The sequence below is a fragment of the Tachyglossus aculeatus genome, unplaced genomic scaffold, assembly GCF_015852505.1.
Source record: "Tachyglossus aculeatus isolate mTacAcu1 unplaced genomic scaffold, mTacAcu1.pri SUPER_32, whole genome shotgun sequence".
Classification (NCBI taxonomy): domain Eukaryota; kingdom Metazoa; phylum Chordata; class Mammalia; order Monotremata; family Tachyglossidae; genus Tachyglossus; species Tachyglossus aculeatus.
This window is the reverse complement of record NW_024044838.1, coordinates 33,784-105,872: the sequence shown is the minus strand read 5'-3', so window position 1 is coordinate 105,872 and position 72,089 is coordinate 33,784. Positions and strand designations below refer to the sequence as shown.

The following is a 72,089-nucleotide window of genomic DNA, read 5'->3' as shown; positions in this document are numbered from 1 at the left end:
GTTGTTGGATAAGGACCGTCTCTATATGTTGCCGACTTGTCCTTCCCGAGCGCTTAGTACAGTGCTCTGCACACAGTTAGTGTTCAATAAATACAACTGACTGAATGAATAAATGAATGAATGAAGTTGGTAGACATGTTTCCTGATGAAGGGCCTGAAGCACAGATTAGTTAACAATAAATAGTACTACTACTACTACGACTGCCAGGATGAGAAGCAGCATGGTGAATTGGCTAGATCCCGGGCCTGAGTGTCAGAAGGCCACAGGTTCTAATCCCAGTTCTGCAGTTTGTCAGCCATGTGACCTTGGGCAAGTCACTTCACTTCTCTGTGCCTCTGTTACCTCATCTGTAGAATGAGGATTAAGACTGTGATCCCCACATGGTACAACCTGATTACTTTGTATCTACCACAGCGCTTGGCATAGTGTTTAACAAATACCATAATTATGACTATCATTTTTATTATTAAAAGGTGCAGGTAGAGCATGGACTTAGAAGTCAGAAGGACCTGGGTTCTAATCCAAGTTCTGCCACTCGTCTGCTGTGAGACCTTGAGCAAGCCACTTCACTTCTCCGTGCCTCTGTTCCCACATCTATTAAATGGAGATTAAGACTGTGGGCCCCACATGGGTCAGAAACTGTGTCTAACCTAATTAGCTTGGATCTACCAAACGGCGTACAGTGCCTGGAACAGAGTAATTCCAAATGATTATTATTGTTATTATTTAACTACTATTATCATTATTATCATCATTATTACTAAGATCCTTGTGGGCAGCAAACATTAATGACAACTCTGCTTTGCTATACCCTTCCAGGTACTTAGTGTCACACAGTAAGCACTCAATAAGTGCAATCAAATGGATGAGTGAATGGTCTATTATTCTATGTACTCTCCCAATTGCTTAGTACATGCGCACATTAGGCTCTCAATAAATGCGATCGAATGGATGAATGAATACTCTATTGTTCTGTTGTACTTTCCCCAGCGCTTAGTACTGTGCTCCAACCCAGTAAGTGCTCAATAAATGCGATTGAATGAATGAATAAATTTTCTATTATTCTTATGTACTCCCCAAGCATTTAGTTCAGTGCTCTGCACCAAGTGCTTCATAAATGTGATTGAATGGATGAATGATTGTTCTATTGTTCTATTATACTCTCCCAAGCGCTTAGTACAGTGCTCTGCACCCAGTAAGTGTTCAATAAATGTGATCGAATGGATGAATGAATATTCTGTTGTTCTATTGTACTCCCCCAAGAGCTTAGTACAGTGCTCTGCACACAGTAAGCGCTCAATAAATTCGATTGACTGATTGCCTGGCTGACTGAATGCTGGAGACACTCAGATCTCTGCTCCCGATGGAGACTTTCCCGCCTTTGTGATTCTCGACACCTTTTTCTGCCTGGGTTCATCCCAACCACGTGGTCTTCCATTCCTAGGAGCACCGCCTGAGGTGTGGAGGTCTTCTGTCACCTGGCACACAACCGGGGCAGGAGGGTGGAGGGGCTCAGACCAGCTTCCATGAGGGTTCGGGGATCTTGCTTGGCGCATAGTAAGCGCTTAACAAATACCATCATCATCATTATCATTATTATAATTCTTGATTATTTTCAACTCCTTCAGCACCGCCTGCCCCACAAGGACCTTCCCTGCTTCAGGCTGGGAGGCCGGGAGGCAAGAAAATGGCCACCGCAACCGCCGCCCTGGTCCAAGCCAGGACTCAAGTGAGCTGTGAGCTGGGGTTCCGTCTGCCCGTCCCGATCTTCATTTAATCTATTCAGTCGTATTCACTGAGTGCGTACTGTGTGCAGAGCACTGTACTAAGCACTTGGGAGAGGACAGTAGGAAAATAAGCAGACACATTTCTTGCCCACAGTGAGCTCCTCCTTGCTGCTGACCAAGAGTGGCCTTGGTTATAGACCTGGGCCTGGGCCTGGACTGGACGTACACTCCCGGCTGGACACCCCCCCCCATGTCTGTGTGGGGTAGACACTGTCCTAAACCCTGGGGTAGACTCAAAACAATCCGGGTGGCAGTCTCAACTTCTTGTACTCTAGATTTTAAGCTTGTTGTGGGCAGGGAACATGTCTACCACCTCTTGTATTGTACTCTCCCAAGAGGTTAGTACAGTGCTCTACATTCATTCATTCATTCATTCAACCGTATTTATTGAGCGCTAGATGTGTGCAGAGCACTGGACTAAGCACTTGAGAAGATACAATACAACAAGAAAAAGATACAATTACTATAAGAAGAACTCAATAAATAACACTTATAGATTGATTAACTTCTGCCTCCCCCTCCAGCCTGTAAACTCATTGTGGACAGGGAAAGTGTCTACCAATACTTTTGTACTGTATTCTCCCAAACATCGTAGTCCAGTGCTCTGCACAAAGTAAGCACTCAATAAATACCATCGATTGACTGATTAATCTCTGTCTCCCCAGATAATATAACTTTTCAGATTTGTTACTTTGAGCAAGTCACTTAACTTCTCTGTGCCTCAGTTACCTCATCTGTAAAATGATGATTAAGACTGTAAGCCCCATGTGGGGCACTTCGATGACATTGTATCTCCCCCAGAGCTTAGAACAATGCTTGGCACGTAGTAATCGCTTAATAAATACCTCTATTATTATAAAATACTATAATAATGCTACTACTATTAAAATGTTATTATAATAATAGTAATAGTAGTGTCTTTTAAGCACTAACTACGAGAAGCAGCGTGGCTCAATGGAAAGAGCACGGGATTGGGTGTCAGAGGTCATGGGTTCAAATTCCTACTCTGCCAATTGTCAGCTGTGTGACTTTGGGCAATTCACTTAACTTCTCTGTGCCCCAGTTACCTCATCGGTAAAATTGGGATTAAGACTGTAAGCTCTATGTGGGACAACCTGATCACCTTGTATCCTCCCCAGTGTTTAGAACAGTGCTTTGCACATAGTACGCGCTTAACAAATTCCATTATTAGGAGAAGCAGCGTGATCGGTGGAAAAAATCCCGGGCTTTGGAATAAGAGGTCATGCGTTCAAATTCTGGCTCCGTCAATTGTCAGCTGTGTGACTTTGGGCAAGTCACTCAACTTCTATGTGCCTCAGTTATCTTATGTGTAAAATGGGGATTGAGACTGTAAGCCCCATGTGGGTTACCTTGTAACCTCCTCAGCGCTTAGAACAATGCTTTGCACATTGTAAGCGCTTAATAAATCCTATTATTATTATTATTATTATTATTATTATTATTTTGTGCCAGGCCTCTAGACTGTAAGCTCGTTGTGGGCAGGGAACCTGTCAAACAACTGTTGTATCATGCTCTCCGAAGTACCTAGAACAGTGCTCCGCACAAAGTGAGCACTCGATAAATACCTATGATGATGGGCACCTTTGTTTTTCTCCTTCACTTCACCTTACTCTCTTCCTCCCTTACCAAATTCCTTCCCTGACCCATCCTCCAACCCTGATAATAATAATATTAATTATGGTATTGTTAAGCGATTAACTATGTGCCAGGCACTGTGCTAAGCGCTAGGTGCAGCCCCCTCCTCCCCGCCAGCTCCCTAACTCCCTGCTGTTCTGAGGGGGGCGAGGGGAAAAGGTGCGGGAACTGAGTAAGGAGATCTTGTGATCGTTGAGGGGTCACTAACGTTCGAGGACATGGCCGTGACCTTCAGCACCGAGGAGTGGTGCGCTCCTGTGCCCCGCCGGGCTCCGCCTCTACTGGGAAATGACTTTGGAGAACTACCGGAACCTCCTCTCTGTGGGTGAGCACTTTACCCTCGTCTGGCGAGCAGCTGGGGGGGTTCCTTTCATCAGAGAAGCTGCATGGCATTTCATTCATTCATTCATTCATTCAATAGTATGTATTGAGCGCTTACTGTGTGCAAAGCACTGTATTATGTGCTTTGAGACAGGACAATATAACAATAAACAGACACATCCTCTCAACGAGCTGGCAATCTAGAGGGGGAGACACACTTCAATAGTAATAAATGAATGACAAATGTGGACCTAAGTGGTGTGGGGCTGGGGGTGTGTGTGAATAAAGGGATCCCTTTATCAAGGGATCAAGTCAGGGCGATGCAGACGGGAGTGGAAAGAGAGGTAAAGAGGACTTAATCTGGGAAGGCATCTTGGAGGAGGTGGGCCTTCAATAAGGCTTTGAAGAGAGGGGAGAGGAAGTATCTTTCGGGTTTTGAGGAGAGAGGGCGTTCCAGGATTGAGGCAGTAAATGGGCATGAGATTGGCAGTGAAATAGATGAGATCGAGGTACACTGAGTAGGTTGGCTTTACAATGACCTAGTGGACACACAGGAGCCAGAAGATCTGGGTTCCAATCCCGGATCCGTCACTCGTTTTCTGGGTGACCGTGGACAAGTCACTTCACCTCTCTGTTTCCTCATCTGTAAAATGGGGATCGCCTGCTGGGTGTCCATGGACAAGCCACTTAACCGTTCTGTTCCCTCATCTGTAAAATGGGGATCGAGGCTGTGAGTCCCACGTGCGACAGGGACTGTGTCCAATCAGATTAGCTTGTGTCTACCTCAGCGCTGAGTACAGTGCCTAGCTCATATTAAGCACTTAATGAATGCCATTTTTAAAAAAAGGTTATAGGTGTCCAAGGGAGATTGGTTTGATTGAGGGATCAGGCAGGGATGAATTGTTCACTGTTGACGGCACTACCAGCCTTCCCGTCTCACAAGCCCACAACCTTGGTGTCATCCTCGACTCCGCTCTCTCGTTCACCCCTCACATCCAAGTTGTCACAAAAACCTGCCGGTCGCACCTCCGCAACATTGCCAAGATCCTCCCTTTTCTCTTCATCCAAACCGCTACCCTGCTCGTTCAAGCTCTTATCCTTTCCCGTCTGGATTACTGTATCAGCCTCCTGTCCGATCTCCCATCCTCCTGTTTCTCCCCTCTTCAATCCATACTTCACGCCGCTGCCCGGATTGTCTTTGTCCAGAAACGCTCTGGGCATGTTACTCCCCTCCTCAAAAATCTCCAGTGGCTACCAATCAACCTACGCATCAAGCAAAATCTCCTCACCCTCGGCTTCAAGGCCGTCCATCACCTCGCGCCCTCCTACCTCACCTCCCTTCTCTCCTTCTACAGCTCAGCCCGCACTCTCCACTCCTCTGCCGCTAATCTCCTCACCGTGCCTCGTTCCCGCCTTTCCCGCCGTCGAACCCCGCCCACATCATCCCCTCGGCCTGGAATGCCCTCCCTCCACACATCCGGCAAGCTAGCTCTCTTCCTCCCTTCAAGGCCCTACTGAGAGCTCACCTCCTCCAGGAGGCCTCCCCAGGAACCCCCTGGGGAGGAAGCCCCTCCTTCCTCTCCCCCTCTTCCCCATCCCCATCCCCCCGCCTTACCTCCTTCCCCTCCCCACAGCACCCGTGTATATGTATATATGTTTGTATGTATTTATTACTCTATTTATTTATTTGTACATATTTATTTTTATTTATTTTATTTTGTTATTTTGTTTATTTTGTTTTGTTCTCTTTCTTCCCCTTCTAGACTGTGAACCCACTGTTGGGTAGAGACCGTCTCTATATGTTGCCAACTTGTACTATCCAAGCGCTTAGTATAGTGCTCTGCACACAACATGCGCTCAATAAAAACGATTGAATGAATGAATGAATCGTTTTTAAGGTGAGAAGTGTGGTCTTAATTAATATAGACATTCATTTATTCATTCATTCAATCGTATTTATTGAGTGCTTACTGTGTGCAGAGCACTGTACTAAGTGTTTGGGAAGTACAAATCGGCAACACTTAGAGATGGTCCCTACCCAACAATAGCCTCACAGTCTAGAAGGGGGAGACAGACTACAAAATAAAAACAAGCATAAGGGAATTGCAAAGTGGCCTGTATTCAGATGGTACCCGCTGTACTCAATAGCAGGAGTAGCAGTGTGGCTTAGAGGGAAAATCCCGGGCTTGGGAGTCAGAAGACGTGGGTTTTAATCCCCGCTCTGCCGCATATCTGCTGTGTGACCTTGGGCATGCCACTTTACTTCCCTGTGAATAAATTCTGTCATCTGCAAAATGGAGATTAAGACTACGAGCTATACGTGGGGTAGGGACTGTGTCCAATTTAATTAGCTCGTATTTACCCCTGTGCTTAGAAGAGTGCTTGGCACATAGTAAGCGCTTAACAAATACCATAGTTATTATTGTTTATTCATTATTACTACTGAGCAGAGGGGACTCCAGCTGGTGTGGTAGGTTACAGTACTATTCTCTACCAGGTTCTCTGGGCCTAGGACAGTACTGGCTTAAATCCTCCTTAAATCCTCCTGTTGTTGGCCTTAGGCTAAACATAACACACCTTAAGTTCATTTTTTAATACTATTTGTTAATCAATCAGTCAATTATATATATATATATATACATATGTGTGTGTGTGTGTGTGTGTGTGTGTGTGTATTGTAATGGTATTTGTCAGAGAAGTAGCATGGCTTAGTGAAAAGAGCACAAGTTGGGAGTCAGAGGTCATAGGTTCTAATCCAGACTTTGCCACTTTGGGCAATTCACTTAACTTCTCTGTGCCTCAGTTACCTCATCTGTAAAAATGGGCATCAAGACTGTGAGCCCCAGGTGGGAAGACCTGATAACTTTGTATCTATCCCAGTGTTTAGAATAGTGCTTGGCACCTAGTAAGATCTTAACTATTATTCTTATTATTCTTATTCTTATTCTTCTTCTTATTATTATTATTATTAATCATATATATTTTAGTGGTTAGTTAATCAATTATCTATTTTAATGGTATTTATCAATCGTATATGGAAATGCTATTTGTTCATTAGTCAATCATATGTTTGTGTATATAGGAGTGTGTGCAACTATATATATAAAATTATAATATATACATATATATTAATGGTATTTGTTAAGCACTTACTATGTGTCAAGCACTGTTCTAAGCGGTGGGGTAGATACAGTAATCAGGTTGTCCCACATAGGGTGCACACTTTCAATCCTCATTTTACAGATGAGGTAACTGAGGCACAGAGAAGTTGTGACTCTCTCTCTCTCTCTCTCTATATATATATATATAATATAGTATACTATAGATAGATAGATAGATAAATATATATATATATATATATATATATACATAACATTTGCTAAGCATTTATTATGTTCCAGAAACTGCACTAAGTGCCGGGGTAGCTGCAAGCCAGTCAGATTGGGCAGTCTCTGTCCCGCATAGGGCTCACAGTCTTAATCCCCATTTTCCAATTGAGGGAACTGAGGCATAGAGAAGTTCAGTGGCCTGCCCAAATTAATCTATTGAGCACTTATTGTTTGCTGAGAACGTTACTGAGCACCTGGGAGAATACAGTGTAACAGAGTTGGTAGAAACATTCCCTGCCCACTACCTTTCTTTTACTAAGTGCTGAGGTAGATAATTAGGTTGGATACAGCCCCTGCCCCACTTGGGGCTCATAGCCTAAGTAGAACGGAGTAGGATTAAATCCTCTATCAATGACATTTATTGAGCGTTTACTCTCCCAAGCGCTTAGTACAGTTCTACGCCCTGTAACCTGTATTGGTAGTCACGTTCCCTTCCTACAAAGTACTTTTGTAGTCTAGAAAGAGAGGGAGACATTAATGTAAATATGGATATGGACAATTACCGCTGTGGGGCTGAAGGTGGGGTGAATAAATGGTGCAAATCCAAGTTCAAGGGTGACACAGAAAGGAGTGGGAGAAGAGGAAATGTAGGTTCAGTCGGGGAGGTTCTGTTTCACAGGTGAGGAAACTAAAGCCAAAGGTCACACAGCAGACAAGTGGCGGAGTCGGGATAAGAGCCCAAGCCTTCTAACTCCCAGGCTGGGGCTCTTTGCACTAGGCCACTCTGATTCTTAAGCTTTGTTTCTCATCATTTATATTCATTCATTCAATCGTACTTATTGAGTGTTTGCTGTGTGCAGAGCACTGTACTAAGCGCTTGGAAAGTACAATTCAGCAATATAGAGAGACAATCTCTGCCCACACTGTGCAGACCAGTAAGTAAACAATATAAAGAAATCCTATAGTATAACTACATAATAATGGTAACATTTTTGAGTGTTTTAAATCTGACGGTAAGACATTTCTTTTTGTCTCATGTTATTGCATAATCGGAATCCTTGTCTCCTCTTGGATACTAATTCTAATGTTAATTACGTTGTATTGTGCTTCCCCAAGTGCTTAGTACAGTGTTCTGCACATAGCAAGCACTCACTAAATACCATTGTTTGGTTGATTGGTAGACACCTCCACCCCTCTAAATCTTCTGCTTGGTAGACAAGCTAACGCGTTCACTCCCATAACCTGAATAAGCAACCCAAGAGATGGCTGACTTTTCCATTTTTATTCGTTCTAGGTTGTGAAACCCCAACGAAAACCAGCGAGCCCATTCATCGGAAGCCGGAGAGGGCCATAAAAGAAGTTTTCCATAGGGCGGGATCCAGCAAGCTCTCCCACACTATCCCCGGGCCTTCCGGGAAGGACAAAGCTGGGAAGACGGGGGCAGCTCAACAAGGCCCCACGGTGAGAGAAAAAGAAAAGTTCCCCGACAGGATGTCGATTTCATGATCCACGGAGACCCCTGTAAGAAGTCCTCCCAGGGGAGGAGGTCTCAAGACTGTAAGGAATGCGGAAATGCCTTCAGTCGACACTCCACTCTCGATGCGCACCAGAGAATCCATACTGTAAAGAAATCTTACAGATGTCAGCAGTGTGAGATAGCTTTCAGCGACCACTCGGTCCTTGTGACATTCCAGCGGATTCACACCGGGGATAAACCCTACCGATGAGGCCAATGCAGAAAAGTCTTCAGCCAGCACTCAACCCTGATGAAGCACCAGAGGATCCACACCCGAGAGAATCAATGCAGCGACTGCAGCAAAGCCTTCCGGGACTCCTCGATCCTGGTCAAGCATCAGCGGATCCACATGGGAGAGAAACAGTATAGATGTGGCGAGTGTGGGAAGGCCTTTGGTCAAACCTCTGTCCTCATAAAACACCAGAGGATTCACACTAGGGCCAAACCTTACAGGTGCGACAGATGTGGAAAGACCTTCAGTGATTGCTCGACGCTTGTCAACCATCAGAGGATCACACTGGAGAGAAGCCCTAAGGATGTAACGAATGTGGAAAATTCTTCAGTCAGAACTCGACCCGGACGAGGCGTCAGAGGATCCACATAGGAGACAGACCCTATCAGTGTAGCCCAAGTGGGGAAGCCTATAGCGATCACTCGGTCTTTGTGACGCATCAGAGGACTCACACTGGGGAGAAACCTTACAGATGCAGTGGGTGTGGGTAAACTTTCGATGACTCCACGATCCTTATTAAACACGAGAGAATTCACGATAGGGAGAAACCCTACAAATGCAACTACTGCGGAAAAGCCTTCAGTTAAGGCTCGGGCCTTGTGGACGATCAGTGAATTCACACCAGGAAGAAACCTTACATATGTATCGAGTGTGGGAAGGCTCTTGGTCAAGGGTCACCGCTCATTAACCACCAGAAAATTCATAACGGAGCAAACGTCCACAGACGTAATGGGTGTGGAAAGGCTTTCAGAAATTTACCTGTGTGCACGTCACTTCCCTTCTCTGTGCCTCAGTACCCTCATCTGTGTAATTCATTTATATTAATGTCTGTTTCCCCTTCCAGACTGCAAGGTCATTGCGGGCAGGGAATATGTCCATTTATTGTTGTATGGCACTCTCCCAAGCACTTAATATGGCTCTCTGCACCCAGTAAGTGTTCAATAAATGCAACTGACTGACTGAGTAAAATGTAAATTCAATATCTGGGCTCCCTTCTAGTTAGACTCTGAGCCCCATGTAGGACCCGATCATTTGTAACCAGCCCAGCCCTTAGTCTTTGGCACGTGGCAAACACTAAGAAGTATCATTTAAAAAGTCACACCTGACCCAGTCCCTGGGGTACCCAGGATGCCCAGATAAGAAAGGGGAGAACGGATGTCTTACCTCCATTTTGCAGATGAAGAAACATAGATGGAGCGAGGTTCAGTAATTTGCCCAAGATCTCCCAGCAGGCCAATGGCAGAACCGGGATTAGAGCCCAATTCACTCGACACCAAGCTTGTGCTCTTTCCACTAGACCACCCTGCAGAAGAGGCGGAAAATGGTGCTTAAGGGAAGAGCCCAGAATTAAATCTTCAACCTGGAAACTCTAGGACAGAGAGAGCGGATGTGATCCAGGGAGTTGAACGCAGGGTAAGATGTGAATAGAAAGGCTGAAGTGGTTTGGGGCCCCAAGTACCTCATGGGACCTTCACCATCAAGGGCTTTGTGGGACACTAATGATGGTACTTGTTAAGAGTTTAGTATGTCATTGACATACATTGTCAAAGTAATCAGGTTGGACACAGTCCCTATACCATATGAGAATATGAACTAAATCCCCGTTTTACAGACGAGGAAACGGAGGCACAGAGATGTTAAGTGACTTGCCCGAATACAACAGACAAGTAACTGATGCGTGACTAGAACCCAGGTCCTTCTGACTCCCAGGCCTGGGCTCTATCCACTAGACCACGGTGCATCTCTAACACAAGAGCATCTGGGGCCAGGCAGGTTCTGCAGGGTGAGAGTGTCAGACACACGATACCCAGGCAGAGCTGGGCCGTGAGGTGCCTGGGTAATGCAAGACAGGGCTTCTGTCTCAGAGACGCCTTTGATGTGCTTCCTCAGAGTGGCCTCTGTCTCCTTAGAGTGGCCTCTGCCTCCTCAGTGTGGCTTCTATTTCCGCAGAGTGGCCTCCGTCTCCTCAGAGCAACCTCTGTCCTCTCAGAGTAGTCTCTGTCTCCGCTGAGTGGTCTCTGTGTCCTCCGAATGGGCTCTGTTTACTCAGAATGGCTTCTGTCTTCTCAGAGAGGTCTCTGTCTCCTCCGAGCGGCCTCTGTTTCCTCAGAGTAGCTTCTGTCTTCTCAGAGCAGCTGCTAGCTCCGCGGAGCGGCCTCTGCCTCCTCAGAGCGGCTTCTGTCTCCACAGAGCGACCTCTGACCCCTCAGAGCCGTCTCTGTCTTCTGCGAGCAGTCTATTTCCTCTCAGAGCGGTCTCTGTCTCCGCAGAGCGGCCTCTAGCTCCTCAGAGCGGCCTCTGATGTGTCCATTAGCAATAGGCGGTGGAGGGGTGGGAGTCCTGATCCATGTTTTTTTAGGATGCCGTGGTCCTCCGGGGATGAGCCTGTCCGAGTGTCAGAGGGGATTAAGGTCAATGACTCATTTAGATACTCGCTAATCCCTCCTGAAGGAGTTAGAGACGAAGAGAACAGTTGATAAATGCAGCCTCGCCCCCTCAGAACCTGACTCTCTGAGAGCTGCCCTCACAGCCAATACGAGCGATGGGTGAGTAAGCTACAGCTGCCCTGCTGCCAGAGGGATTTCTAGGCATTGGGATTTCTAGGCATTCTTAGAACAGTGCTTTGCACATAGTAAGCGCTTAATAAATGCCATCATCATCATATTATTATTATTATTAATTTTTTCATTAAATGATTTTGTTAAGCACTTACTATGTGCCAGGCACTGTACTATGCTCTGGGGTATATACCAGCTAATCTGGTTGGACATAGTCCATGTCCCGCTTGGAGTTCACAATTTTAATCCCCATGTAGACAAGGTAACTGAGGCCTGGAAAGGTGAAGTGACTAGACCAAATTCACACAGTAGACAAGCAGCGGAGCCGGGATTAGATCCTAGGTCCTTCTGACTGACAGGCAGGTGCTCTATCCACCAGGCTATACTGCTTCTCAGCGCTTAGTACAGTGATCTGTCTCCCCGCCGCAACCCAGTCTGTAAACCCCTTTATTGCAGGGAGCATATCTTCCAACTCTGTTGTACTGGATTCTCTGTTTTATTGTGCCTGTGATATTGCTGTATTGTTATGGTGTACTCTCCCAAGAGCTTAGTACAGTACTCTGCACACAGTAAGCACTAATAAATACAGTTTACTAACTGACTGGCTCTCTGAAGTGTTTAGTACAGTGCTCAGCATGTAGTAAGTCCTCAATAAATGCCATCAGTTGATTATTGACTGGTCATTTTCTGTCTCCACCTCTAGACTGTAACCCCTTGTGGGCAGGGAAAGTGTCAACCATCTCTGCTATACTGAACTCTCTGAAGCGCTCAGTACTGTGCTCTGCACACAGAAAGTGCTCAATAAATACCATTGATTGATTGATTAATGTCTGCAAGGTCCTTCTGAGAAGGGAACACGTCTACCAACTCTGTTATATTGGACACTTTGAAGTGCTCTGTATGGTGTTCTGCACATCGTAAGTGCTCAATAAATACCACTGATTGATTTCATAGGACCTTTATCAAGTCACTTTAGATTCACCATGCCTCAGTTTCTTTATCTGTAAAAGGGGATTTAAATATCTGCTCATCCTCTTTCACCATGAGCCCCAAGCAGGAAAAAGACCGTGTCTGACCTGAACAACTTGAATAATAATAATTCTGGTATTCGTTAAGAACTTATTATGGGTCAAGCACTGTAATAAGCGCTGGGGTAGATATTAGATCATCAGGTCCCACAAGAGTCTCAGGTCTTGAATCTCAATTTTGCAGATGAGAAATCTGAGGTACAGAGAAATTAAGTGACTTACTAACGATTTTACAGATGAGAAAACCGAGGCACAGAGAAATTGTGACTTACTAACGTCGTACAGCAGACAAGTGGTCGAGTCGGGATTAGAACCCAGGTCCTCTGAGTCTCAGGACTGTGGTCTTTCCACTAGGCCATGATGCTTCTCTGTATCTACCCTAGTACTAAGAACAGTGTTTGACACTTTTGTCTATGCCTCAAGGATCGCCCCTCCCTTCTACTCCGGCTGTGTCTCCGGGCTAATCAACTGGTCAGTCAGTCAGGTGTATTTATTTAGGGCTTACTGTCTGCATTGCACTGAACTAAGGGCTAGGGAGAGTACAATATAACAGAAACTTTGCCTGCCCACAACAAGCTTATAGTCTAGAGGGGGAGAGAGATATTAATATAAATGAATAAATGACCAATTCATTCATTCAGTCGTATTTATTGAGTGCTTACTGTGTGCAGAGCACTGTTATAAGTGCTTCGGAAGTACAATTCAGCAATAGAGACAATCCCTGTTCACAACGGGCTCGCAGTCTAGAAGATATGGACATACGTACTGTGGGGCTGGGAGGGCGGATTCATTCACATTCATTAAATCTCATTTTGATTAATGGGAGCCAGTCAAGGTGACTCTGAGGGAGCAGGAGAAGAAGAAAGGGGGACTTGGTCAGGGAAGGCCTCCTGGAGGAGATGCGCCTTCAATAAGGCTCTGAAGGCAGGGAAAGCCATTGTCTGTCGGAGATGAAGAGGGCGGGTGTTCCGGGCCAGAGGCAGGTCATGTGTGAGAGGTGGGCGGTGAAAGAGATGAGATTGAGTTATGGTGAGTGGATTGGCATTAGAGGAGCAAAGTGTGCTGGCTGGGTTGTAGTAAGGTCACACAACAGATGAGTGGCAGAGCCGGGATTAGAACTCACGTCCTTCTGACTTCCAGGCCGGTGCTCTATCCATTAGGCCACACTATTTCTCAATCATCTGTATTTATTGAGCGCTTATTCTATGCATAACACTGTGATGTGTCCTATAAGGGGCACAAGAGACAAACTCTTGGAAAGGTGCCCTGCTTTCGCTCTCTCTTCTGTTTCTCTACTGCTCGGCTTCCCTTCATCTCTCTCCCCCAGCCCAGATCGCCCTCCAGAAAGAACCATCTAATCCCATCTGGAAGCTCCAGAGCATGAACGCCACCGAAATGGCTTTCGGGATGGCCAATTTCCTCCAGCTCATCGCCGGCCTCTCAGCGAACGGATTCCTCTTCGTGTTCTATACCTGCGTGGTCTCCGTCAGACCCAAGCTCAGCGCCCCAGATATGATTCTCGCCCAGGTGACGCTGGCCAACGCCATCACGCTCCTGACCAACGGGATCCCAGAGACCCTGTCGGCGTGGGGGCGAAGAAATTTCCTGGACGAACTCAGATGTCGAATATTCTTGTACATGTACCACGTGGACCGGGGCCTAGCCATCTGCGGCACCTGCCTCCTGAGCTTCTTCCAGGCTGTCACCATCAGCCCCGGAACCCTGGATCAAAGCCAGGTTACCTGGGTGTGTCGTCCCTTCCTGCATCCTGTCCTGGAGCCTCGATATGATGGTAGATTTCGATACAGTAATGAACATGAGAGGTCCCCAAAACAGCAGCAGCTTTCGACTCATGCTGGCCCTGAAATATTGCAATAAATCTGTGACAGCGAAGAAACCGACCTGCCCATCGCTGTCACGTTCTCCCTCCGCGACCTGTTCTTCGTGGAGCTCGTAGGCATGGCCAGCGGCTACATGGTGGTTGTCCTGCACAGGCACCACCAGCAGTCTGCCACGTCCTCGGGCCCGAACGGTCCCCCGGGGCGATTCCCGAGGTCAGGGCAGCCATGAGGGTCGTTGCCCTGGTCACCCTCTACGTCCTCCTCTACGGGCGACATTCGATCATGCTGAGTGTCTTATTGAACATGAGAGAGAAGTCCTCCCTGTCGATCAGTAGCCACATGCTGTTGGCTTTCACCTTTTCAGCCATGAGCCCCTTCCTGATCATTCACAGTGTCTTGAGGATTGGTTCACTATGGAAAAGGCAATCTCCCGTTTCCCTCACGGACCCCTCCTAGGGTCAACCGATCCATGGCATTCATTGAATGCTTACTGTGAGCAGAGCATTCATTCATTCATTCATTCATTGAATCGTATTTATTGAGCGCTTACTGTGTGCAGAACACTGGAATAAGCGCTTGGGAGAGTATGCTATAACAATATAACAGAATTGGTAGGCACATTTTCAGCCCATAGTGAGCTACAGGGAGAGACACACAATATAAATAAATAAATTTGCTTATTTATAAATATTAATAATTTTCATGAGTGAATAAATGTGTTCATAACTAGGCCACCCACTTGGGGTAGGTGTACAGCTCCCGTTCTGAGCTAGGTGATTCGTTCCCTCTCTCCGTCGCTTAGTACAGTGCTCTTCCCACAATAAGCGCTCAATAAATACCGCGGATTGATTGATTCCTAACATGCCTCATGGAAAAGAACTTGGGTCTGGGAGCCAGGAGTCCCGGCTCTTCCACTGTCACTGGTCTGCTGTGTGACCTTGGGACAGTCACTTAGCCTCTCTGTGCCTGGAAAATGGGCATCAAGTTCTTCACCTTTTTTGTTTGGGTTTTTTTAATGATCATTGTTAGAGGCCTGCTTGCCTGTAGACTGGGCAGGGAATGTGTCTACCACTTCTTACATTGCTACGCATGTCTCAGTGGAAAGAGCACGGGCGTTGGAATAAGAGGTCATGCGTTCAAATCCCGGCTCTGCCAATCGTCAGCTGTGTGACTTTGGGCAAGTCACTCAATTTCTCTGTGCCTCAGTTACCTCATCTGTAAAATGGGGATTAAGACTGTGAGCCCCATGTAGGACAATCTGATCACCTTGTAACCTCCCCAGAACTTGGAATAGTGCTTTGCACATAGTAAGCACGTAATAAATGTTATTATTATTATCATTGTTACGTTTGTACTCTCTCAAGCACTTTGTACAGTGCTCTGCGCACAGTAATGGCTCGATGACTGATTGATGTGCCGGTTGTGATACTAAGTGATGGGACAGATCCAAGATAATCAGGTCAGACACAGTCCCTGTCCCACGTAGGGTGTACAGCCTTAATCCCTATTTTAAGGATGAAGAAACTGAGTCACATAGAAGTTAGCGACTTCCCAAGGCCACTAAACAATGGTATTTATTGAAGACGTACCGTGTGCAGAGCACTGTTCTACGCTCTTGGGAGAGTACAATCAAAAGAGGCTGGTAGGCACAACTTGGCTTAGTGGGTAGGGAACGGTCCTGAAGTCAGTAGTACCTGGGTTCTAATCTCCGCTCCACCACATATCTACTGTGTGAACTTGGACAAGTCACTTCACTTCTCTGTGCCTCAGAAGCACCGTTCTAAGCGCTGCGGTAGATATAAGGTTATCAGGTTGTCCCACGTGGGACTCACAGCCTTAATTCCCATTTTACAGATCATGCAACCGAGACACAGAAAAGTTAAGTGACTTCCCAAAGTCACACAGCTGACAAGTCGCAGAGTCGGAATTAGAATCCACGACCTCTGCCTCAGCTGTAAAATGGCGATTTCAGTACAGTACTTGTTCTCCCTCCCCTTTAGACTCGGAATCCCCAATTTACAGACGAGGGAACTGAGACACAGAGAAGTTAAGTGACTGCACAAAGTCACACAGCTGACAAGTGGCAGAGTCGGAATTACAACCCATGACCACTGACTCTCAAACCCTTGCTCTTTCCACTAAGCGGCGCTGCTTTACCGATTCACCCCAGCTCTTAGAACGGCACTTGACACGTAGTAAGTGCATAATAACCACCGTACCTTTATTCATAATAATAATGGCATTGTTACGGGGAGGGGGGCCACCATTTACCATCAAATTCTCACCCGAGAAAAATGGATGAATTATATCTATTCAATAGTAGTATTTACTGAGTGCCAGGAAAGAATCTAGGGCACCCACTCTCAGTAGCTGTTTTTGATCGTTTTATTTTCTCCAGGGCAGTATCGGAATAACGTCGGTCACGCTAGTTGGGAATCCATCACAACAAGGTCAGAAGTCCTTTGGCGTCTGAAAACTCAAACCACGGAGAAATCCTGTGGATGTAATAGTAATAATATTGTGCCATCCTTAAGCTCTTAGGCTGCAAAGCCCTGGTGGAAGTGCTATACAATCAGATAAGACATAGTCCCCCTTGGAACTTGCAGTCTGAGGGGAGAGAAAATGGATATTCAAGGCCTTTTTTTACAGATGGGGAAACTGAGGCCCAGAGCAGCTAAGGGACTTGCTAACGGAAATGAATCTTCCTTTGGAGTTCAGCGATGATTCCCGCATTTGAGAATTCTTCTCCCACTCCTGTCTGTGTGGCCCTGACTTGCTCCGTTTATTCATCCACTACTGCCAGACCCACAGCATTTGTGTACATATCTGTCATTTATCTATTTCTATTTCCAGACTGTAATTTCGGTGTGGGCAGGGAATGTGCCTGGTTTTTTTATTCTATTGTACTCTCCCAAGCACTTAATACAGTGCTTTCTTTGCACACAATAAGCATTTAATAGATACAGTTGAAGGAATGGAGAAAGGAGGAGCTTACCCAAAACTGAATCAATCAGAAATATTTATTGAGCACTTAGTGTGTTCAAAGCACTGTACTAAGCACTGGAAAGAGTACGATACAGCAGATCTGATAGACACAACTTGGATTAGTGGAAAGAGCCCCGGTTTGGGAGTCAGAGGTCGTGGGTACTAATCCCGGCTCCACCACTTCTCTGCTTTGTGACTTTGGGCAAGTCACTTAACTTCTCTATGCCTCAGTTACCTCATCCGTAAAATGGGGATTAAGACTGTGAGGCCCATGTTGGACAACCTGATCACCTTGTATCTCCCCCAGCGCTTAGAACAGTGCTTGGCAAATAGTAAGCACTTAATAAATGCCGTAATTATTATTCCCTGTCCAAAGCCCATCTGTCATATTTATCGAGTGCTTGCTTACTGCTTACAGAACACTGCATTAAAGATAATGATAATAGTAATAATAATAGTAATTATGGTATTTGTTAAGCACTTACTATGTGCCAAGCACTGTTCTAAGCACTTGGTTATATACGAGGTAATCAGGTTGTCCCACATGGGGCTCAAATTCTTAATCACCATTTTGTAGTTGAAGTAACTGAGGCACAGAAAAATGAAGTGGCTTGCGTAATGTCACACAGCTGACAAGTGGAAGACTCGGGATTAGAATATGCGTCCACTGACCTCCAAGCCCGGGCTCTTTCCACTAGGTCACGCTGCTTCTCAGAGCACAATAAAACAGTTTTGACTGAAACGTTCCCTGCCCACCGGGACCTTACATTCCAGAGGGGGAGACAGACATTAATTAATTAATTAATTAATTATTTATGGACGACTTACTATGTGTAGTGCCGTGTACTAAGGTCTTGGGAGAGCGCAATACAACATAGCTGGTAGATGCGTTTCCTGCTTAAAGCCTAGAAGGGGGAAAAGACATTAAGCTATCAATCAGTGCTATTTATTGAACGCTTAATTGTGTGCAGAGGACCAGACTAAAGCGCTTGGAAGAGTACCATGTAACAGAGTTGGTAGAAACATTCCCTGCCCACATCTTCAACCGCTCACTCTCCACTGGTTCCTTCCCCTCTGCCTTCAAACATGCCCATGTCCCTCCCATCCTAAAAAAACCCCTCTCTTGACCCCACCTCACCTTCTAGTTATCGCCCCATATCCCTCCTACCATTCCTTTCCAAACTCCTTGAACGAGTTTTCTACACTCGCTGCCTCGAATTCCTCAACAACAACTCTCTCCTCGACCCCCTCCAGTCTGGCTTCCGTCCCCTACATTCCACGGAAACTGCCCTCTCAAAGGTCACCAGTGACCTCCTGCTTGCCAAATACAACGGCTCATACTCTGTCCTAATCCTCCTCGACCTCTCAGATGCCTTTGACACTGTGGACCACCCCCTTCTTCTCAACACGCTATCTGACCTTGGCTTCACAGACTCCGTCCTCTCCTGGTTCTCCTCTTACCTCTCCGGTCGTTCTTTCTCAGTCTCTTTTGCAGGCTCCTCCTCCCCCTCCCATCCTCTTACTCTGGGGGTTCCCCAAGGTTCAGTGCTTGGTCCCCTTCTGTTCTCGATCTACACGCACTCCCTTGGTGACCTCATTCGCTCCCACGGCTTCAACTATCATCTCTACGCTGATGACACCCAGATCTACATCTCTGCCCCTGCTCTCTCCCCCTCTCTCCAGGCTCGCATCTCCTCCTGCCTTCAGGACATCTCCATTTGGATGTCCGCCCGCCACCTAAAGCTCAACATGTCGAAGACTGAACTCCTTGTCTTCCTTCCCAAACCTTGCCCTCTCCCTGACTTTCCCATCTCTGTTGACGGCACTACCATCCTTCCCGTCTCACAAGCCCGCAACCTTGGTGTCTTCCTCGACTCCGCTCTCTCATTCACCCCTCACATCCATGCCGTGACCAAAACTTGCCGGTCTCAGCTCCACAACATTGCCAAGATCCGCCCTTTCCTCTCCATCCCAACCGCTACCCTGCTCATTTAAGCACTCATCCTATCCCGTCTGGACTACTGCATCAGCCTTCTCTCTGATCTCCCATCCTCGTGTCTCTCTCCACTTCGATCCCTACTTCATGCTGCTGCCCGGATTATCTTTGTCCAGAAACTCTCTGGGCATATCACTCCCCTCCTCAAAAATCTCCAGTGGCTACCAATCAATCTTCGCATCAGGCAGAAACTCCTCACCCTCGGCTTCAAGGCTGTCCATCACCTCGCCCCCTCCTACCTCACCTCCCTTCTCTCCTTCTACAGCCCAGCCCGCACCCTCCGCTCCTCCACCGCTAATCTCCTCACCGCACCTCGCTCTCGCCTGTCCCTCCATCGACCCCCGGCCCACGTCATCCCCCGGGCCTGGAATGCCCTCCCTCTGCCCATCCGCCAAGCTAGCTCTCTTCCTCCCTTCAAGGCCCTACTGAGAGCTCACCTCCTCCAGGAGGCCTTCCCAGACTGAGCCCCTTCCTCTCCCCATCGTCCCCCTCTCCATCCTCCCTATCTTACCTCCTTCCCTTCCCCACAGCACCTGTACATATGTATATATGTTTGTACATATTTATTACTCTATTTATTCATTTATTTTATTTGTACATATCTATTCTATTTATTTTATTTTGTTAGTATGTTTGGTTTTGTTCTCTGTCTCCCCCTTTTAGACTGTGAGCCCACTGTTGGGTAGGGACTGTCTCTATATGTTGCCAATTTGTACTTCCCAAGCGCTTAGTACAGTGCTCTGCACACAGTAAGCGCTCAATAAATACGATTGATGATGATGATGATGATCGACTTTACAGTCTAGAAAAGAGGCAGATCAAAGTAGAACGTGTCCAGTCTTCTACAGAAAAAAGCTAAAGGCATGTGTGTGTATGTGTATTTATGCGTGTGTATGTAGACGTTTGTGGAGAATTAGGCAGAATATTGCAGTAATAAGTATGAAAAAATTTGTGTCTATGTGTCCGTTTCCCTTAAGAATGATATGGCCTAGCTGTGAAATGGGCTAAAGGCTCATACGGTTTCAGTTGCAGAAATCAGTCCAATTTCGGAAAGTTAGCTGAATTTAAATTTATCGGTATTCTGCTTTACACCAACCAATCGATCAATGGTATTTATTGAGCGCTTACTATGTGCAGAGAACTGAATCCACTAAACCATGCTGCTTCTCTAAGTAAATTGACTTGCGAAGGTCACACGACAAGCAAGTGGCAGAGCCGGGATTAGGCACCCAAATTTAGGCTCTTCCCAGTAAGTCACACTGCGTTGTCTAGAAGGTTGAGTTGAAACCCTGTTAATGTTACTCCCTGGAACTCCCTCTTCCTTCCCATCTGGCATCCTAAGATCACCTCTTCCAAGACGTCTTCCCAGACTAATCTCTCATCACCCCCTTTCCCTCCCTACTGCATCACCTATGTACTTAAGCCTGTACCCGCTGTGTATCTAAACACATTCCAACCTCAAAGCACCTGTGTACCTAACTTTATGCCTGGCTCGCAGTAAGTGCATAACAAATACTCATTGTTGGGTAGGGACCATCTCTATATGTTGCCAACGTGTACTTCCCAAGCGCTTAGTACAGTGCTCTGCACACAGTAAGCGCTCAATAAATATGATTGAATGAATGAATCAGCGCTAAACCTTCAGAAGCACGGTCTGCTGTCAGCTGGATGCGTCATTCCCTGAACCTTCACACATGCCCCACTTTAGGGAGGAGCAAACTGAGGCAAACACAAGTGAAGTGACTTCTCCACGGTCACCCCGCAGGCAAATGTGGAGCTGGGATTAAAACTCAGGTCTCCCAACTTCCAGATCTGGTATATTTCCACTAGGTCATGATGCTTCTTTGCACTCCGAGGGACCCTGTGAATACTCTTGGTCAATTGATTGAAGGAAATCATACTTGACAGCCACCTAGCAGAAGAACTGTTATTTGGGGATCGTTTGCCCATTCTATCAATCAATCAGTAAATCAGTGGTATTCATACAGAAGCAACGTGGCTCAGGGAAAGAGCTCGAGCTTGGGAATCAGAGGTTATGGCTTCTAATACAGGCTCCGCCAATTATTGGCTATGTGACTTTGGGCAAGTCACTTAACTTCTCTGTTCTTCAGTGACTTCATCTGTAAAATGGGATTAAGTCTGTGAGCCCCATGTGGGACAACCTGATCACCTGGTGTCCTCCCCAGCACTTAGAACAGTGTTTTGCACATAGTAAGCGCTTAACAAATGCCATTATTATTATTATTATTATTATTGACGGGTTGCTGTGTGCAGAGCACTATACGAAACTCTTGGGTGAGTCCGAGACAACAGAGTTTCTCAACGAAACCAGTTGGAGAAGAGGAGAGCATTTGATGAAACAGCTCGTCCACCGCCCCCCTCACCTTTCAAAGCTTTGACACCATTTTTCCCCTTTCCTGTGATACCCCTACCAAGTTGACTGTTCGCTCCCCTCCCCAGGTATCTCTGCTCCCTGACCCCCCTTAACTGGCCCACCCTACTCCAGCTCTTAATAGTTTGTATCTGCTCTCTGTGGCATCATTGTTTGCCAATTCTATTATTGCCATAGCATATTGATTGCTCAACTACACCCTGTGATGCCATCGCCTACTTTTATCATTGCTACTGTTTTATTGCTTCTGCATCTCAATTGTTAACCCCCCACTGTACTGTCACTCGCCCTGCTGACCTCACCATGAACTTTCAGTTCCCTTGCTCCCAACTGCCATTCCCATTCCTCACCTTCCCCTTCCCCTCTCCCACCCAGCTGTTTCCCTCCCTCTCACCCACCAAGACCGCTCCCCCTCAACCCCTACCAAGGATTCCTCTGTACCAGCGCAGGTCCTCTGCTTCTCCCTCCCGACCCCCCTCCTCCCCTTCTCCCCGCCCCCACCCCATCCCAGTTCTCCTTTCCCATCGCCACCCCCCTTCCCACTCTCCCAGCCCAGGCCCCCGCCAACTCATCCCAATCCAAACCCTCCCCACCCCTCGCACCCTTCCCCCTCCCTCCCCACCCTCGACAGCTGATGCCAAGTGTGGCCTCTGGAACCCCCGCTCCGTTTTAAGTAAGATTCCTTTCATCCTGGACCTTTTCCTTTCCAGTTCTCTACTCCTCCTCGCCCTAACTGAAACATGGCTGTCGTCGGACGACACGGTCTCTTCTGCTGCTCTCTGCAGTGCAGGCCTCTTCTTCTCCCACTCCCCCAGACTCACTGGAAAAGGAGGAGGTGTCGGTTTCCTTCTCGCCCCCCAATGTCGCTTTCGCACTATCCCTCCTCCCCCTTCCCTTTCCTTCCCCTCCTTTGAAGCCCACATTATTCGCCTCTACCACCCCCTCCAGATTCTTGTAGCCGTCATCTACCGCCCTCCGGGCCCCACTTCCAACTTCTTTAACGACTTTGACCCCTTCCTCACATTCCTTCTCTCCTTCTCCATGCCCACTCTGATCCTTGGAGACTTCAATATCCACATGGATATCCCTAACGACTCCTCTGCCGCCCGCCTTCTATCTCTCCTTGACGCTGCCAACCTCTTCCTCCACCCCACCTCACCCACTCACCAACTTGGTCATACCCTCGACCTCATCATCTCCTACCGCTGCACTGTGTCCACCCTCACCAACTCTGTGATCCCTCTCTCTGATCATAATCTTCTCACCTGCCTCCTCACTCACACTCCTTTCCCCTGTAAATCCGTATTACTCCCTCACAGAGATCTCCGCTCTCTGGACCCCACCCATCTTTCGGAACGCCTCACACCCCACCTCGCCGCCCTCTCCTCTCTACCCAGTCTTGATGATCAGATTACTGCTCTCAACTCTACCCTTTCTACTCAGCTAGACTCGCTCGCTCCCCTTTCCCTTCGCCGCTCTCGCACCACTAACCCACAGCCCTGGATCACTGCCACTGTCCGCCTCCTTCGCTCTTATGCTCGAGCTGCCGAACGCTGCTGGCGAAAGTCTAAACACCATGCCAACCTCGTTCACTTCAAGTTTATCCTTTCCTGCCTTAACTCAGCCCTCTCTTCTGCCAGACAAAACTATTTCTCCTCCCTTATTGACACCCATGCCCATCACCCCCGCCAACTCTTCCGTACATTCAACTCCCTTCTCAGGCCCCCGGTTCCTCCCCCTCCTCCTTCCCTCACCCCCAACGATCTGGCCTCCTACTTCATTAACAAAATTAAATCCATCAGGTCCGACCTCCCCAAAGTCTCTTCCCCCCTTTCTCCAACCCCCCGGCTCTCAACACTGTCTGCTACTCTCCCATCCTTCCCAGCGGTATCCTCAGAGGAACTCTCCTCCCTCCTCTCAAGTGCTACTCCGGCCACCTGTGCTTCTGACCCCATTCCCTCTCATCTTATGAAATCTCTCGCTCCATCCCTTCTCCCCTCCTTAACTTCCATCTTCAACCGCTCACTCTCCACTGGTTCCTTCCCCTCTGCCTTCAAACATGCCCATGTCTCTCCCATCCTAAAAAAAACCCTCTCTTGACCCCACCTCACCTTCTAGTTATCGTCCCATATCCCTCCTACCATTCCTTTCCAAACTCCTTGAACGAGTTGTCTACACGCGCTGCCTCGAATTCCTCAACAACAACTCTCTCCTCGACCCCCTCCAGTCTGGCTTCCGTCCCCTTCATTCCACGGAAACTGCGCTCTCAAAGGTCACCAATGACCTCCTGCTTGCCAAATCCAACGGCTCATACTCTGTCCTAATCCTCCTCGACCTCTCAGCTGCCTTTGACACTGTGGACCACCCCCTTCTCCTCAACACGTTATCTGACCTTGGCTTCACAGACTCCGTCCTCTCCTGGTTCTCCTCTTATCTCTCCGGTCGTTCTTTCTCAGTCTCTTTTGCAGGCTCCTCCTCCCCCTCCCATCCTCTTACTGTGGGAGTTCCCCAAGGTTCAGTGCTTGGTCCCCTTCTGTTCTCAATCTACACTCACTCCCTTGGTGACCTCATTCGCTCCCACGGCTTCAACTATCACCTCTACGCTGATGACACCCAGATCTACATCTCTGCCCCTGCTCTCTCCCCCTCCCTCCAGGCTCGCATCTCCTCCTGCCTTCAGGACATCTCCATCTGGATGTCCGCCCGCCACCTAAAGCTCAACATGTCGAAGACTGAGCTCCTTGTCTTCCCTCCCAAACCTTGTCCTCTCCCTGACTTTCCCATCTCTGTTGACGGCACTACCATCCTTCCCGTCTCACAAGCCCGCAACCTTGGTGTCATCCTCGACTCCGCTCTCTCATTCACCCCTCACATCCAAGCCGTCACCAAAACCTGCCGGTCTCAGCTCCGCAACATTGCCAAGATCCGCCCTTTCCTCTCCATCCAAACCGCTACCCTGCTAATTCAAGCTCTCATCCTATCCCGTCTGGACTACTGCACTAGCCTTCTCTCTGATCTCCCATCCTCGTGTCTCTCTCCACTTCAATCCATACTTCATGCTGCTGCCCGGATTATCTTTGTCCAGAAACGCTCTGGACATATCACTCCCCTCCTCAAAAACCTCCAATGGCTACCGATCAATCTGCGCATCAGGCAGAAACTCCTCACCCTGGGCTTCAAGGCTCTCCATCACCTCGCCCCCTCCTACCTCACCTCCCTTCTCTCCTTCTACTGCCCAGCCCGCACCCTCCGCTCCTCCACCACTAATCTCCTCACTGTACCTCGCTCTCGCCTGTCCCGCCATCGACCCCCGGCCCACGTCATCCCCCGGGCCTGGAATGCCCTCCCTCTGCCCATCCGCCAAGCTAGCTCTCTTCCTCCCTTCAAGGCCCTGCTGAGAGCTCACCTCCTCCAGGAGGCCTTCCCAGATTGAGCCCCTTCTTTCCTCTCCCCCTCGTCCCCCTCTCCATCCCCCCGCCTTACCGCCTTCCCCTCCCCACAGCACCTGTATATATGTATATATGGTTGTACATATTTATTACTCTGTTTATTTATGTATTTATTTATTTTACTTGTACATTTCTATCCTACTTATTTTATTTTGTTGGTATGTTTGGTTCTGTTCTCTGTCTCCCCCTTTTAGACTGTGAGCCCACTATCGGGTAGGGACTGTCTCTATGTGATGCCAATTTGTACTTCCCAAGCGCTTAGTACAGTGCTCTGCACATAGTAAGCGCTCAATAAATACGATTGATTGATTGATTGATTGAAGTAGTGTGGCATAGTGGAAAGAGCCCTGGCCTGGGAGTCAGAGGACCTAGGTTCTAATCCTGGCTCCACTACTTGCCTACTGTGCAATCTTGGACAAATCACTTAACTTCTCTGGGCCTCAGTTCCCTCATCTGCAAAATGGGTATTTCTACGCCTGTTCGACCGCCTGTCCCCTGTGGGACCTGATGATATTATGGTTACCCCGGTGTTCAGTGCAGTGCTTGGCATATAGTAAGCGCTTAACACAGGTTTAGGAGTCAGAGATCGTGGGTTCTAATCCCGACTCCGCCACTCGTCAGCTGTTTGACTTTGGGTCAGTCGCTTCACTTCTCTGTGCCTTAGTTACCTCATCTGGAAAATGAGGATGAAGACGGTGAGCCCCACGTGGGACAACCTGATCACCTTGTATCTACCCCAGCGCTTAGGACAGTGCTTGGCACATAGTAAGTGCTTAACAGATGTCATCATTGCTATTGTTAAAACTATAATCATTATTATCACCTACCCGAGTGCTTAGTACAATACTGGGCACAGTCAGGACTTTTATGGCATTTGGTAAGCACTTCCTGTGTGCCGGGAACCGTTCTAAGCACTGGGGTAGAGACAAAGCAATCAGATTGGACGCAGTCCCTGTCCCAAATGGGGCTCACAGTCTTAATCTCCATTTTCCAGACGAGGTAACTCGGGCTCAGAGATGTGAAGTGACTTGCCCAAGATTACACAGCAGAAAGTGACGGAGCCGGGATTTGAACGTCGGTCGTTCTGATTCCCAGGCCTGTGCTCTATCCAATAGGCCACGCTGCCAACCAATGAATACCATGAATTATTATTAACTCCCTCTTCTTCCCCCTCCAAACCCCTGGGCTCTTCCCTCCCCCTGCTTCCCTGTGGGTCTTGGGGCTTTGGGGACTGACTGAGGGTTCTTGTGACCTTTCAGGGGTCAGTGGCATTGTCCATTACCCATGAGGCTCTGGGCTCTAAACCCTGGGCTATGATGATGGAGAATTATAACGACTATGGTACTTGTTAAGCGTTCACTATGTGCCAAGCACTGTTCTAATCGCTGGGGTTAATAGTGTTGGTATTTGCTAAGCGCTTAATATGTGCAATCGCAATGTTCTAAGCACTAGAGATAAAAGTTAGTCTGGTTGACACAGTCCCTGTCCCAGATGAGGCTCACATTCTTATGGAAAGACTTAACAAGTACCACAGTCATTATTATTCCTGTATTACCCCGGGGCTGGGAACATAATAAGTGCTGCTCACCGACCCTAATAATCAGTATTAATTAACTGAGGGACACAAATAATTTTCTCCCCAGTTAATACCGCACCTTTCAAATACCCGTTAGATGAACAGAAGGTAGCGATCGCTGATAATTAAGTCTCCTCCGCGCAGTCAGCTGTTCACGGTTTCTATAAATGTATGTTGACAGCTCCTGACAATCGAAAACAGAAAACGAAAACACAGTGATTGACGAAACGTCCAAGAAAATCCCAGCGGGAGAGATTCCGGATCAAAGTTGCCGCGGGACACTTTCCTTTGCGAGTTCTGATTGCCCTGGGGAGTAGAGCTCACCCACGGTGCTTTCAATGGCAAAACACTCAAAACATTCCTCTACATTTAGGCCGAGAGACATGGGCTTGGTAATATCATGAAGTGCTTTGTAGTACAGCTCGAAAATGCTCTTCTGACTAAACAAACAAAACTAAAAACCAACTAATGACTAGAGGAGGTACGGCCTTATTTTCCTAAAGCTGTACACTGGATATACATACATATATATATATATATATATATATATATATATATATATATATATATATATATATATATATATTATTTTTATTATTTTTATTTTTTTTCTGTCAATTATTATTAACTCTCTCTTCTACACACTACAAGCCCCTGGCCTCTTCCCACTCCGGCCTCCAGGCCTGAGGCAGCTGATAAGTTGCTCAGTCAGTCGGTCATATTTATTGAGTGCTTGCTGTGTGCAGGGCACTGTACTAAGCGCTTGGGAAGTACATGTCGGGAACATATAGAGGCGGTCCTTACCCAACAACGGGCTCACAGTCAAGAAGGGGGAGACAGACCAAAAAACAAAACATGTAGACAGGTGTCAAAATCGCCAGAATAAATAGAATCATAGCTATACACATAGATTCTGGTTGACATTAATCTCTTTGACCTGATTTGACTGACCTATGCACAATTCATGGTCGCTTCTGCATTTGAACTGTTAACTGCTCTCTGTGATGTCATCGCCTGCTTATTTTATTATTCCCATCGAATGTTAATTGCTAACGTCTCTCAATGATGTCATCACCTGCTTAATTTACTGCCACCGTACGTTAATTGTTAACTGCTGTCAGCGATGTCATCATCTGCTTATTTTTTGCCATCACATAGTAGTTATCTGCTGTCTATGACATCATCACCTGCCTATTTTATTATTGCCATAGCATGTTGTTACCTGCCCTCGGTGATGCCATCACCTAGTTATATCATTGCTACTGTGTTATTGCTTCTGTATTTCAGTTGTTAACCTCCCGCTGTGCTGTCACTTACCTTGCTGACCTCACCATGAACTATCAACTCCCTTTCTCCCAACTGCCATTCCCATTCCTCACCTTCCCTTTCCCTTCTCCCACCCAGCTTTTTCCCTCCCTTTACCCCCCAACAACCCTCCCCTCACCCCCCTGCCCAGGATCCCTCTGTACCAGTGCCAACCCTCAACTCCTCCCTCCCAGCCCCCTCCTTCCCCTCCTCCCCGCCCCCACACCATCCCAGTTCTCCTTTCTCATCACCACCCCTCTTCCCACTCTCCCCGCCCAGGCCCCCGCCAACTCATCTCAATCCAAACCCTCCCCACCACTCGCAGACGTCCCCCTCCATCCCCTCCCTCCCCAGCAGCTGCCAGGTGTGGCCTCTGGAACCCCCGCTCCGTTATAGGTAAGCTCCCTTTCATCCTGGACCTATTCCTTTCCAGCTCTCTACTCCTCCTCGCCCTAACTGAAACATGCCCGTCTCCGGAAGACAGGGTCTCTTCTGCAGCTCTTTCCAGCGGAGGCCTTTTATTTTCCCACTCCCCCAGGCTCACCGGAAAAGGAAGAGGTGTTGGCTCCCTTCTCGCCCCCATGTCGCTTTCGCACTATCCCTCCTCCCCTTTTCCTTTCCTTCCCTTCCTTTAAAGCCCACATTGTTCGCCTCTACCACCTCCTCCAGATTCTTGTAGCAGTCATCTACTGCCCCCCCCCAGGCCTCACCTCCAACTTCTTTAAAGATTTTGACCCCTCCCTCACCTTTCTTCTCTCCTTTTCCATGCCCATTCTGATCCTCGGAGACTTCACCATCCACATGGATATCCCTGGTGACACCTCTGCCGTCCGCCTTCTATCTCTCCTCCTGCTCCACCACACCTCGCCCACTCACTAACTTGATCACCCCCCCCCCGACCTCATCATCGGCTACCGCTGTACTATCGCCACCCTCACCAACTCTGAAATCCCTCTCTCTGATCATAACCTTCTCACCTGCCTCCTCCCTCATACTCCTTCCCTCTGTAAATCTATATTATTACCCCACAGAGACCTCCTCTGTCTCGACCGCATCCATCTCTCTCAGCGCATCACACACCACCTAGCCTCCCTATCCTCTCTACCCAATCTTGATGATCAGATTACTGCTCTCAGCTCTACCCTCTCTACTCTGCTCGACTCCCTCGATCCCCTTTCCCTTCGCCGCACTCATACCACTAACCCACAGCTCTGGATCGCTGCCACTGTCTGCCTCCTTCGCTCTTGTCCTCGAGCTGCTGAACGCTGCTGACGGAAATCTAAATAATGCTGCCGAAAGTCTAAACACCAATCCAAACCCGTTCACTTCAGCTTTATCCTTTCCTGCCTTAACTCTGCCCTCTCCTCTGCCAGACAAAACTATTTCTCCTCCCTTATTGACACCTATGCCCATCATCCCCGTCAGCTCTTCCGTACATTTAACTCCATTCTCAGGCTCCCTGTTCTTCCCCCTCCTCCTTCCCTCGCCCGCAAAGATCTGGCCTCCTACTTCATTAATAAAATTAAATCCATCAGGTCTGAGCTCCCCAAAGTCACTCCTCCCCCTTCTCCAACCCCCCGGCTCTCAACCCTCTCTGCAACTCTCCCATACTTCTCAGCAATATCCTCAGAGGAGATCTCCTCCCTCCTCTCAAGTGCTATTCCGTCCACCTCTGCTTCTGACCCCATTCCCTCTCATCTTATGAAATCTCTCGCTCGGTCCCTCCTCCCCACCTTAACTTCCATCTTCAACCGCTCACTCTCCACTGGTTCATTCCCCTCTGCTTTCAAACATGGCCATGTCTCCCCTATCCTAAAAAAGCCCTCTTTCAACCCATCTCCCCTTCTAATTATCGCCCTATCTCCCTCCTACCATTCCTTTCCAAACTCCCAGAACTAGTCTTCTACATCCGCTGCCTCGAATTCCTCAACGCCAACTTTCTCCTTGACTCCCTCCAATCTAGCTTCCATCCCCTACCTCCACCGAAACTGCCCTCTCAAAGGTCACCAATAACCTCCTTCTTGCCAAATCCAATGACTCCTACTCTATCCTAATCCTCCTCGACCTCTCAGCTGCCTTCGATACGTGGACCACCCCGTTCTCCTCAACAAGCTATCCAACCTTGGCTTCACAGACTCTGTCCTCTCCTGGTTCTTCTCTTATCTCTCTGGCCGTTCGTTCTCAGTCTCCTTTGCGGGCCTCTCCTCCCCCTCCCATCCCCTTACTGTAGGGGTTCCTGAAGGGTCAGTTCTTGGTCCTCTTCTGTTCTTTATCTACACTCACTGCCTGGGTGAACTCATTCACTCCCAGGGCTTCCACTATAATCTCTAAGAAGACGACACCCAAATCTACATCTCTTCTCCTACTCTCTCTCCCTCCCTTCAGGCTCATGTCTTCTCCTGCCTTCAAGATATCTCCATCTGGATGTCTGCCCGCCAACTAAAACTCAATATGTCCGATATTGAGCTCCTTATCTTCCCTCCCAAACCCTTCCCTCTCCCTGACTTTCCTGTCACTGCAGACGGCACTACCATCCTTCCCTTCTCACAAGCCCGCAACCCTCGTGTCATCCTCGACTCCACTCTCTCGTTCACCCCTCACAACCAATCCATCACCAAAACCTGCCGGTCTCACCTCCACAACATCGCCAAGATCCGCCCTTTCCTCTCCATCCAAACCTCTACCTTGCTGGTTCAATCTCTCATCTTATCCCGACTGGATTGCTGTATCAGCCTCCTCTCTGATCTCCCATCCTCCTGTCTCTCCCCGCTTCAGTCTATACTTCATACTGCTGCCCGGATCATCTTTGTGCAGAAACGCTCTGGGCATGTTACTCCTCTCCTCAAAAATCTCCAGTGGTTGGCATTCAATCTATGCATCAAGCAAAAACTCCTCACTCTCGGCTTCTAGGCTATGCATCATATCACCCCCTCCTGCCTCACCTCCCGTCTCTCTTTCTACAGCCCAGCCCTCACCCTCTGCTCCTCTGTCGCTAACCTACTCACTGTACCTCGTTCTCGCCTGTCCCTCCGTCGACCACTGACCTACGTCCTCCCCCTTGCCTGGAATGCCCTCCTTCCACACATCCGCTAATCTAGCTCTCTTCCTTCCTTCAAATCCCTACTGAGAGCTCATCTCCTCCAGGAGGCCTTTCCAGACTGAGCCCCTTCCTTCCTTCCCCCCTCCTCCCACCTTACCTCCTTCCCCTCCCCAAAGCACCTGTGTATATGTTTGTACATATTTATTACTCTATTCATTTTACTTGTACAGATTTACTATTCTATTTATTTTATTTTGTTAATAGGTTTTGTTTTGTTGTCTGTCTCCCCCCTTCTAGACTGTGAGCCCACTGTTGGGTAGGGACCGTCTCTATATGTTGCCACCTTGCACTTCCCAAGCGCTTCGTACAATGCTCTGCACACAGTAAGCGCTCAATAAATACGATTGATTGAATGAATGAATGAATGAATCATTAACAAAATAGAGTAGTAAATATGTACAAGTAAAATCAATAGATTAATAAATCTGTATAAATATATTCAAGTGTTGTGGGGAAGAGAAGGAGATAGGGCAGAGGGGGGATGGAGAGGAGGAGAGGGAAAATGGGGCTCAGTCTGGAAAGACCTCTTGGAAAAGGTCAGCTCTCAGTCGGGCTTTGAAGGGAGGAAGAGAGCTAGTTTGGCGTGGAGGGAGGGCATTCCAGTCCAGGGAAAGGACGCTGGCCGGGGGTCGACAGCGGGACAGGCGAGAACTAGGCCCAGTGAGGAGGTTAGTGGCAGATGAGTGGAGGGTGCGGGCTGGGCTGTAGAAGGAGAGAAGGGAGGTGAGGTAGGAGGGGGCAAGGTGATGGAGAGCCTTGAAGCCGAGAGTGAGGAGTTTTTGCTTGATTAGTAGGTGGACAGGCAACCACTGGAGATTTTTGAGGAGGGGTTGACGTGCCCAGAGCGTTTCTGTACAAAGATAATCTGAGCGAGTGAAGTATAGACTAAAGTGAGGAGAGACAGGAGGATGGAAGATCAGAGAGGAGTCTGATGCAACAATCCTGTCTGGATAGGATGAGAGGTTGAACCAGCAAGGTAGCGGTTTGGATGGAGAGGAAGGAGCAGATCTTGGCAATGTTGTGGAGGTGAGACCGCCAGGGTTTGTGACAGATTGGATGTTTGGGGTGAATGAGAGAGCGGAGTCGGGGATTGTTTTTATCTATCTATCTATCTATCTATCTATCTATCTATTCATCTATCTGTAATTAATTAATTAAGGAAATTTTATATAATGCCTATATAGATACCTTGGACATTTTCCTTCATTGATGATGTTATTTCCGGATAAATGTGGTATTTTGTGCTGCTTAGGCCAGCCTCCTGTTTTATTTGAATCCGATATTCTCCTCTATCTATCTATAGCTAGATATCTAGATAGATATCTAAATATAGATATATCTGCTATCTATAGATGTATTGGAATCTCGGATATAGATGTATCTATAGATAGACAAACAGGTAGACGGTCAGACAGATAGGCACTATGGAAATTTTCATTCATTGCTCGCACTGCTTGGACCTGACTCCTGTTTATGCTGAATCCGAGATTCTCCTCTCTCTATTTATAGGTATAGCTATAAACATTGAATATCTATAGATATATCGGAATCTCGGATATAGATAGATCTAACGATAGGTAGATTGACAGACAGAGAGATGTAGATGCTATGGAAATTTTCTTTCATTTATATCATTGTTTCCAGATGAAGTGGCATTTCGCTCTGCTTGTCCGAGCCTCCCGTTTTTGTTAAATTTGAGACTCTCCTCTATCTATAAATATAGCTATAAATATCTCATAGGTCTATATTTAGACCTATACATCTAGCTATAGATACATCGGCTATCTATAGATATATCGGAATCCCAGATATAGATATATCTGTAGGTAGCTGGCAGATATAGATACTATGGAAATTTTTTTTCATTAATATAAATGTTCCTGGAGAAAGTGGAATTTCTCTATGCTTGGACCAGCCTCCCATTTACAATGAATTCGAGATTCTCCGCTCTATATAGATATATCTATAGATATCCGATATATCTATATCTACCTGTATATCTATATAAAGAATATCTCGAATATCTAGATCCATCTAAATCGAGATATATGTACACAGAGATATGTGTCTATATCTGTATATCTAGATATTGATATATCAGATATCTATAGATATATTGGAATCTCCGATGTAGGTATATATCTGTAGATAGCTATAGATAACGATCTATAAATCTATATCTAAATATATAAATATAAATATATATCTATAGATAAAGAGCTATAGATCTAGAAAAATATTTATCCGATAACTATAAATATGTCAGAATCTCAGATGTAGCTATCTCTATAAAGAGATAGACAAATATAGATAGATAGATAGATAGATAGATAGATAGATAGATAGATAGATAGATAGATATAGATACTATGGAAATTTTCCTTCCCTAATAACACCATTCATCAATAACACCCTTAATAACACTATTAATAGCATTAATAATATGGTCACAATGCTTGGACCAGCCTGCCTACGTTGAACCCGAAACTTTCCCTGGCCAACGCAAGAGCCGGGAACACGACGGCTGTGGAAGTTAGCGGTCCGCCGGGGTGGAGACGGACCCAGGGGAGCCGTTCCCCCAACCGGGACCTGGGTCGGTTGGGCCCGGGGGTCGCCTACGAATCTGAGTTCCGCGGCCCGTAGTTGTAGACGGATTTGTAGCCGTTCCTGCTCTGGGGCAGAAGCGCCTGATGTGAGCTGTGTCTTGGGAGACTCTGCACTGGGGTCAGATTTGGCTGCGGAGAATGGGGCAGACCGCCCGGACCTCGGCGTCCTTCAGGTTGTGCGACAAATGAATGTGCCGCGCCTCGACGTTGAATCTGCAGAAGGGGCAGGAGGGGCCGCGGGAGAACCCTCTCCCCCGACGTGGCCACCTCGAGCCGGCCATCCCGGAGGTCCGGCTCCTTCTGGAAGGCTTCGACCACTCGGGCCAGGCCCAGGTAGTCCTTCCACGGTGGAAGGTCTCCATCGTCGGGAGCTGGCTTGGCCGAGGGTCCTGGGGGAGAGAGGACTCGGGGGAGGCCGAACCCCCAGGAGCTTGTGGGTGAAAACGCAAGACTCGATCACTCAATCGGATTTATTGAGCGCTTTCTAATAACTGTTGTATTTGTTCATTACTAAGGGCCGGGCACTGGGCTAAACGCTGGGGTGGACACCAATAAATCGGTGGGACACTGTTCCCGCCCCACGTGGGGCTCACGATCTCAATCCCCATTTTCCAGATGAGGGAACCGAGGTCTAGAGAAGTAAAATGAGTTGCCCAAGGTCACACAGCAGACAAGTGGCAGAGCCGGTGTGCTCAGCACTGGACCCACTGGTTGGGAGAGAACAATAGAACAGACACCAGGAGTTCACAGTCAAGAGACTCTGAAACAGTCAATCAGAGAGCTAGTCAGTTGGCTGTATTCATTGAGAGCTTGCTGTGTGAAGAGCACTGTACTAAGTGCTTGGGAGAGGGAAATAAAATAGACACATTCCCTGCCCACAACGAGGTGACAGTCTAAAGGAAACGAGTAGAGGAAACTAGTAGTCCTTCCAGGGACCAGCACTGTGAGTCAGTCAATCATATTTATTGAGCGCTTACTGTGTGCAGAGCACTATGCTAAGAGCTTGGGAGAGTATCATAGAACAATAAACAGACACACCCTCCCCACAACGAGCTTTCGGTCTAGAGGGAGGATTGCATCTACGTCCCACTTAGATACTCTTTCTCAGCACTTACTGTAGTGCTCTGCACCGAGTAAGCTTCTCCTGTCACTTGTTAAAGGGCTTCCTATGTGCCAGGTGCTGAACTAAGTGCTGGGGTAGACGCAAGGTAATCGAGTTGTACTTCCCAAGGGCTTAGTATAGTGCTCTGCACACAGTGAGCACTCAATAAATACGATTGAATGAATGAATTGGATGCGGTCCCTCTCCCCTATGGGGTTCACAGTATTCAGCCCCATTTTACAGATGAGGGTACTTTGGCAGAGCCGGGATTAGAACCCAGGTTCTTCCTTGTCAGTCTTAATCCCCATTTTACGGATGAGGAAATTGAGACCCAGAGAAGCGAAATAACTTGCCCAAGGTCAATCAAGAAATCAATGACGCATATTGAGCGCTTATCATTTGCAGAGCACTGTACTTGGTTCTCGGGAGAGTCCAATACAACAGAGTTATTAGACACATTCTCTGCCCACCAGAAGCTGGCAGGCTATGGGGGTGACAGACAAAGTAAATTATGGATGTGGACAACAGTGCTGTGGGCGGTATCCCAAGGTACAGACAATAACAATAATAATAATAATGATAATAATGATCATTGTGGTATTTGCTAAGCGTTCTAATCCTGGCTCTTCCACTTGTCAGATGTGTGACTTTGGGCAAGTCACTTAACTTCTCCGTGCCTCAGTTACCTCATCTGAATAATGGGGATTAAGACTGTGAGCCCCACGTAGGCACCCTGATGACCTTGTATCTACCCCACCGCTTAGAACAGTGCTTGGAACATAGTAAGCGCTTAAAATACCATTATTATGATTACCATCATCATCATTATGTGTCAGGCGCTGTTCTACGTGCTGGGGTTAACACAAGATATTCGGGTTGGGCACAATCCCTGTGGGCAGGGACTGTCTCTGTTGCTGAATTGTATTTTCCACGGGTTTAGTCCAGTGTTCTTCACACAGTAAGCGCTCAATAAATCCGATTTAATGAACGCTGTCTCCCATGGGGCTCACGGTCTTAATCCCCATTTTACAGATGAGGTAAGTGACTCAGAGAAGTGAAGTGACTGGCCCAGGATCACACAGCAGACAAGGGGTAGAGTCAGGATTAGAATTTAGTCCAGTGCCTGGCAGTAGTAGGCACCTCAAAAATGCCATTAAAAATATCTCTTCACCTTTCTATTTAGACTGTGTGCTCCGTGTGAAGCAGGGACCGAGTCTGCCTTGATTATATAATAATGATGGTATTTGTTACGCCAAACAACGTTCGAAACTCTAGGGTAGGTACAAGGCCATCACGTTGACGGTACAAGGTCATCAGGTTGACCCACGTGGGGCTCACAGTCTACACCGCCATTTCACAGATGAGGTAACTGGGCACAGAGAAGTGAAGTGACTAGACCAAAGTCGCAGAGCTGGCAAGTGGCGGAGCCTGGATTAGAATCCACGATCCCTGAGTCCCAAGCCCGTACTCTTTTCACTAAGTCAGAAAACATGGTTTGCCAGAGTTTCACACATTTTGCATCTTCTTCATTCCTTTCTCCACCACTCCGTTCTTGTGTCCCCCAAGGTTAAGAACTATAAGGGCTTAGGAAAAGTGAAGAAAAGGGCGAGAAATCTGCCCTTCCTTCAGGGGATTTATATTCCGTGATCTTGTCCCTATTCCTGCCTGCAATTTTGGACTGCTTCATCCGTTATATTGTAAGGTTCTAGAGAGCGTAGTTCATGTCAACTGACCAAAGGTTAGAATATTGATCCGTGGGGCCATTTCCCACTTAGAACAGAGACCTCTGGACAGGAAATCAACCCCTAAGTTGTGTTCAATTTGGAGCAGGTAATGTTCTGCGAAAGATAAAGAAACATTAACCACGAAGGGATTCGAACCCTCAGTCTTCTGATCCGAAGTCAGAAACCTTTTCCATTAGGCCACGTGGTCGATCTGGTAGGCTTTGTCTTTGAAGCACAAGAAGATGAGGTGTGAGCCCACTGTTGGGTAGGGACTGTCTCTATATGTTGCCAACTTGTACTTCCCAAGCGCTTAGTACAGTGCTACACACACAGTAAGCGCTCAATAAATATGATTGATAGATTGAATGAGGAATGATGAACTACAGTACATTTCATATAACAATAAAAATAATCATGCTGTTTGTTAAAGGCTTACTACGTGACAGGTACTATACTAATTCCTGGGTGGATAGGCGTTAATCGGGTTGGACACAGTCTCTGTCCCATCTGGGACTCACAATCTTAATCTCCATTTCGGAGATGAACTAATTGGGAATTGTCGTGTAATGCTCATTTTATACAGCGTTTACGCCCTCCTAGCAAACTACCACTCCCGTCGTGCCCCTCGGCATGGCCCTCCGCCATGTGTGGCCCTGTTGCAAGGAGAGGGAGATATGTACGCTGGCTCAGGACACAAGGATTTCTGGGACATGTAGTGTGATACTTGTTCTAGAAAGTGCTCACCACCGTCTACTAAACTACTACTCCCATTATGTTCCTCTGGGGAGCCCCTCCTATGGGAGGTCCTTTCGGGAGGAGAGGGACTGGCGGCTCGGGGCACAAAGACCTCCGGGATTTTTAGTGTGATGCTGGTTCTAGACAGGTTCCCCTTCGCCTACAGAACTACAATTTCCGTAACGCCCCTCGGCAGGGCCCGCCGCCATTTCTAGCTCTGTCGTGAGGACAGTAAGGATTTGAAGGCAGCTCGGGGAATAAAGATTTACGGGAATTGTAGTGTGATGCTCGGTATAGATAGCCTTTACCACCGCTTAAAGGAACTACCATTCCCGTCATGCCCCGCGGGGGAGCTGTGGCCATTTTGTGGAGCGCGGAAGATGCGGGAAGTAGACATTCCCCGCGGGGGTCCGTGGCCATTTTGTGGAGCACGGAAGGCGCAAGAAGTAGACATTCAGGTGGTTTTCGATTTTCTACTGATACTACTACTAATAATAATAATAATAATGGCATTCATTGCTCGCTTACTATGTGCAAAGCACTGTTCTAAGCGCTGGGGAGGTTAGAATCAATCAATCAATCGTATTTATTGAGCGTTTACTGTGTGCAGAGCACTGTACTAAGCGCTTGGGAAGTAGACGTTGGCAACATACAGAGACAGTCCCTACCCAACAATGGGCTCACAGTCTAAAAGGGGAAGACAGAGAACAAAACCAAAGATATTAACAAAATAAAATAAATACAATAGCTAAGTGCAATTAAAATAAATAAATAAAAAGACTAATGAATATGTACAAACATATATACATATATACAGCTGCTGTGGGGAAGGGAAGGAGGTAAGATGGGGGGATGGAGAGGGGGAGAGAAAGGAGGGGGTTCAGTCTGGGAAGGCCTCCTGGAGGAGGTGAGCTCTCAGTAGGTCCTTGAAAGGAGGAAGAGAGCTAGCTTGGTGGATGGGCAGAGGGAGGGCATTCCAGGCCCGGGGGATGACGTGGGCCGGGGTCCGACGGCGGGACAGGAGAGAACGAGGTACTGTGAGGAGATTAGCGGCGGAGGAGCGGAGGGTGCGGGCTGGGTTGTAGAAGGAGAGAAGGGAGGTGAGGTAGGAGGGGGCGAGGTGATGGACAGCCTTGAAGCCGAGGGTGAGGAGTTTCTGCCTGAGGCACAGATTGATTGGTAGCCACTGGAGATTTTTGAGGAGGGGAGTAACATGCCCAGAGCGTTTCTGGACAAAGACAATCCGAGCAGCAGCATGAAGTATGGATTGAAGTGGGGAGAGACACGAGGATGGGAGATCAGAGAGAAGGCCGATGCAGTAGTCCAGACGGGATAGGATGAGAGCTTGAACGGGCAGGGTAGCGGTTTGGATGGAGAGGAAAGGGCGGATCTTGGCAATGTTGCGGAGCTGAGACCAGCAGGTTTTGGTGACGGCTTGGATGTGAGGGGTGAATGAGAGAGCGGAGTCGAGGATGACATCAAGGTTGCGGGCTTGTGAGACGGGAAGGACGGTAGTGCCGTCAACAGTGATGGGAAAGTCAGGGAGAGGGCAGGGTTTGTGAGGGAAGACAAGGAGTTCAGTCTTGGACATGTTGAGTTTTAGGTGGCAGGCAGACATCCAGATGGAGATGTCCTGAAGGCAGGACGAGATGCGAGCCCGGATGGAGGGGGAGAGAGCAGGGGCAGAGATGTAGATCTGGGTGTCATCAGCGTAGAGATGATAGTTGAAGCCGTGGGAGCAAATGAGGTTACCAAGGGAGTGAGTGTAGATCGAGAACAGAAGGGGATCTGGTTGCCCCACAGGGGGCTCCCAGTCTTAATCCCCATTTTAGAGTTGAGGTAACTGAGGCACAGAGAATTTAAGTGACTTGCCCAAAGTCACATAGCTGACAATTACCAGAGCAGGAATTTGAACCCATGACCTATGACTCCAAAGCCCAGGCTCTTTCCACTCAGCCATGTTCCTTAGTAAGTATGGTATTTGTTAAGTACCTGTTACCACTCCCCGTGTGCATGTCGCAAAGAAAGCACACGGATCCCAGCATCGTTCAGAATCGGGATCCTTTACTCCCATTCCCTACTGAGAGTGTTTACCACACCAGTAAATCTAAGGACACTTGGTGGCTCCACATACTTGGTTTAGGTACATTGCCAGAGCAGTTTTAGTACACATACTGGCATTTGAATGAGCCCTCTCCAACCTGTCAATTGCAGACTGCCTTGTCCCTCCCCAAGGTGTCCCACTCAGGCCTTGTCGCCAGGTGAGGAAGAGTGGCTTGGCGGCTGATGGGACAAAGAATTCTGGGAATTGGAGTGTGATGCCCGTTCTAGACAGCGTTCACCTCCGCCTAGTGAACTACAACTCCCATCTTTTCCTGTGGGGGGGGCCGCGGTCATTTGTCAGAGAGCAGATAGCCCAGGAAGTAGATGTTCAGGGCGTATTCCCATTCATATTGCTAGTAACTATGATACTAGTTACATACCTGTTACCATTCCCTTTGAGGTGAAAACAAGGAGACCCCAACCTCGCTTAGAATCAGGCTTCTTTAATCCAATTCCCACCTGGGAAAGTTTACAACAAAATCAAGTGTTAAGGCACTGAGCGGATCTACCTGCAGTGTTCGGGAATCTTATAAGAGGTTGGTTATAAAACATCATTGCATTTGAATGAGCCCCGTCCAAGCTGTCAAATGTAGATGACCTTGTCTCACAAAGTACATTATGTTCCTCTGGGGAGCCCCTTCTATGGGAGGTCCTTTCGGGAGGAGAGGGACTGTGTTATGGCGGCTCGGGGCACAAAGACCTCGGGGATTTTTAGTGTGCTGTCAAATGCAGATGACCTTGTGTCACAAAGGTGCTCCCACAAGACAGAATCCTCAATGGTCCCCGCCATTCCCGTAAGGTTCCCATGTAGTCTAGCCCAGTCACCGATACAAGCCAATCAGGCCTTGTCGCGAGGTGAGGATGAGTGGATTGGCGGTTGATGGGACTAACAATTCTGGGAGTTGTAGTGTGATGGTCTTTCTAGACTGCATTCAAACCCGTCTACCGAACTAGCACTCATGTCATGCCCCTCGGCGGGGCCTGCCGCCATGTCTGGCCCTGTTTTGAGGAATGTGAGGGTGGCATGGTGGCTCGGGGCACAAGGACTTCTGGGAGTTTTAATGCGAGACTCGCTCTAGACAACGTTGATCTTCGAATACCTAACTAGAACTAACGTCATGCCCCTTGGAGGGGCCCGCATACATGTCAGGCCCAGACGCGAAGAGTGGGAGAGTGTGTGGCAGCTTGAGGTACAAAGGGAGTTGTAGTGTGATGTTCGTTCTAGAAATCTTTCACAACGGCCTACCGAACTATAACCATCGTCATGCCCCACGGGGCAGACACGACCATTTTGTGGAGTGCGGAAAGCTCAGGAAGCAGATGTTCAGGGCGTATTTCAATGTATATTGATAATAATTATGGGATTTGTTAAGTACCTGTTACCACTTCCTGTGAGGTGTCAAAATAACAACAAGGGGAACCCTCACTCGGAATCAGACTTCTTTAATCCCATTCCCTCCCAGGACAGTATACCTCACAAACAAGCGTCAAGAAACTTGAGCAGCTCCACATACTCTGTTCGGGCATCTTACCCGAGATGGGTTATAATACATCACTGCATTTGAATGAGCCAACTCCGAGCTGTCAAATGCAGATAACCTTGTCTCTTACAAAGGTGCTCCCGCAAGAGCGAACACTCATCGGTCCCCGCCCTATCCGTAGGGTTTCTATATAGTCTAGCCAAGTCACCGACCCAACACAATCTGACCTTGTTGTGAAGTGAGGACGAGTGACTTGGCGGCTGATGGGACAGAAACTTCTGGTAGTTTTAGTGTGATGCTCATTCTAGACAGGGTTCACCTCCGCCTAGCGAACTACCACTCCAGTCATGGCCCTCGGTGGGGCCCGCCACCATATCAAGCCCTTTCGGGAGGAGAGGGAGTGTGTCAAGGCTGGTCAGGGCAAGAAGACTTCTGGAATTTTTAGTGTGATGCTGCTTCTAGACGACATTCACCTCTGCCTACGGAGCAATGCAGATGGTCTTGTCTATTCCAAAGATTCTCCCACAAGTGCGGAACTTCATTATTTCCTGCCCTATCCGTAGGGTTCATATATAATCGAGACCAGTCACAGACACATGCCAATCAGGCCCTTTCGCGAGGTGATGTTGAGTGGCTTCGTGACTGATGGGACAAAGACTTCTGAGAGTTGTAGTGTGACAGCGTTTTAGACAGCGTTCACCTCCATTTACCGAACTACCACTTCCATCATGCCCCGCGGAGGAGACCGAGGACATGTCATCCCCAGCAGCGAGGAGAGGGATAGGGCATGACAGCTCTGGGCACAGAGACCTCTGGGATTTGTAGTGTGATGCTCGTTCTAGACAGCGTTCAAATCCGCCTACATAAGTACAAATCCCGTCATGCCCCGCTGTAGGGCCCGCCACAAGTCTCACACTGTCGCGAAGGTAAAGAAAGTGGTCTGGCCGCTCTGAGCACAAAGACTTCTGGGATTTGTAGTGTGATGCTGGTTCTCGACAGAGCCATGCCCCTCGGCCAAGGCCATTTTGCAGAGCGCAGAAACAACAGGAAGCAGATGTTTAGGGTGTACACCCATTCATATTGATAGTAATTATGGTATTTGTTAAGTACCTGTTACCGGTCCCCGTGTGGTGTCACATAGAGATGAAGGAGACCCCAATGCCGCTCAGAATCAGACTTCTTTAATCCTATTCCCTACCGGGAGAGTATCCCACACAGGCAAGCGTCAAGACACTGAGCGGCTCTACATATTGTGTTTGGGCATTTTACCCAAGCTGTCTGTCGGATGTGAGGAGGGAGGGCATTCCAGGCCAGAGTAACGACGAGGACCAGGGGTCGACGGCGGGACAGGAGAGAATGAGGCACAGTGAGGAGGTTAGCGGCAGAGGAGCAGAATGTGCGGGCTGGGCCGTTGCGACTCGGAGCACAAAGACTTCTGGGAGCTGTAGTCTGACGCTCGCTCAGGACAACGGTCGCCTCAGCCTACTGAACTACCACTCCCGTGGTGCCCCGCGGCGGGACTGGCGGCCGGAGAGAGGAGCACAGAAGGCGGTTTTTCAGGCCGTTTTCCATTGCTAATTCTAGTCATCATGACATTTGTTATGTTCTTGCCACCACTCCTGGTGAGGTATTGTGTAGGAAACAAAGAGCCCCCCTTCTCGCCCCCCAACTCGCTCCCAGTGCGGCACTTTTAATCCTATGCCCTCTCGCCTTGGGTTTAGAACATATCTACGCTATCTGTCCACACAACGAGCGGGTCCGGATCCATGGACTAAGTGCGGGTCGCTTCCATAGGCGGGGTTTTCACACATCCCTTCATTTTCCTAAGCCCACTCCGAGCTGACCCAGGCAGCTCCCCTTGGCCCTCCCGAAGTTTGTTAATAATAATAATAGTATTTTTAAGCGCTTACTATGTGCCAAGCACTGTTCTAAGTGCTGGGATAGAGACGAGGTAATGGGGTTGTCCCACCTGGGGTTCACCGTCTTAATCCCCCTTTTGACATATGAGGTAACTGAGCTGCAGAGAATTGAAGTGATTTTCCCAAAGTCACCCAGCTGCTAAATGGAGGAGCTGGGATTAGAACCCACGACCTGTGACTCCCAAGCCCGTGCTCTTTCCACTAAGCCATGCTGCTCCCACAGGAGTAAACCCTCATTAGTCGTCGCGCTGTGCATCGGGTTCCGTGTTTTCTCCTGGCTGGTGGAGCATGAAGGTAGCATCCCTAGTCGTCCAATGGTCCCCGTTCATCACTCTTGTTCCCTCCTGCAACGGTCCGTTGGTCTCCACCTCGTGTCTCTACCCGCCCTCTTAGAGCCATGTGCCCTGGTGAGGAGTGGGAAATAGGTACTCCCAAAATACCAAGGCGCTGGGGAAACACGGGGCACTGCAACTCATCCCTAGCTGCGATAAGGTGGATGTTGGAGGTGTCCTGTAGCGGCAGTGGATTCAGGAGCCACTGCGGGCTGCAGTCTGGCGATGGTGCTGGGCCTGGCGGACGCTCTATGATGCCCTTGGTTTTGACCTCAGTGTGTGTGTGTGTGTGAGAGAGAGAGAGACAGAGACAGAGACAGAGACAGACAGAGAGAAGGGGGGTCCTGTTCTGGGGTTCAGACAAGGTAGTCACTTTGGACAGAATTCCTGTCCCAACTGGGGCTCATAGTCTGAGGACACTGGATTGTGAGGCAGAGGGAGAATTCCAGCGATGTTGTAAGGGTAGACCCGACAGCAATAGGCACGAGACTGGCTACGTGGGTTGAATGAGCACGACGGGTGAATAATAATGGCAAGATTCCAGGCATATGACACAGGTGGGGACGGTGGTGGAATTGCTGACAGTGCCACAGTCGAGGGAAAGAGAGGGTCTGGGTGGGTTGTTGAAATGTTGAATTTGAATTTAGGACAGACAGGTGAGTGGAGATGAGCTGAAGGCAGGAGGAAATGTGAGCTTGGGGACATGGAGAGAAGTCGGAGCAGGAGTGGTCAATGGGGGTGGCATCCACGCAGAGATGGGTGTTGAGATGGTAGCACCCCGTTGTTGATCATCATATCCTCCCCTCCAATGTTACATGTGGTTGAGGGGTGTGGGAAGAGTGCCCTATCTGTGAATTCACCTCCTCCCTCCCCCTGAGCAACCCACAGCAAGAACACGGAACTGCTACACTACAAGGTAGTGGAACGGGAACTATTCCATTCAGATAGACATCCTGGGAACAGGGGGAGGGCTAACGGGTATGAGGGGAATTCGCACAGAAAAGGGTGACAGGTGAGGTATTTAAGAGGCATTGCTGCAATCATTAGTTGTAGGTGATTAGACAGAGCCCCGCAGAGGATGCCCTGCTGATCAGGCCTGGGACCCCCCTCCTTCGCATGCTTGCTGCGCTACAGCTATGTGAGTACACTTAATAAAGAAGCAGAACTGATCAATCTGGCTCGATGTCTGGTCTTTGGCTCATCGAAAGAACCTGAAGCCGCCCTCTGATTGGTAAGCCCAGCTGACTTGGGGACATCTGTCCACGGTTGGCATAATAATAATAATAATAATGGCCTTTATTAAGCGCTTACTATGTGCAAAGCGCTAGGGAGATTACAAAGTGATCAGGTTGTCCCACTGGAGGCTCACAGGCTTCATCCTCATTTTACAGATGGGGGAACTGAGGCACAGAGAAGTTAAGTGACTTGCCCAAAGTCACATAGCTGACAATTAGCGGAGCTGGGATTTGAACCCATGACCTCTGACTCTAAAGCCTCTGACTCTTTCCACGGAGCCACGCTGCTTCTTGAGTTGCGACGCCCCAAAACCCAGACCTTCGTAAAAAGGATGGGGGATGCCCGGGATCTCCGATCCCGGGATGTAACTCGGGGATGTGGACGGGTGTAACTGAAGTGCTTGATATGGCTGCCCCACATCCCCCCACCCATCGGGAATGGGGTGCTGTAGTGGATACCCCGAAGGGCATAGAGGACGCACTACGAGCCCTGGACATCCATAAGATGCCGGAATCAGAGAGGAGAGCCGTAGCGAACGCAGGGGGCATGCCGACATGAACTGAATATGCGGCTGGAAAGTGAAAGTAAGGCCTGCGAGGCCGAAAAGGAGGTTGACGAGAACCAGGAGTAGAAAGAGCTTTATGCGGGACTCCTAAGACTCCTAAAACCGCCGAAGAAGAAGACGAGAAGGGGGTCGCCTTGGAGGGGCTGATTGCAAAGCCTAGCAGGATTCGAGGGGTGGCCCTGGCCAGAACCATCGCTCCAGCAAGAACAGTACAGAAGGTATCCCGATCCCAAATGTGAGAGATTTAATAGGGGCCGGGACCAAACGAGAAAAGATAGACAAGCAGCCATTTTCATCTGGAAAATGGGGATCAAGACTGTGAGTCCCCTGTGGGACAACCTCATCACCTTGTAACCTCCCCAGCGCTTAGAACAGTGCTTTGCACATAGTAAGCGCTAAATAAATGCCATTACCGTTATTATTTTTAACCAAACACCGTGCTGTTCGCCCTGTGGAGAAAATTACCCAATGATCGAAGGTATACAACAGGGGAAGGAAGACCCACAGCAAAAGCACTCGAAGACGTCAACGGGATCAGAAAAGGGGGCCCGTTCACTCAGCCCTAGGTGGTGCCTTCTGCACTGCTGTTCCCGGACCTGAGCGAATGGAGAGAACAGGCGTAGGGAAGTGGCCAAGGCCCACCCTTAAGGTCAGGTCAAAGGAGGGGATCGGAAGCCATGCGTTACCCTGACCATTTGCTGGAGTCCCTGGAATATTCAGTTCACCCTCGCCCTGGTAGACGCCGGTGCAGAAGTCACCCCGTACACGGGAACAGAAGGGTTTGGGGTTTGTGGTCCCATGGTTTACTGTGCAGCGCCTCCGCCGTGACAACCACTCTCCGATTGGGTTTGGGCCAGTTGCGCCCCGCCACCTATCAGGTACTAATCACGGCAGCACCCGAGTGTATATTGGGAGTGGCGACATTTAAAGAGCCGGGACCCCCTCCCTCGATCCCCTCGGTACCAGTTTACAAGAACTGGCCTGTGGAGAAGGGGGAGGGGGCGCCGCCAATTGGCACATGTTAACTGACGGGTTAGCCAAAGGGAACCCGGCTACGTGGGCTGCGGTTGCAGTCCATCCCCCAACTGATACCATATTCTGGGAAGAAGGGGTCCGTCAGTCCAGCCAGTGAGCTGAACTCAGCACGGTAGGGATGCTCCTATCAACGCACCTGATGTAGACACCTTGGCAACCTTCTCGTGGGCCGTATACAGCGGCCTAGCCACATGGTTGGGAGTGTGGGAAGCCAAGGGGTGGATGGTAGCTCGGGGTGAGGTATGGGGAAAAGAGATGTGGCGTGACATCACCCGAATATTAGGGGCCCGGGAAGCCCCCCTTACTGTGTACCATGTGCCAGCTCACCGGGGGACCCCTTGGAGTGAGGATGCAGACACTCTCGCACACGTGCTGGAGGCACGGCCCACCCACGACATCCAGGGGGTGCATGAGGCACTAGCTCATAGCAGAGTGGATGCCACGTATCAGGCTCTCCGGTGGCCGGGGGGCCGGGGAAGAAACCCGCAGGGAGGTACGTAAATTCTTGCAAGATTGTAAACACTGTACGCAAAAGTATTCGCGGCCCAATGGCCACCACGTCTCCATCCCCCGAAGGATTCAACCGGGGGAGAGATGGCAGATTGACTGCATAAGACAGCTGCCCCTACACCAGGGAAAGAGATACTACTACTACTACTACTACTACTACTACTACTACTACTACTACTACTACTACTACTACTACTATATAATAATAATAATAATAATAATAATAATGTTGGTATTTGTTAAGCGCTTACTATGTGACAAGCACTGTTCTAAGAGCTGGGATAGTTACAAAGTTATTAGGTTGTCCCACTTGGGGTTCACAGTCTTCATCCACATTTTACAGATGAAGAAACTGAGGCACCGAGAAGTGAAGTGACTTGCCCAAAGTCACGCAGCTGACAAATGCCAGAGCTGGGATTACAACCCATGACCTCTTACTCCCAAGCCTGGCCTCTTTCCACTGTGCCACGCTGCTTCTCCATAAGATGTCAACCAATCAATTATATTGATTGAGTGCTTCCTGTGTGCAGAGCACTGTACTTCTGCTGTTGGGAACGGACATTATAACAGAAATGGGAGACCCGTTCCCTGCTCACAGCGGGCTTACAGGCTATAGGGGGCGACAGATATAAATATATATTATTAATATATAGATATGAAAAGAAATTACAGCTGGATATCGATTTGTGCTGTGGGGTGGGGGAAGGTTGATTGGTAACTCCTTGTGGGCAGAGATCATGAGCCAGAAAAATCAAGGAATTTGCTAGGCGTTTACTATGTGCCAAGCACTGGACTAAGCACAGAGGTGGACACTGGCAAATTGGGATTAGACACAGTCCCAGTCCCATATGGGGTTCAGTCTCAATCCCCAGTTTACATATGAGGGACTTGAGACCCAGAAAATAATAATAATACTAATAATAATGATGGTACTTGTTAAAAACTTACTATGTTCCAAACACTGTTCTAATCACTCACCATGGTGGACACTCGTATGGAGGTGGCGTTCACCTACCCGGTGGCAGCAGCCTAGCAACATGCTAGTATGCAAGGACTTCAGGTGATGGGGGCTAGATACGGCTTGCCGGCCTGCATAGATTCGGATCAGCAGCACTTTATGGGGCACTAGGTCAAGGAGTGGGCCGCGGAACATGACATTCAGTGGATGTACCAGCAGGCGTACCACCCCCGCGGAACGGGAATCATAGAACGAATGAATATGTAGCTCAAGGCAAGGCTTAGGATTCCCGCAGGATGTATGTGCATGTGGACGACCCGGCTGTACCCTGTAATTAGGGCCATCAACGAGGCCCCCCGAAAAAGCGAACTCAGTCTCCTGCAATGCTTCTATGAGATGGCCATTGACAATCCCATAGAGGTGACAGGCATCAGGGACAAGGTCTCCTTAGGGTTATATTTTGCTTTGTTGTCTGTCTCCCCCTTCTAGACTGTGAGACCGTTATTGTGTTGGGACCGTCTCTATATGTTGCGCCCAAGCGCTTAGTACAGTGCTGTGTACACAGTAAGCGCTCAATAAATACGATTGGATGAATGAATGAAGAATGAATGAATGAATGGGGCAGCACATGGTGTGGAGCACCATGCAAGAACTTAGTGTGGGAGAGGAGGATGTGTTGTGGGCCTCCGGGATCGGCCTGCGAATTCCAGCAGGAATAGTGCCGGCGACAAAAGTCGTACATCCTCAGCTACTTAACGAGGTGCCTTGACGCATAGCCAAGTGCTCAACAAATATTAGAATTCTAATGATCAGAGCTAGGCCTAGGGTTCTGTCAGGGCTAGGGTTAAGCTTCGGGTTCAGTTCTGGGTCCGGCTTTGGCTTTGGGCCATGCTTAGGCCAAGGGATATATTTAGGTTCAGGTTGGTTTTCGAATTATGATTGGCATTAGGATTAAAGTTACGGTTAAGGTGAGGGCTAGGGTTAGAGTTGCTGTGAGGCTTAACATTAGGTTGAGGGTTATGGATAGCTTCTGGATTAGCACAGTTTGTTGCACTGGGAGAGTTTCACAGTGAATGGCATTTTCAGAGTTGGAAGGGTCCACCCACAAGGGCTGCCCCAGACATGCGTCCCCTATCCCAGAGATTTAAGATATGGGTGAGGGTCCGAGTGAGACTGGGTTAGATTTAGGATTCGAGGTAGAGTTAGGGTTAGGAGGGTTCGGGTTTGGTTTAAGGCTCATGATAGGATCACGTTCAGGATTAGGGTTCTGGTTAGGGTTAGTGTCAGGGACACGATTAGGCATAGGGTGAGAGCTAGGCCAAGGGTTAAGGTTAGGGTTATCAGATGTGTAGGTTTTGTGTTAATTTGAGCATTAGAGATAAGGCTAGACCTAGGGTAAGGACGAAGTTTAGGGCTAGGGTTGGGTGGAGGGTTGGGTTGGCGTTAGGGGTAGGGCTAAGGATGGGGCTAGAACTACGGTCAGGCTAAAGGCTCAGCTAGGGCTAGGGTTACTGTAAAGGTTTAGTGTTAGGGTTAGGGTAGCGTTTGGGGTTAGGTGTAGGCTTAGGTTTAGGCTTAGGTTTAGGTTCAATGTAGGTCTAGGGCCAGGGTGATGTGTTGGATTAAGTTTATAGCTTATGGTCAAGGCTCGGGGTAGTCCTAGGGCTAGGGTTCGGGTTCAGGTTAGGTTTAGGGGTTGGGTTTGGGTTTGGGTCAGGATTAGCATGGGGGTTAGTTTTAGAAATAGGATTACATTAGGGCTAGGGTTAAATTTAGGGTTAGAATTAGGTTTAGGGCTAGTGTTCAGGCAAGGCCTAGGGTCAGAGTTAGGGCTAGGACTGGAGAAGATTTAGGAAATGGCAGATGGCTAGTGCTAGGGCTAGGGTTATGTTTAGGTTTAGAGTTAGGGTTACGATTAAGGTAAGGGTTAGGGTCAGGGTAGGCTTTGGTGACAGTTTAGCACAAAGCCTAGGGCTAGGGTGAGATTTAGGATTCGGGTTATGGTGAGGGACAGAGTGAGGTCTATGGTTAGGATTCCAGATAGCATTAGGGTAGGCGTATGCCTAGTGCTAGGGTAAGGCTAAAGATTAGGGTTAAGGGCTAGGGTTAGGTTTAGGGCTAGTGTAAGCCTAGGCCTATTGTTAGGGTTAAGGATAGGGCTAAATCTAGACGTAGGGCTAGGGTTAGGGTTATGTTGGGGATAGTGTTAGGGTTAGGGTTGGTTTATGGTTAGAATTAGCTTTAGGGTTAGTATTAGGATTAGGTTCAGGGTACGAGTTAGGGCTAGGACTAGCGATACACCTAGGGCTAGGGTTAGAGTTGATGCCAGAGTTCGGTTTTGCCCTGGGGTTATCGTTAGAGTTGCTGCTAGGCCTAGGGTGAGCATTAGTGTTTGCATGAGGGCTACGCCAAGGGAAAGGTTTAAGGTTAGGGTTAGGGATAAGGTTAGAGTAAGAGTTTGTTTAGGTTTGGGTTGGGGCTAGCCTTAGAGCTAGGGCTATGGGTAGGGTGAGGGTGAGGGATAAGGGGTCCAGTCATGGCTAGGGCTAGAGTCAGGTTTAGGGTTATGATTATGGTCTAGGTTGAGTTTAGGTTTACATTTATGTTTAGTGTCAGAGTTAAGGTAAGGCTTATGGTCTCAGTTGAGGTTAGGTTTAGGTTTACATATATGGTTAAGGTAGGATTAGGGCTACATTTAGGTTCAGGGCCAGAGCTAGGGCTACAGCTAGAATCAGGCCTAGGGTGAAGATTAGGTTTTAGGGAAGGGTTAGGGCTAGGGCTAGGGTTAGCGTTATGGATAGCGTTAGGGTCAAGTTTCTGGTTCCTATTGTGGTAATGGCCGGTCCGAGGGCTGGGTTAGAGTTAAGCCCAGGGTTAGGGTTAGGGTTAGCGCTAGGGTTAAGGCTAGGCCAAGGGTTGGGAAGAAGCACTGCTGCTTAGTGGCAAGAGTTAGGGCAAGGGAGTCACCGGTTGTGGGGTCTAATCCCAGCTCCACCTTTTAGCATCTGTGTGACTTTGGGTATGTCACTTAATTTATCTGCGCCTCAATCACTTCATCTGTAAAAAGGAGGATGAAGACTGTGAACCCCACTTGGGACAGCTCCATTACCATGTATCTACCCCAGCGCTTGGGACAGTGTTTGGCATACAGTAATAATGACAATAATAATAATAATAACGGCATTTGTTGCACACTTACTATGTGCAAAGCACTGTTCTAAGCGCTGGTGTGACACAGGGTGATCAGGGTGTCCCACGTGGGGCTCACAGTCTTAATCCTCATTTTACAGATGAGGTAACTGAGGCTCAGAGAAGTTAAGTGACTTGCCCAACGTCGTACAGCAGCCATGTGGTGGAGACTGGATTAGAACCCATGACCTCCGACTCCCAAGCCGTGCTCTTTCCACTGAGCCACGCTGCTGATTCTTATAATAAGCGCTTAACAAATATCATCATCATTAATATCATTATTATTATCTTCGGGAGGTCCAAGGGTAGCTACCTACGTGAACTCGGAGCGGGCTTAGGATAATAAGGGATGTGTTCAAACCCCGACTGTGGAAGGGGTCCACACTCAGTCCATGGACCCAGACCCGCTCGGTAACCGGACCGATAGCGCAGGTATGTGCAAAGCTCAAGGGGGGAGGGAGTAAGATTAAAAATGCCCCACTGGAAGCGAGTTGGGGAGCGGGATAGGGGGCTCTTTGTTCCCTACGCTACACCTCACCTGGAGTGGTGGTGAGGACGTAACAAACGCCATGATGACTAGAATTAGGAATGGGAAACGACCTGAAAAACAGCCTTCTGTGCTCTTCTCCAAGGCCGCCAGCCCCGCCGCGGGGCAAGACGGGTGTGGTAGTTCAGTCGACCAAGGCGACCGCTGTCCAAAGTGAGCGTCAGACTACGGCTCCCAGAAGTCTTTTTGCTACGAGACGCAACGGCCCCCTATCTCTCCCTCCCCCGGGACCCTATCTGATTGACGGGGTCGGTGTCTGGGCTGGGGACGTCAGTCTCCACATTAATGCGGGGATGGTGGTTCAGCGATTACTCGATCTATCGCTGATGTGGGCACCCTAAATTCAGAATAGATGCAGCCTGCCTCCCACAAGGGGCTCCCACAATGAGGAAGAAGAAGAACGGGTAGTTCAGTCCCAAGTTTCACAGATGAGGCAACAGGCCCAGAGAAGCCAAAGAGTCGTTGCCCAGGGGCACAAAGCATAAAAATGGTGGCGCTGGGACGAAGACCCAGGTCACCCAACTCTCAGCCATTTGCACATTCCCCTGGTTTCATTGCTTCTTGAGGGTTATGCGGGATAGTTGAGCCGGCGGCGGGGCTGTGGGAGTCCAGAGGAGCCGGCCATGGCCAGAGTGATCAGGGCAGCTGTCTTCTGGTGGCAACGCCACGGTTTGACGTCAGCACTCAACTGATGCTTCAGTACTTTAGGACTTCATCATCCTCTATGACCTTCTCCTATCCGGATTATACTTTTTGTCCCTCCTGCAATCTAGATTGGAAAGTTCATGGTTACTATATCTCGCCAACCCTTCAAATTAGAAAAGTCCCAAACAGAAAACTCCATTTCTCCCCATGCAAATCCTGTCTGGGCACCTGTCTTTTTTTTTTTTACCTTTTTCCTGGAATTCGTTAACAAGATTTTACTATGTGCTAGACACTGGATTAAGGGCTGGGGTAGACTCAAACAAATCAGGTTGTACACAGTCCCTGTCCCAGATGGGGCTCACAGTCTTAACCCCCCTTTTTACTGATGAGGTAACTGAGGCTCAAAGAAATTAAGTGACTTGCTCACAAGGTCAGTCGAAACTGGGAGAGCAGAGCCGGGATTAGAGCTCAGGTCTGTCCGACTCCCAGGTCCGTGCTCTATTCACTTGGCCATGCTGCTTCCCTTTCCCAACGTTATAGACAATACCACATTTCGTCCTACCTCACAAGCCTGAATCCTTGCTGTTGTCCTAGACTTAATCAATGAATTGTATTTATTGAGTGCTTAATGTATGCAGAGCACTGTACTAAGCGATTGGAGGAGTTCAACCTGACAATATAATAGACACATTCCTTGCTCATAACAAACTGACAGTCTAGAGCAGAAGACAGACACTAGCATGAATAAATTACGGCTATACGCAAAAGTGCAGTGGGGCTGGAAGCGGGGTTGGCTCAGTGCCCTTCAGCGAAGCAGCAATGTCGCTCTTCACCAGTCACAACCACCCGCCCACCCGCTCTGCGCTCTGCTCATCGGCTCTGCGCTCTGCTCATCGGCTGCGAGCCCCACCGCGGGGCACAACGGGAGAGGTAGTTCGGTGGGTGGAAGCAAACGCCATCCAAAGCGACCATCGGACTACGACTTCCAGAGGACTTTGTGTCCCGATCCTCAGTGGTCCCCTCACGAAAGGGTCCTATTGGCTGTGGCGGTGACTGGCCTAGGCTAGATTAGTGCCCGCATCCCACGTGGCGCTCCCAGGCAAAGGAAGAGGGAAAACAGATGGTTACCTCAACTGTAAAAGGTGGGTACATCTGTGAGCCCCATGTGGGACAGGGACTGTGTATAACCTGATTAGCCTGAGTCTATTCCAGCGCTTGGTACTGTGTCTTGAACATAGCAAACCTTTATTAACGAATACCAGGGAATAAAAAGACAGGTGTCCAGACAGGGTTCGAGTGGGAAGAGCACGAGTTGCTTTGGACATATCTATTTTGAGGTGTTGGTGGGATATAATAAATATGTTCCCATAGTACAAATGACTAGGGTTATGGTTTGGGTTACGTTCAGGGTTAAGCCTAGGGATGGAGTTGTGGCTAGGGTTAGTATTGTGTTCAGGGTTGAGGGTACAGCTAGGATGAAGTTTAGGGTAAGGGTTAGGGCTAAGGTTAGGGTTCAAGTTAGCATTAGACTTGAGTTTAAGGTTAGGTTTCATGAATGGTTTAAGACGAGGCTTGGGGCTACAGTTAGGGTTACGGATATCCATGCCCCCTCCAAGCCCCATGGCACTTATGTACATATCTCTAATTGATTTGTTTATATTGATGTCTGCCTCCCCCCTGGACTGTAAGAATGTTGTGTGCAGGGAATGTGTCTATTTCTGTACTGTACTCTCCCAGGCCTTTAGTACAGTGTTCTGCACAGAGTAAGCGCTCAGTAAATATAATTGAATGAATGAATGAATATTTAGGGTTAGGACTAGGTTAAGATTAACAGATAAGGGTTAGTTTTGGGGTTAGGGTTATGGTGAGGGTCAGGGTTAAGATTAAAGTTAGGGTTAGAGTTATGGTGAGGGTTAGAGTTAGAACTAAGGTTAGGGTTAGGATTACAGTTAGAGTTATGGTTATGGTAGGGGAAGGGTTAGGCCTAGGGCTAGGATTAGGACTTGGTCTTTGCTTAGTGTTAGTGTTAGGGTTAAGGTTTAATATAGGTTTAGGATTAAGGATAGGGATAGGGCTATGGCTAGGCCTCAGTTTTGGGTTATATTTAGGGCTAGGCCTCGAAGAGTGAAGCTGAAGCACGTTTCAGGAAAAGCTACAATATTGCTAAGTAGAAACTGAAAACAAAATGGAGTAAGGCTGGTGAAGAGTTGGTTTCCACATTACCCCCTCCTACATTGTACATGCACCAACATGAGGTGGACCTTAATCCAAACATATTCATGCAATCTTTTCAATATTTAATAACAAAACACTTCACACACTCCCATTCTTATGCAAACATGAAGGTGCACCCAAACTCAACACATTCACACTATCTTTTCAGCACTTAGAATGGAGATGTTCTCACATCATACTTAGACTCTGGGAGGACAGGTATCTAGGTGGGTGAAATACAAAGGAAGGTTCCCCAGCGAATTTGGTTATTATTTGCTCTGAGGTTTCATTAAGCCCTTTTCCTTCGGATAGCTAACACTGATCTATGCCATCTGCTAGGCTTAGATCAGAATTTACTTACATTAAAACTTACTGAGCAGTGACTTTTTTCCAGATGTACATCTAGAATAAACGAGAAAGACATCTAGGGTAGAATCAGATATGTGACTAGAATGCAACATCCAAGTTTTTTAGGGGGTTTTTTTGCAGCTTGGAAACAGAGGGTCCCGAGGCCAAGGGAACATGGAGCAAAGCAAAATGCAGTAACTGGGGGGAGAGGAAATGTGGTGAGGATTTTTTTCTTTATGGTCGTTGTTCATTCAATCGTATTTATTGAGCGCTTACTGTGTGCAGAGCACTGTACTAAGGGCTTGGGAAGTACAAGTTGGCAACACATAGAGACGGTCCCTACCCAACAGCGGGCTCACAGTCTAGAAGCAAGCTCACAATCTAGAAGTGCTTACTCGTTGTTAAGCACTTACTCTGTGACAGGTACTGTACTAAGCCCTGGGGACTAAGTTAACTTGATAATCACATTGGACACAGCCCATGTCCCACATAGGGCTCACTGTCTTAATCTCCGTTTTACAGACGAACTGAGGGGCCAGGAAGTTAAGCGACTTGCCCAAGTCCCCACAGCAGTCAAGTGGCAGAGCTGGGATTAGAACTCAGGTCCTCCGATTCCTAGGCCTGGGTTCTATCCATTAGGCCACGCTATTTCCCAGTTTCCTAAAGAAGCTCCAAAACGGACAAAAAGCCAAGGCCAAAGTTGGGTAGAAGTACCCACAGTTCACCTAAGCCCTGGCTTCCTCAAGCGTGGTGGCCATTTTCTCTTCTACCAGGCTCGTTTTCTGAGGAACGGCAGGCCCCCGTGAAGCTGGCAGAGCTGACAGAGCAGACAATTACCACAAGATCATTTATTCAATCACATTTATTGAGCTCTTACTGTGTGCGGGGCACTGTACTAAGCTCTTGGGAGAGTGCAATACAACAATAAACAAACACATTCCCTGTCCACAACGAGCTTACGATCTAGAGAACAGACCCCCATTATTCATTTATTCATTCAATCGCATTTATTGAGAGCTTACTGTGTGCAGAGCACTGTACTAAGCGCTTGGGAAGTGCAAGTTGGCAACATTATCCTCTGAACCCATGGGTAACCAAACCTGGAATTCTCTCCTCCCTTGAGAAGTGTTTAATTTGAGCTGGCAAAATCCAAGAGGGTATTACTGAGGGCCAGGGAGACATATGGAACCTGATGGACAGATAATCAATCAACCAATGGCACTGACTGAGCGCTTAGTGTGTGCAGAGACTGTACTGAGCACTTGGGAGAGTACAACACAATAGAGTTGATAGACTTCCCCACCTTCAGAGTCTTACTAAGGTCACGTATCCTCTGAGAGGCCTTTCCTGCTTAAGCCGTCTTCTTCCCCTATTTCCTCCCCGTTCTGCCTGCATAGCCTATTCATTTAGATCTGTAACTTTTAAGCATTTGATATTCAACACACCCTAAGTCCCTCAGCACTACGTACATAACTGGACATTATTTATTTATATTAATGTAATTCTGCCCCTCTAGACTGAAAACTATTTGTGGACAGGGAACAAGCCTACGACCTCTGTTGCATTGTAAGCTTCCAAGTGTTTAGTACAGTGTTCTGCACAGAGTAAGTGATCAGTAAATACCACGGATGGTTTGAGTGTTGTGTTCTGTGATCATAGCACCAAAGTGTGGCAGTACCCAAAAGCCAAACTAAATGCTGAACGTCATCAGGAAAAGTATTGAAAACAAAAAAAATTATTTCATCATAACAACAATCATGATCTGGTTATGGGGTGTCATTTGAGAGAGGCAACTGAAAAGTTTTTTGTAATGCATTTGTTAAACACTTTTTATGTGCCAGACACTGTACTAAGAGCTGGGGTAGACGCAAGATAATCAGGTTGGGCACAGTCCTTGTCCCACGTGGGACTCACAGTCTTAATCCTCATTTTACAAATGAGGAAACTGAGGCACAGAAAAGTGAAGTGATTTGCCCAAGGTCACACAGCAGACAAATGGTGGAGTTGAGATTAGAACCCAGGTCCTCTGCCTTCCAGGCCCGTGATCTAGCCACTAGGCAATGCTGCTTCTCAGGGGTCATGGGTTCAAAAGAGCTTCTGCAGGAGACTATTGGATTTTGAAGGTGGGGACGGGAAGCTACGGCCTAAGTAAGTTGAGGGGCTCAAGCTGGCAGTGGGAAAATGGAGATGGAGTGGTAGAAGGAAAGAGGTGGGAGGCAACAAGCACCCACAGGTGTGGCAGTGAGCACCAGAATGGTCGCTATGACAGTGGACTGGCATGCTGGACCGAAGGAAATCAAACTCCATCCCTTGCAATGAGGAGCTGACACAGGGAGCTAGAAGTGACTCTTGGCCTCCTCCTAGCCGGGGGGGCTGTATCCTCCAAGGCCAATTCCTAGTTGGGCGTGGAGGTCGGGACCTGGGAACAATCAAAATCATATAGCATAAATAAATTTATATTAATACCTGCCTCCCATGCTACGTGGAAAGCTTGTGGTGGGCAGGAAATATGTCTACCAATTCTGTTGGATTGAGCTCTTCCAAACACCTAGTACAGTTCTCTATACTCAATTACCACTGATTGATGGATTCCTCTAGACTGTAAGCTCCTTGTGGACAGTGTCTGAATCTACCAACTCTGTTGTATCGCACTCTTTCAAGCACCTAGTACAGTGCTGCACACACTAAGAGCTCAATAAATACCATCAATGATAATTATCAATGGTAACCACAAAGGGGATGAGATAAGCAGTGTGGCTCAGTGGAAAGAGCCCGGGCTTTGGGGTCAGTGGTCAGGGGTTCAAATGCCGACTCTGCCAATTGTCAGCTGTGTGACTTTGGGCAAGTCACTTCACTTCTCTATGCCTCAGTTACCTCATCTGTAAAATGGGGATTAAGACTGTGAACCCCCCGTGGGACAACCTGATCACCTTGTAACCTCCCCAGGGCTTAGAACAGTGCTTTCTACATAGTATGTGCTTAATAAATGCAATTATTAAATTAATTAATTAATAATGTTAGAAGAGCTCAGACAAGACCACACCCAACAACCACTCAATCAATGGTGTTTACTGAGCACTTACATTTTATTTTAATGGCATTTATAATGAGCTTCCTGCATGCCAGGCACTGTGCTAAGCAATGGAATAAATATAAGATAATGAGGTTGGACATAGTCCCTGCCCCACATAGGGCTTCCAATCTTAATCCCCATTTTATAGATGAGGGTACTAAGGCACAGAGTTTAAGCAACTTGGTCACGGTCACATAGCAGACAAGCGGTGGAGGCAAGGTTTAGAACACAGGTTGCTTACTGGAAAGAGCATGGACTTGGGAGTCAGAGGACATGGGTTCTAACCCTGGCTCTGCCACTTGTCTGCTGTGTGACCTTGGCCAAGCCACTTAACTTCTCTGTGCCTCAGTTACTGCATCTGTAAAATGGGGATTAAAACTGTAAGCCCCATGTGGGACAACGTGATTACCTTGTATCTACCCGAGCACTTAGAATAGGGCCTGGCATATAGTAAGGGCTGAACAAATACCTTAATAACAATAATAATAATTCCTGATCCCCAGCTTTTTCCAATAGGCCATGCTACATATTGTATGCGGGGTCCAACACCAAGTTCTTGGAAGGGCCCAATACAAGAGTTAGTGGACCCATTTGTTGCCCACAGTGAGCTTACATTTTAGAAGGGGAGATACAATGACAGAAATAGTTGACGGAGATCAGTCAATCAGTGGTATTTATTGAGCATCTATTGTGTGTCTCTGTACAGAGCACTGTACTAAGCGTTTGGCAAGCTCGCATATGCCTGTAAGTGTTGTGGGGCCGAAGGTGGGCTGAACATCAAATGTCCAAACGGTATGTATCCAAATTCATAGACGAGGCAGAAGGGTTCCTGTAACACAAATCAGTAGGAGAGAATCAGAAACTCGCTCCTGATAGCTGCAAGAAAGTAACTTAAGGAAAATAGAGAAATAGCTAAGGCTGGACACTCACCTGGACACTCACATGACAGGACACCTGTTCTACGACTCCATACAATAATCTTTGGTAGTGCCTTAAATCTGCATTTTTCCCACTCCCCTCATCAACTATTTTCTCCTGGCCTTTACTTAGTATGGGGAGTCTTTGCAGCAGATTGGTCCAATGGAAAGAGCCCAGGCTTGGGAGTTAGAGGACCTAGATTCTAATCCCTGCTCTGCGACCTGGTTGCTGTATGACCTTGGGCAAGGTAATCATTGGTTAATCCATCATTAGTATTTACTGAGTGCTTGAGTGTTTGAGTGCCTACTGTGTGCATAGCACTGTTCCAGGTGCTTGGGGGAGTATAGTACAACAGAATTGGCAGACACGTTCCTGGCCCACAACGAGCTTGTAGCCTAGAGGGGAAGATGTTTTCACTTCTGTGTGCTTCAGTTTCCTCATCTGCAAAAGGGAGATTCAATACTTGCTCTTCCTCTTACTTAGACTGTGAGCCCTGTGTGGAACAGGGACTGTGTCCGACTTGATTAACGTCTAGTTACACCAGCTCTTACTCCAGTGTTTGTCACACAGTAAACACTTAACAAATACCATAAAAAGCACTTCAGGAAATCTGTCATATGAGGATTAGAGACCGTAGGGGGATCTCCAATTAGAGGAAAGGGGAAATCTGGACATCTCCAGGCCCATTAAGGGAAAGGGGAACCTCGGCTCCCTTTTCAGGAATGGAATCCCAGGGCCAGTAGTATCACACTGGATTTGGTGTGCAGCAGAAGAGAAAGCCTCCCCCGGCCTTTAGAGGTGCGGCCCAGAAGCAGCCAAGGAAAGAAAGGAACCAGAGTGAGCATCAGGAAAAGACTCACGGGTCCTTTACTATCCCTCAACTGAGACCCCCCTCAAATCCACCTGCGGGTCTTCCCGCCCTTTCCCGTACATCCATCTCCTCTCTTACCCACTGACATCTCCCTGTAAATCTTCCACCGTGGCCACGGTCTCCTCCTCACTCTCAGGATGCTGGATCCACACCTAGGCCAGGGTATCGGTAGGCAGAATAACCAGGAACTGGTACAACACCGGCAGTTCCAGTTCCAGCCTCAGCTACAGATGGCACAGCTATCGCAGCTGCCCCAGGGCTTCGTGGGGTCCGGACACCTCCCGGAAGCGGAACCACTGGAGGCGCCGGTGGAAGGTCTCGCAGTTCTCCAGTTTTCTGTTCTCCGTATTTACTCCCTTCCTCCTGGGGGCTACTCATCTGGAGCCCCTCGTTTCGGTGGGAAGCCTGGGCCCACGACTCCAGGGTTGGTTCCTCTTCGATTCTGCAGTCATCATTCACGGACCAAAGACGGGGTCACTCCCACATGTGCAAATCAAGGCTAGAGCTCCCTACGGTGCGACTCCTTGAGGCCGTGGCCAGAAGAATGGAGCCTCCTTTCAGAAATCAGAGACAAAGGCAGGGAAGAGATCACACCCAAACCCTCCGCTCAGGGGACGATTTTCTGAAATGAAGCAGATCTGGTTTCAGGAAGAAGACCCAGGCCACAATGTGGGGAAAGAAGGGTCATTCAAATTATCCAGGGACGGGGGCAGTAAGTAGGAAAAAGAGGAAAGAGAGGGAGTAGGATCAAGGCTCTGAATGAGGGGGCCAAAACAATGGTTCTGCTCTGACTGGACATAAAAGAGCTCTCCTGTTCCTCAGAGGAACAGGTGTAATCACACGTTCGACCCGGCTGCCCTCCACTGACACAAATTCATATTCATTATTGCCAAGACAGACAGTATTCATTCTTACCCATCCTCGCCCAGAGCTGGCTGGTCTGCTTTGCCTGACTCCAGCCCAGTACCCAGGCCTCCCGTGTTCTGGACAGGGGAGCAGAAGCTTGCAGTTGCCAGGGAAGCACGGGCAGTCTGGGAAGAATTGTTTCTGGCTCCACCCGGTCCCTGCTCTGCCCAGGGAACCCGACCTGGAGGGCATGGCCACTTACCAATCAGTGCCACGTAAACAGGAGGATCCAGATCCAGAGAGTGAAATGGAGACGTTACATCAGCTGGAAGGATCTAAAAGAGAGCCAAGGCTGTGGAAGGTTATTCAGCAGGGCCGGCTGAGTAGTGGCAGCAGTATTCCGAAAGAACATATCTGACTTCCCTTTATAACGTCTACCCAACTCTCCCTCCCTCCGTGGTAATGCCAATTTGCCCCCTTTTGCTCAGATCATACCAATGTCCACCCTTCTGCCTCTAGAGCTTCTCTTTCCTCCCACCTCGTCGGTATTTTTTGAGCTTTGATTGTATGCACAGAACTGTGCTAAGTGCTTGAAAACATTCAATACAACAGAGTTGTAACCTGTTGAGCAAGGCAGGTTGGGTCAGAATGAACACAATGTCTGAGCTCAGCTCTGCTCGTGGACTCCAGCAAAAGACAGGAGAAGCGACCTGGCCTAGTGGTAAGAGCCCAAGCCTAGGAATCATGGTACCTGGGTTCTAATCCCAGCTCTGCCACCTGTCTGCTGTGTGACCTTGGGCCCATCACTTTGGTTATCTGGGCCTCAGTTTCCTCATCAGTAAAATGGGGATTCAATTAGCCTTTTTGGATTTTTTTTCATGGTATTCATTCATTCATTTAATCGTATTTATTGAGTGCTTACTGTGTGCAGAGCATTGCACTAAGTGCTTGGGAAGTATAGGTAGGCAACATATAGAGGCAGTCCCTCCCCAACAATGGGCTCACAGTCTAGAAGGGGGAGACAGACAATGAAACAAAACATGTAGACCCGTGTCAAAACTGTCGGAATAAATAGAATTATAGCTATATGCACATATTTGTGCATTCTTAAGCATATTTGTTAAGCATTTACTATGTACCAGGCACTGTACTAAGCGCTGAGGAAGATTCAAACTAATCATTCATTCGATCTTATTTATTGAGTGCTTACTGTGTGCAGAGTACTGTACTAAGGGCTTGGAAAGTACAATTCAGAAATAGAGACAATCCCTGCCTACAATGGGCTTACAATATAGAAGGAGGGAACAGACATCAAAACAAGTTAACAGGCATCAATAGCATCAATATAAATGAATAGAATTATAGATTCTTGCACTTCAAAACAAGTAATCAGGCATTAATATAAATAAATAGAATTATAGATATTCACATTTATACACAAGTGCTTTTGGGGGGTACAGCAAAGGGAGAATGTTGGGGCGATGGATGGGGAGGGAAAGGGAGCTGAGGAAAAGGGGGGCTTAGCCTGGGAAGTCCTCTTGCCGGAGGTGAGCCTTCAACAGGACTTTGAATAGCAGGGGTGTGATTGTTTGGCGGTCGTGAGGAGGGAGGGCATTCCAGGCCGGAGATAGGACGTGGACCAGGGGTTAGAGGTAGGACAGACGAGAAGGAGGCGCAGTGAGAAGGTTAGCACCAGGGGATTGGAGTGTGAGGGATGAGGTTTAGGAGGAGAGAAGGGAGGTGAGGTAGAAGGGGGCAAAGTGATGGAGAGCTTTGAAGGCAATAGTGAGGAGTTTTTGCTTTATACGTAGATTGATAGGCAAACCACTGAAGGTATTTGAGGAGGGGGGTGACATGCCCAGAATGTTTCCGTAGAAAGATAATCCGGGCAGCAGAGTATAGACGGAAGTAGGGAGAGAGAGGCGGTTGGGAGAAAAAGAAAGGATGCTGATGCAGTAATCCAGACAGGATAGGATGAGTGATTGTACTAACATGGTAGTGGTTTGGTTGGAGAGGAAAGTGCGATCTTGGCGATGTTGTGAAAGTGAGACCGGCAGGTTTTGGTGATAGATTGGATACGTGGGGTGAATCAATCAATCAATCAATCGTATTTATTGAGCGCTTACTATGTGCAGAGCGCTGTACTAAGCGCTTGGGAAGTACAAATTGGCAACATATAGAGACAGTCCCTACCCAACAGTGGGCTCACAGTCTAAAAGGGGGAGACAGGTGAATGAGAGAGTGGGGTTAAGGATGACACCAAGGATGACACCAATCTGTTTGGACACAATCCCTGTTCCAGATAGGGGTCACGGTCTCAATCACCATTTTACAGATGAGGTGTCTAAGCCCCAGAGAAGAGAAGTGACTTATTCAAGAGTCCGCAACAGACAAGTGGCATAATGGGGATTAGAATCCAGGTCCGTGCTCAATCCACTAGAGCATGCTGCTTCTCGAAAGAAACAGCTATGATCTGAAATGGGAAAAAATGAGGAAAATCAAATAACTGACACCACAAAGAGAAGCTCAATAGTAGATGTGTCTTAACTTCTCATTTTGAAAACTGGGTGTGTTGTCGCCCTGGGAATTATGGGGGAAAAGGAAAGAAAAATGGGCCAGTGGGAAAGGATGACAGAAGAGGATAGAAGCCAAAGAGGGATTACCATTAAGGGGTAGAAAGAACCATAGACGGGGTGGGGATGTTTTAGGGAAAGAGGGAATGGGGAAAAGAGACTTTTCCTTCACAAATCCGGAATATTTGAAACACGGTCAGTTGCACAGTATGTCAGAAGCAGCCTCTGACTCAGTAGTATTGGTTTAGGGTTTACTATGTGTACGGCACTGTAGTAAGCACTTGGGAAAGCGCAATACAATAATTATCAGACCCGTTCCCTACCCTCAACTATCTTACAATCTAGAGGAGAAGAAAAACATTAATATAAATAAACTACAGGTAAGAACATAGGTTCTGTGGGGTTGGAGGAGGAGTGAATAAAGGAAACAAATCCAAGAGCAAGGGCAACGCAGAAGGAAATGAGAGAAGAGGAAATGAGGGGTTAGTCGCAGAAGGCTTCTTGGAGGAGATGAGGTTTTAATGAGTCTTTGAAGGTGGTGACAGGTATTCTGTCAGATATGAAGGGGAAGGGAGTTCCAGTCCAGACTCAACGTCTCCAGCCACATAAGAGGCAAAAGAAACAAACCACATCTTCCAGATTTTTGCAGACCTCTACCTCCTACGGTTCATCCCTCGCCCTAATTTTGCCACAAAGTCCTTACTTGAAACGAAGAACAAAATGGTTTTAAAGTACTCAATCACCTTATTAATAATCGAACTTGTTAAGTCCTTACTATGTGCCAAGCAGCGTTCTAAACGCTGGGATAGATGCAAGTCAATCATGTTGGACACATTACCTGTCCAAAACACGTGTCTCACATGGGGCTCACACTCTTAATCCCCATTTTAAATATGAGGAAACTGAGGCCTAGAGAGGTTGAGGGACTTGCCCAAGGTCATGCAGCAGACATTCATTTAATAGAATTTATTGAGCGCTTACTGTGTGCCAAGCTTTGTACTAAGCACTTGGGAGAGTACAATATAATAACAAACAGACACATTCCTGTCTACAATGAGCTCACCATCTAGAGGGGGAGATAGATATTAATATAAATAAATGAATAGAAAAATACAGAAATAAATAAAATATAAAATATAAAATATATATATTGTGTGGGGATGGGAGGGAGGGTGAATGAAGAAGAGTGGCGCAGATTAGAGTGGGAGAAGAGGAGAGGAGGGCGTAGTTAGGGAAGGCCTCTTGAAGGAGATACGCCTTCAATAAGGTTTTGAAGTGGGGGAGAGCAATTATCTGTCTGATATGAGAATGGAGGGCATTCCAGGACAAAGGTAGGTTGAGGCGGAGAGGTCGGTGGTGAGAAAGACGAGACTGAGGTATCGTGAGAAGGTTAGCAATAGAGGAACAAAGTATGTGGGCTGGGTTGTAGTAGGAGAGTAACAAAGTGAGGGAGGAGGGGGCAAGGTGATTGAGTGCTTTAAAGCCAATGGTGAGGAGACATATGGCAGAGCTGGGATTAGAACCCAGGTCCTTATGACTCCCAGGTCTGTGCTCTATACACTAAGCCACGCTGTTGTATGTCCTCTCCTACCTCACCTAGCTTCTCTCCTACTGCAACCCAGCCCGCACACTTCTCTCCTCTAATGCACCACACACCCTCTAAGCTGTCAGCTCATTGAGGGCAGAGAATGCGTCTGTTATAATGTTCTATTGTACACTCCCAAGCGCTCAGTACACTGCTCTGAAAACAGTAGGCACTCAATTATTCTCATTGACTGATTTTCTCCCGCACATCCCCCACCGATAGTGGCGACTCACGTCTCAGGCCACACGGCCCCTCATTCATTCATTCATTCATTAGTATTTATGGAGAGCTTACTGTTCATAGATCACTGTAGTAAGCACTTGGGAGCATAAAGTATAATAAACAGACACATTCCCTGCCCACAACAAGCTTGCCGTCTAGAGGGGGATACAGACATTATTAAATCAATACATGATAGATGACAGATGACTCCACTGGGAGTGGAGTGGGATGCCGGACTGGAAGGGTCACAGATCTGGTGTTCCCCAGCCTCTGCAGCCCTCAGCTGCACAGAGCCCCTTCATCGGCCCTTTTTCAAACAGTCAATTACTCACTCAATCAATGAATAAGACAGTCAATATTATTTATTGAGCTCTTTCCATGTTCAGAGCTCTGTACTAAGCGCTTGGGAGAGTGCAATACATTAGAATTAGCAGACACATTCCCTGACCTTGATACGTTATGTGCTTACCAGGTGCCAGGCACTGTACTAAGCCCTTGGGTAGATACAAGCTAATCAGGTTGGACACAGTTGCTGCCCCACATGGGGCTCATAGTCTTAGCCCCCATTTTACAGATGAAGGAACCGAGGCTCAGAGAAGTGAAGTGACTTGCCCAAGGTCACACAGCAAAGAAATGACAGAGCCAGGTTTAGAAACCGGATCATCTCACACAGTTTCTTTTGGGCAGGAAATGTGTCTACCAACTCTGTTGTATTGTCTTCTCCCTAACATTTACTACAGTGCTCCGAATAAAAAGCAGGGATCAATAAATGCAATTGATTGATTGACTGATTCACCTATCTCACCTTGCCCACATACTTTCTCTGGCTCGGAACTCCTTCCCCCTTCATATTCGACCACCCTCCCTACCTTCAAAGTCTTATTAAAATCACATCATTTTAATAAAGCCCTCATTTCCCTTACACACCATCCCCCTTGTATCACCTATGCATTTTGATCTGTGCCCATTAAGCACTTGACGTTCACCCCACAGCAATTTTATACATACTCTCACACTCCATAATTTACTTTAATATCTGTCTTCTCCTGTAGCCTGTAAGCTCCTTGTAGCAGGCACCGTATAATAATGATAGTATTTGGTAAGTGCTTACTATGTTAAAAGCACTGTTCTAAGCGCTAGGAATGTTTATCTTTCATCGTTTATCGTACAATGTTTATTGTTCGGTACTTTACCAAGTGCTCAGAAGAACGCAGCGTGAGCCTAGGAGTCAGATGACCTGGGTTCTAATCCCAGTTTTCTGTTGTATGACCTGGATTTGTTTGTTTTATGGTATTTGTTAAGTGCTTACTATGTGTCAGGCACTGTACTAAGCATTGGAGTAGATCCAAGGAAATCAGATCAGACACAGTCCATGTCCCACATGGGGCTCACAATCCTAATCACCATTTTACAGATTAGGAAACTGAGGCACAGAGAAGTGAAGGCTTTTGCTCTAGGTCACACGGCAGATAGGTGGCTGGGCCAGGATTAGAACCCAGGTCCTTCTGACTCCCAGGCCTCGACTCTATCCACTAAGCAACACTGCTTCGTGCTTGCTTCTTGGTAAAGACACTTCTCTGTGCCTCAGTTACCTCATCTACCGAATGGGGATGCAATACCTGTTCTCTCTCCTACTTAGAATGAGAACTCCATCTGGGATCTGATTATCTTTTATATTATTATTATTATTGTTATAACACTCAGAACCAAGACCACTGCTCTAACCCCTGACTTACCGAACCCTGCTTACTACATCTGCTTCCAGTCTATTTCAACGTCTACCACGCCCACAAAACCCTGCATCCAACTTGCATATTTGGATCAGCAGGGCAGGGAGTGGCATGTAGGGGGAAAGAAATCAGATTTTCTACCCTGGCTCTAGAATGTCAGAGGCTGCTTCTGCCAGACACATCCCTTCTCACACCAAGAGAGCTGCTGCTGGGGAAGACTAATCAATAAATCAATCAATCAATAGTATTTATTGAATGCTTACTGTGTGCAGAACATTGTACCACGTGCTTTGGGGAGTACAAAACATCAGAGCTGGTACGCACATTCCCTGTCCAGAAGGAGATTACAGACTAGAGAGGGTAATCAGACACTAATCAATCTATTAATGCTATTATTGATCACTTCCTGTGTGAAGACACTGTACTAAGGGCTCAGAGTTGGTGGACATGCTCCCTTCTCACAATGAGCTTCCAGTCTAGAGGTGCAGAACAGACATGAATATAAATAAATATTGAAGAAGAGTCCTGGCCAAAGCAGCCCAGCCGAAGAGTGGGATCTATGCAGACTAGGATGGCGAAAGTTCACCTGACATAATTTTTCTTTTTCAAAGCTTTCCTGCCCAAGAAGCTTGCTCATAGCGGCCTTTATGTTCCAGTTTCTCAGGCTGTAGATGAGGGGGTTTAGGGTTGGGATAACTGCAGCATTAAAGACGGACACCAGTAGGTCCAGTGCCGAAGGGGTGTCCGAAATTGGCTTCAGGTAGACGAAGAATCCAGAAGAAGTGTAAAGAGTGACGACGACGAGGTGAGGCAGGCAGGTGAAGGCTTTGGCCCGGCCCTCGACAGCTGGCATTCTTAGCATGGCCTGGGAGATGCACACATGTGAGACACCAATGAGCACGAAGCAGAGGAAACTTAAGCAGGGGGTATGGCTAAACTTACTTGTTCGGCGACATGGTTAGCGGAACAGGTGAGCCTCAGCAACGGGGGGCCATCACAGAAGAACTGGTGGACATCGTTGGGAAAGACAGGGAAAAGGTACTGGCAGTGTAAAACAAGGCGATCAGACTGCCACTGAGCCAGGAGGCGGCCAGCATGGAGGCACAAGCTCCGCTGTGCATGATGATGGCATAGCACGGGGTCTGCAGATGGCCACATAGTGGTCTTGGGAAATGACGGTGAGCAGGGCCATCTCCAATCCCGCCACGAAAATCACAATAATAATAAAACAATGATGACATTTGTTAAGCGCTTACCACGTGCCAAGCACTGTTCTAAGCGCTGGGGAGGTTACAAAGTGATCAGGTTGTCCCCCTGGAGGCTCACAGTCTTCATCCCCATTTTACAGATGAGGGAACTGAGGCACAGAAAAGTTAAATGACTTACCTAAAGTTACACAGCTGACAGGTGGCGGAACCGGGATTTTAACCCATGGCTTCTGACACCAAAGCCCGGGCTCTTTCCACTGAGCCACGCTGCTTCTCTGGGTAGTGCAAGGCGCCAGGGAAATGGAGTTGACATTTGTTGAGGAGTTGAGAGTGGGCTTGGGGACGGTGATGGAGTTGTAGCAGATGTCGATGAGGGACAGGTTCCTTAGGAAGAAGTACATGGGGGTGTGGAGGCGCCGGTCGAGGGCGGTGACGGTGGCGATGAGGAGATTCCCCCGCAGGTAGACCAGGAGGAACAGCGTTGCCTGGACCAGCTGAAGCTCCCAGACCTCCGAGAACCCAGAAGCAGGAATCTGGTCACAGGGGTGACATTGACCATCGGCTGAGAAATTCCATAAGCTGCCTTAGGGAGAGAAAGAGTCATCAGGAAAGGAACAGGCTCCAATCAAGTGTGTCAGCTAAGGCTGTTGGGAAGTTTCTGGATCAGCAGCGTGGCCTGGGCAAAAGAGCATGGGCTAGGAAGTAAGAGGACCTGGGTTCTAGTCCCAGCTCCACCACATGTCTGCTGTGTGACCTTGGGCAAGTAACTTCATTTCTCTGGGGCTCAGTTACCGTATCTGTAAAATAAGAATTAATACTGTGAACCCTATGTGGGACAGGGACTGTGTTCAGCCCGGTTAGCCTGATGGTGATGGTGGTATTTCTTAGGCTCTTACTATGTGTTAAGCACTGTTCTAAGCTCTGGAGTAGATCCAAGGTAATCAGGTTATCCCACGTGGGGCTAACCGTTTTAATCCCCATTTTACAGATGAGGTAACCGAGGAACAGAGAGGTGAAATGACCTGTCCAAAATCACACAGCTAATAAGTGGCAACGCCAGGATTAGAACCCACGACCTCTGACTCCCATGCCTGAGTTCTTTCCATTAGGTCACGCTGCTTCTCTGTATCTACTCTACCTGTATCTACCCCAGTGATCAGTATGGTGCCTGGTACATCGTAAGTACTTAACAAATTCCAGTATTAATATTAGGGAGAACACCCATCAATCAATCAATCTTATATACTGAGCTCTTACTGTATGCAGAGTATTGTACAAAATAGCAGAGTTGGTAGACACGTTGGTAGACATCGAACAAATGCTAGATAGTAAGGGCAGAATCCAGATGCATAGCCCCTGATCCCTCCCCAACCAAGGGGGTTTACTACACACAATAGTAAAGGGTGCACCGCCGGAGCCAGAGTGCATGCTGGCCTTAGCTATTATATTCAACAGCGACTGGCCTCTATGCCAGTCCACTGAGATGCCGGTTGCCCGAATTTTAGCAGCTGTGGGTGGGAAAGGCTCAGGGCCAAGGATGACAACATTGGCCGCTACTAGGAAGGATACCCACTGATAATCGTGGCCTGCTGGTACTGGGAGACTGAACTCAGGACAAGTGGCCATATGACAGGAGCTAAAGGAGCAGGGTTTTCCTATGGAGGATCTGGATGGGTTACCCACCAATATCCTAAGCCTGCTGACCCGGGGAGGGAAGACCAACTGCTCTACTCGGCACAGAGCAGGGAGGCTAGAAGGGGGATCCAGCAAGTCCGGTCAACAGATGGTGGCAACGACACTCTCACAGTCTGGGTGCTCCCCACATAGGACCGTACACTGAATGACCACCAGGAAGGATCCTTCCTGGGAGATACTGGGGTTCTTCTGGGATTTTCACCGACCCCTGGCTCAGGTCCTAACTCTGGCTTGGAACGCCCTCCCTCCTTAAATCTGCCAATCACTTCCCCTCGCTTCAAAGCCTTACTGAAAGCACATATCCTCCCGTCCCAGACTAAGCTCCACATTTCCTCATCTCCCACTCCCTTTTGCATCTCCCTGACTTGCTCCCTTTGCTTCCCCACTCCCAGCCCCACGACACGTATGTATATATTTGTAACTTTATTTATATTGATGTCTGTTTATTTGTATTAATGTCCGTCTCCCTCCTTCTGGACTGTGAGCTCGTTGTGGGAAGGGATTGTCACTATTTATTGCTGTATTGTAGTTTCCCAAGTGCTTAGTACTTAGTGCTTCTGCGCACAGTAAATGCTTAAGAAATACGATTGAATGAATGAATGAATGTTTAAACCTGCACTAATCAAGATATCAGGTTAAAGTTGCAGGCACTAAACTAGCCTCAAGTGAGAGATCAGTGTTTGAAACTGCTGTTACCTGATATTTAACGGCTCCAATGAAGAAAAGTTCCTGATTATGATCTGAGAACACCTCCATTCTGTTCTAAACTACTGAAACGATTGTGTGAATGTCTTAAGATTGTGTTTACCCTCGCGTTTGTATATGAGTGTGAATGAGTAGAGTGTTCTGCTTTTAGAGTATTGAAAAGATTGCGTGAATTCACTGGGATTAAGGTCCCCCTCATTTTTGCATGTGTGTAATGTAGGATGTTTTGGGAACACCAAGAGGTTGAAGTAATAGTAATAATAATAAGTCTAATGATGGTATTTATTAAGTGCTTACTACATGCCAGACACTGTACTAAGCGCTGGGGTAGTTGCTAGATAATCAGATTGGGCAGTCACAATCTTAATCCTCATTTTACAGAAAAGGTAACTGAGGCACAGAAAAGTTAAGTGACTTTTTGAAGGTCACGCAGCCAACAAGTAGCAGAGATAGGATTAGAACCCATGACCTTCTGACTCCCAGGCCTGTGCTCTATCCACTACAACATGCTGCTTCTACATGGAGATTTGAGGTGATGCCTATCGAAAGATTACGTTTATAGATGTGGGTGGAGCAGTAATGACAAAGGTTGTGAAGAAGGAAACATGTGAAAGGGCTGAAGGTTTATAGCTAAGGAGATAATGTGGTAGTGAATATAGATGAGAGGGAATCCCTATGTCTAAGAAAAGAATGAGAATGTTGAAGAAAGATTTAGGCATTTCTCCTGCGGGGTGGAAATTGACACTTCATTTGATGGCGGGGGGTGCGGTGATTGGCTGTACCCTGTGACTGTGAAAGTGTGTGTAGAATGAGTTATGTTAGAATGAAAAGGCCAGTGTACTTTCCAAGTACTTAGTACAGTGCTCTGCACACAGTAAGTGCTCAATAAATACGATTGAATGAATGAATGAAAATGTGTACTGTGCATTGAGAAGAGAAATTCCTAACTGAATTTGGGTAGCTCCACAGGTTGAGATTCGTCTTACTGGTCTGGTGTTTTTAATCCTTTTCCCTTCCCTCAGCTTCCTGAAGTCACGCAGTTAGTTGCAGGAAATCTAGGGGGCTAAAGCTATCAGTTCGGAAGCCCCGAAAGGAATTTGTTTGAGAAAAGGCACCTCCCTCAAGAAAAGAGTTGCCTCCCTCAAGTAAATGGTTGACTGGCTCAGTCAAAATGCACCTCCCTCAATCAAATAGTTATGTGTTAGACTGCAAAGAAGGTAAATGGGAATTTGCAGTTGCTTCCTATTCTGAAAATCTACTGCATTAGATTTTGCTTACATTGATAAAAAGAGGTAAAGAGGCAAGTCAAATACAAACTATAAAGCAAGCTGCAAGGCCTAGTGGAAAGAGTCTGGACCTGGGAGTCAGAGGTTGTGGGCTCTAATTCCACCTTCACCACTTGTCTGATGTGTGACCTCGGACAAGTCACTTGACTTCTCTGTGCCTCAGTTACCTCATCTATAAAATGGGGATTGAGACTGTAAGCCCCGTGTGGGACATAAACTGTGCCCAACCCGATTTGTTTGTATTCACCCCAGTGCTTAATACAGTTTGAAGTACAAAGTAAGCACTTAACAAATTCCAAAATCACTATTACGTTCTCTGCTCACAATGAGCTTACAGTCTAGAAGGCGAGATAGACATTAATATAAATAAATAAATTACAGATATGGATATAACTGCTGTGTGGCTGAGATTGGGGTGAATAAAGGGTTCAAATCCAAGTGTCAGGGCGATTCAGAAGAGAAAAGGAGAAGAATAAAAGAGGGCTTAGTCGAAGAAGGCCTATTAGAGGGAATAATTATTATTATTATAGTATTTGTTAAGCGGTTACTATGTGCCAGTCACTTTACTAGCGTTGGGGTGGATACAAGTAAATCGGGCTGGACACAGCCTTTGTCCCATGAGGGTCCCACAGTCTCAATCCCCATTTTACAGATGAGGTAACGGAGGCACAGAGAAGTGACGTGACTTGCCCAAGGTCACAGCAGATAGGTGGTGGAGTCAGGATTTGAACTCATGACCTCTGTCTTCTAAGCTTGTGCTCTATCCACTGCAGCATCTGATTTTAATAAGGCTTTGAAGGTGAGTAGACTGGTGATCTGTCGGGTATGAAGGGGTAAAGTGTTCCTAGACAGAGATAGGATGTGGGCAAGGGGTTGGTGGCAAGATAGATGAGATCAAGGTACAGTGAGTAGGTTGGCTCTAGAGGAGCAAAATGTGTGGGCTGGGTTGTAGTAGATCAGTGAGGTGAGGTATGAGGGGACAAGGTGATTGAGTGATTCTAGACATATGGTAAGGAGTTGCTGTTTGATGCGGAGGTGGATGGGCAACCACTGGGG

At 47.7% G+C, this 72,089-nt stretch overlaps 1 non-coding gene and 1 pseudogene across 1 annotated transcript; one reads left to right on the top strand and one right to left on the bottom strand.

Moving 5' to 3' along the window:
• The first annotated feature begins 13,808 nt into the window (after nt 1-13,808).
• On the top strand, nt 13,809-14,725 carry LOC119921872 (annotated as a pseudogene).
• A 21,914-nt stretch (nt 14,726-36,639) lies between these two features.
• TRNAR-UCG lies at nt 36,640-36,712 on the bottom strand. The gene has a single exon. It is a non-coding gene; the product is annotated as a tRNA-Arg (tRNA).
• Nucleotides 36,713-72,089: the final 35,377 nt, after the last annotated feature.